Source organism: Camellia sinensis, chromosome 13 (assembly GCF_055761805.1).
Source record: "Camellia sinensis isolate YWXY chromosome 13, ASM5576180v1, whole genome shotgun sequence".
Lineage (NCBI taxonomy): Eukaryota > Viridiplantae > Streptophyta > Magnoliopsida > Ericales > Theaceae > Camellia > Camellia sinensis.
In genome coordinates, this window is record NC_138973.1 from 16,643,970 (window position 1) to 16,716,058 (window position 72,089).

A 72,089-nucleotide genomic window follows, 5' to 3' on the forward strand; every position below is an offset into this window, starting at 1 on the left:
AAATTTTCCAACAATCCCCCACATGAATGAAATTTACGGAAAGGACATGCAACAACATGCAGACAAAGAGAGAGTACATTATGGAAATATCCTGCATTGGGATAGGTAGCTTTCGGCTTTGAACCTTCCCTAGTAAAAGCCTATCGGACTTACTAGCTAATCAGTGGACGTGATGCCTTGAACTGTTCAGCCGTTTGTGTAAGCCAAGACAATAGAATTCACACAGAATATCTCCAAACACAGTTTAGTTCTCACGATTGTGCCCATTTTGGCCTTGGGCAAGTCCTGATGTTTCATGAGTGCTTTAGAAAATTTAGCCTTATCAATTCTCATAGAAGCGGCCCCTTCATACTCATATAGGTGATCCTTATTTCGAGTCTCTTAAATACTCCTCTTGAAAGAGACCCCTCTAGGGATTTCAAGATATAAGTGATCATTAAAAGCATAGCTTACCCTAAGTCCCCTACATACAACACATGTTGCAAATATCACTCTCATCATAGGAAAGGATAGAAGTTAGACTCCTTTAGTGATTTCTGGCGAGCCACACATAACTTAGTTGTCCCTTTGAACTTAGTTCTTGGGATCTCCAGTCATCTAAGTAGGGTTACCATTATGATGACTCTGATGTAATAGGCTTTAATCACATTCCCCTCGATAAACTTTCCCTCATTTGCTTTTTAGTCAAACTTTTGTTTAGCGGCCGCTATTTTTCCGTTTGACCTTCTCAGTTATATATCATTGAGTGGTTCGTGAATCCATTATATTATCATTAGACAATATTCACAACTAAAAGCAAATGTCATACGTTGTCAAGTCTTTGATTACATTGAGACTTATCGTTACTCTATGTTACTCCCATTTAAATAATAAACATAGAGTTGTTCCTTCGGAGTTAATGAAACCATTGTTTGTTTTTACTCCAACTTTGTCCTATATAAAGAATTGAGATTCTTTGTGGACCTATTATCGGAACCGTTACTTTGGTAAAATCCTCCAAGCACCCCCACATTTTAAGCATTCTAAGGAAACTTAATTCCTCTTGTTGATGTATAATTATACAAAATATTAATACACCCCCACAATTTTGAGATAAATCAGAATATATCATTAATTGACGTGCTTGAACTAAATAACATGATGTAAACTATTTTGTGAATATAATCACAATACTAATTTGTCTAAAAACAATTAGACTTCATAACTTGCTTTTGCAGTACAAAGAAGAAACCACTAAACCCGGTTGTGGCCACAACACTTTGTCAAATAACATTTCTTTAGCTATGATTAATTTCTTTTTGTTTACTGCAACCCTTAATTCCAATCTCAACATGGAATATAAATATCACTGAATAAATACATTTACATCTTATTTGTCTTATCCAGTATTGGTGACTACGTCAACAATTACCAAAGCGTCTTTCACCCATGAAATATTTTAACTTATAATATTTCATTATGGAGTTATCAGTCATCACACCAATTTTAGTCTTTATTCCAAAGAATAATTAGAATTCCTCTTATGTAAAAACACATAAGTTCACATTTTTATCAATACTTTAATAAATAATTAACATCCATTTATAATATACCACATACCAAATTGATATTAATGACATCATAAATTGTCAACTCTACAACATATGTAGACATGGACAAGATTAACAAATCAAACATAATCATAATTGTCTAATTAATCTCTCTTCCCCCCATTGGTGATAATACATAAATTAGCACAAACAACATGATTTATTTCTAGACAAGTGTTACTGACACAAATAATAACTCATTCAAAAATATTTGGGACAAAAATGGAATTATGTCTTCTAATTCAAAAGATAAACTTCCACATTAAGAACATGATTCATGGTTAAACCAAGTCTTCCACACAAGTGAAATAAAGACAGAAGACATCCTATCTCACAAAAATTCAAAGTTACTTTTAAAATAACTTTCAATTGATTATTAACAAATAATAATCAACACAAAAGATTCCTCAATCTATTTTCAATTTAAATGGAACAACACCATTATTTAAAATAGCATGTTTAAATTTTTCAGTGTTAACACTACAACAAAAGTAACCTATGGTGACGAAAACTAGTGAAGAAAATAAAATTCGTCACTAAATGAAAATAATTCGTGAGGAATTTATAAATTTTGTCACATATAATAAAAAAATAAAAATGATAAGTGACAAAATATATTTTCGTCAATAAATACTTCATTTTAAGTGAGGAAAACTTAAGTTTCGTCACTTAAAATTTTCCCGTTATTTTTTTTGGGTGGCGCCAAAATTTTGGGACTTTTGGTGACAAAAAAATTTGTCACTAATTATAAAATTATTTGTGATGAATATATTTTCGTCACCAAAACGTTTTAATATTTTTGATATCTTTTGATGAGGAAATAATATTGTCACCAATTTTGGTGAAAATTTTTGATATTTTGAGCGACAATAAAAAAAAAAGGTATTAATTTTTTTTATCCTTTTTTCTGTTTATCATCTCTCTCTCTCAAAATAGGGTATTAATTTGTCTTACCTCTTGCTCCTCCACCATGCCGATCGCCATCGTCGCCTCTATTAGTCTTGTCGATCGTCACCGCCAATAGCAGCCTTGCCGGTAACCGCCACATCTTCTTTGCTTGATGATTTGGTATATGATTTCTCTTTGCTCTTTTTCTGGTGTCTTTTTCTCTTATTCTCTGTTTTGGTGTGGTGACAAAAATTAGTGAAGAAAACAAATTTCGTCACTAAATAAGAATAATCCATGAGGAATTATAAATTTTGTCACGTATAATAAAAAAAGAAAAATAATAGGTGACGAAATTTATTTTCGTCAATAAATATTTACTTTTAGGTGAGAAACAAATAAGTTTCGTCACCTAAATTTTTCCCACTAATTTTTTTTTATGGTGCCAAAATTTTGAAAGTTTTGGTGAGAATTTTTTTTTTCAATAATTAAAATATTATTAATGAGGAATATATTTGTGTCACCAGTAATCTAATTTTTTTTTTTGTTTTTGAAAAACTTGATTTTGAATATTTTAAGAACATTTGGTGAGAAATATATTTTCGTCACTAATAATTTTTAATATTTTTAGGCCTTTTAGTGAGAATTATTTTGCCACCAATTTTGAAAGAAGAATTTTTACATATTAAGCGGTAATAAAAAAAAAAATATTATTTTTTCTTTTTTTTTTGCCTAGATTTTTTTTTCCCTCTTTTTTTTTTTTTTGATAAGTTTTATTTTTCCCTCCTTTTTTTTTATTATTTTTTTATCAGTCTTCGCATGGGCCTCTATCTCTGTCTCTCCCTCTCAAAACAAACTGACGAATAGTTTTCCTATCAATCTCTGTCTCTCCCCCTCTCCCTCTCCCTCTCCCTCTCAAAACACAAGTGCTGTGTGTTCTTCTCCAGCGCCCCTTCAGTGTATTCTTCTCCAGCGCCGTCCCTGTTTTCCTCCTTCAGTGTCGCCACAGACGTCGTATCTCCTTTACTGCTGTGTGTTCTCTTCCATCAGGTATGGGTCCTCTTTCTCTCTCCCCCTCTCTCTCTCACTCAATTTCTCTATTTCTCTATCTCTGTTTTCCCTAATTTTCGAAATTAATTTTCAGAATTAATGCTGTATTTTATTCTTTCCAGCAAGTTTTCTGCTATAAACTTGAGAATGAATGTCCTATTGATTATAATTAAGAGTTTGAATTTAGTAAAAGCCCTTGACTAAATTTGAATATTTCATATAATTTGGATTGTTTCTCTGTATTTTTAATAAAATTAGGGTTCAACTCCTCTCTATATTTGAATGTTTGTTTAATATCTGTTTATTTTATAGGTTTTTCTACTTAGGTTATTCATAAAAAAATAAAATTGATTACTTACTGATATCGATTGATTCCTTTGCTTCTGTGATCATCCTCCTGATTCGCTATTTGAGGATCCTTGTACATGGCTATTTGAGGATCTTTGTACATGGCTATTTGAGGATTCTTGTACATGCCTGATGCTTTGCTACTGCAATTATTTCTTGCCTTTGTTTTAGTTGGCTGTGGGCATCTTCTCTTTATTTTTTATTTTTTTTCAGATTGTGTATTTTTTTTTTCCTTCAAATTGCTGATATAGTTCTATACCCATTACATATTACGTTTTCTGGAATGGAGCTTAATTGGAAAGCTGTATGTGAGGATGAACAGAGAAAAGATTAAAACAGATCTATTTTCTAGAATGGGAGGTCTAGGGACTGAAATTTGTGCAATAATTATTTTTCCTTAATTTTGAAAGATGGACTGTTGAATTTGAAATTTAATTAGATATATTCGGTCTTTGTAAGAACCATTTGAATCAAGTAGTGTCCCAAATACTAGTTGCAACTGAAAAAATCGAAAGCTTTTCTTTATGGTGATGATGCCAAAATATCAAGTTGGTTTAGTTATTTTGTCTTTATCTTGATCATAGTCCTTAGAGGCCTGTCCGCATGTACGTGATCTTTAAATTGTAACACGTTTTGATTCTCTTAAAGCTTAACAATGATTCTATTACTTAAAATTAGTATTTTTATGGTTGATTGTGTTAATTTTTTCCCCTGAGAAAATTACTTTTGTTGAACTTTTGTTTTTAAAATTCACATGTTTGATTTTCACAAGCTTGCTATGTTTGGTTGTTCAGTTACTATTTAATTTTGTGTCTTTTCAGATATCTTTTCTATACTATTTCACCCTCTTAATATTGCTTTTATCTTATCCTGGATATGAGTAAGTTCGAATGTTGTTAGCTTTTGTACTAATTTTATTGCAATATTAATCATACTTAATTTGCACTATGGTTTATTTTATTGGTTACGAAGAGTCTTGTTTGAGGTGGTTGTATGATAGAACCAGGGGAAGGCAGTCGGTTGCTGTGTTGACAGTCTTATTTTTTCAATTGTTGTAAATGAGATCAGAAGCCTCAAGTTATTGTTGGCATTTCCAAATACTCCAAATACTTCATGATCAATAAAACATTGTTGCCATGTACTTGATAGGCTTATTTTGTTTACTTCTTACATTAAAATTGCCGTTTTTTTTCCCCAGCTGTCTACATAAAGATGTGACAGTGTTTATCTTGAAGCTTTATATACCATAGCCTTTGATCATTAACATCCTCAATCTCTCTATCGCTTCCTCTCCAACTTATTTCCACTGTTTAGAACTTGAAATGTAATGATGTTCAAGAAATTTATAATCTATACGGGATTCAATACCCATTTCAGAAGCAGCTTTGTCACGTTTATATTGATATAACTTATAAGCATGGTTATAATTAGCATAAATGTAGGAAATTTTCGTATTGTAATTTGTTTCTGTAGCATGTGGTTTTTGTATAGACAGAATATGTTTCCAATGGGAAGGCTGAATTTTTCTAGTTTAAAATGTTGATGCATCCTCCCTACCCACAAATTTTACGAGGGCAGTACCTACATTGAAATTTTGAAACAACAAAAAATGAGGCAGTAATACTTGAGGTGAATTGCTCTGAAAATATGCAATTCAGCTGGTCAAAAGCATTAAAAGTGTTCTACCACATGTCATCAGGCCCTAAAGGTTCCTCATTTAAAAATGCATCCAAGCATGAAAATAAAGAGATAGCTTCTTGTCGAGTTTTCTTCACAGTAAGCTTGGTCTTGTGAACCTCAGGAACATCCTTTAAGTAGCTGGAATCATATAATTTGTGTTCTTTATCAGTCCAATCCAACATAACTTTAACCAGTTGACCAGTTTTTATGAGTGAATCCTTTGAAATAGGCCTGCAGTTCAAACCTCTGTTATCTGTTATGCAGAGCTGAAAGCTCAACTCCCTGTAGGACATTTCTTCCAGTTCTAAGCTGTCCATTGACTGGTTTCCAGGTCCAGAATGGGTAGCGTAGATGTTTGCTGATTCATCAATAGCTTCCACAGCAGAGCCATTTTCCTTGCCACTATGAACAATAGTTGAACTAAAAAAAGTTTTCTTTCTCAATGGGGACAACACTCTACTAATAGCAAGATCAATGTCAGCTCCAGTTTGTGTGTCCTCCAGATAAGTAACCAGTGGTGTCAACAAAAGTTTCCTCTCACTGCCCTTGAAATTATCTGACAAACATCTGGAAAGCAATGATGCTTTAGTTACAAGGAAAAAGTCTTAAACCTAATAAATGTTTACTTAAAACAAAGGTGTCATCTATCCTAGTACACAGCAACCAGACTTCAGACCTGGGTTACATCCCACCTTCATTCACTTTTTTTATTACTTTTCCTTCCTTTTTGGCTTTTTGTTCAAGGGTTATTCCTATAATGTAGTTCATTGCCTTCAGACCAAAAAACTAAAAAGATCAATCAGAGCATCTATGCAACTAGGCAATTTGGCATCCCTAACAAGGAAATAAAAACCATAGACTCATTCAGACATGTCAACTCTACCCAATAAAGACCAAACACACAAGGCATGATAGGATTCAAGATTTTTGAATCTTAGCCAAGTGGAAACGTAACAACTAAGGATTCAAGAATGAGAACTCACTTTTCCAAGTATCGATGACATATCTCTAGTCTTGTTAATTCTGCCCGCTTTGGAAGCCCGTAGGCTACAATATGTTCATCATCTTTTATAGAAGGTAATGGTTCCGAAGGGTTCTCTAAATATCGATATGTTCGATGTTCGTAAACCTGCATATTAAAAATCCAGGGCTTCAGAAGACTAATACATAAAGAATTAGCAACAGATTAGTAAATATATAATAGAAGTCAAGAAGATATAAATTACCTCTGCAAGCAACAGGCTTTCATCGCTCCTTAAGCAGCATGTAGTACTCAGAGCCTGACTGAGATCTTTACAGCAGCCATGTTTTAGGAGAGTAACAGTGTATTGCGTTGGAAGACCACTCCCATCACCATAAAATACGGTTACTGTCATTGTCCGAGTGGTAGTAGAAGGTAGCGGCAAAGTTAAGTACATGAAGGGGTCAAATGTTATTGAAATTTTGTTGCAAATTGGGCAAACCAATGTTGATTTTTATTGGCCCTGGGTATTTTGTAAACTTCAGATGCTTTTGGTGGAATTCCTCCAAGGGTATACCAATTCACCTTAAGTATTACCCCCTAGATAATCTTATGTTGTACTTCTGGTGGAATTCCTCCTAGTGGCTAGGATCTCCACTGAGTTGGTCTGATAAAATGAAATGTGGAAGTCTGTCATATTCTAATTCATACATATGCCTTTCTCCATATGTCAGAGCAGAGTACCCATAGTTTTGACCTGGTTGGAGCCTTAAGCATTGACTCAAGGCAGCAACTCTTCAATCTTTAAGAACATTGAAGAGTAGAATCACCTATCCAGAAAGAACACAATCCCAATTTTTTTTCTAAATGTTTTTTGGACAAAAGGTCTAGCTTGGGGCCTTGGCTTGAAGGTGATCCCATATCAGCTCCGTAAACATCATCATAAACATTATCTAGTGTCAATGCTTGTTTGGGAGTTAGATCTTCCTAATCATGAATCTTTGTATATTGGAATATGCATCAAATAAGTTGCTGATCTGTTCCTGTGTGTTACTGATCTGTTGTTAGTTTTTGGGTGCTCTGTCGCTGGTTTTTGTCTGCTATGTTGCTGGTTTTTGTCTGCTATGTTGCTGGTTTTTGTCTGCTCTGGTCGTGATTTTTTGTTTGCTCTGTTGCAGATTCTTGGCTGATCTGTTTCTGATCTGTGTGTGTCTGTTGTCCCTGTATGTTACTGATGCTGTGTGTTGGTTGTTGTTCTTAGTTTTTGTTGGTGTGTTCCTGTTTGGAGTCTGGTTGGTGAAGTGTTTGATTGAAATGGATCAAACATTTCAATCAAGCATACCAGTTTCCTTCCCATTTCAATTAATTTAGTTATTAGAACAAAACAAACCCATTATTTTGTACGTGAGGATAAGAGATAGGAGATAGGAATTGAAGACATGGTTGAGCTTTGTCAAATTGTGACAAGGTTGGTGTCTATGTGCCTCCTTGTTCACTTCAAACTCCAAACAGGAACAAGCCAACAAAATTAGTTTATGAACAACCTGATATCCCAGCTAACCTCTGCAATCTTGTCTGTGAAAGGTTAATCCCCACCAAAATACTTATATTCATGTTCATTTGAAACTTCAAAACTAGTTTTAATTTCACTAGAATTCTTAGTTCTATAATATATAGGCTTGATGGAATGTTAACAGAATTAGAGCTCTTTTATATATCATTACAGAGTTGGTTGTAGACTTGGGATTCTAGCTTTAATCGTAGCAGAATTCTTCATTGGAAGCAGAATGTTAGCTCTTGTTATATATCATTAGAGAGTTTGTTGCAACTATCATTGAATCATTTTTTATTGAATTTACATGATCTCCATTTATTTATCTAAAATTATCATTGAATCATTTTCAACAAAACAAGGAGTGTTTAAATTGAAATGATCTCCATTTATTAATTAATTTGCTTCCAACTGGGAATCTTAGTCATTTCCTCATTATTTTTTATAGTATTTTTAAAACTAATATGATATCTTTGAGCTTTGTCTACTTGAAGTGAATATCTTTTTAATGTTCTAAGATTAATATCTTGCTTTTGGTGTTCTGATATCATATTCTAATTTGTCTTTCATTTGTGTTTCAGTTTGATGCATTTATCTATGGATTTTCTTATTGATGTATCTGTATATTGTACACTCTCTTTGTATATCTGCAATTTTCATCAAGAAACTTTTCTTTTGTTGATTTTTTTTTATTAAAAAAAAGTCAATATATTTATAAAATTTATAAATTTATATAATTTTTATACTATATTATATCGTGTACTGATATAGGGTAGAGTGTGAATCTTTTTTCTTTATTTATTTGGCTAAAATAATTTATTTGCGCCGCTTATGACCCTTAGCTTTGCATCCAAAATCTGTATACTTTGAATTATCTAAAACAGTGAGTAACAGTTCACAGCCCCTTGGCTCCATGAAGGAATTATTCTCTCTTTCAAGGGTTTTCAACTTTTTCTTACAAACCATTCACTGTTATCATCTCCAATCCAACACTTCCCAAACAAAACAGTGGCCCCAGTCCTCTCTCTCATGTGCATTTCTAAGTTTTTAGGGGAGTTTGAGTCTATATGTTTGGGATGATAGATTTTGGCTAAAATAGTCAATAAAAATAAAAAATATTAAAATAATCAATAAGATAAAATATTATATATTACATATTAATTAATTATTTTTTCTCTCACAACTATCAATTTAATGAAAATTGGAATATTACACCCTTAAATTAGCATATGTTGATTTAACTTCTCTGGACTTCGTATATAGTTGAGTAAAGAGAAAATCAAACAGAGTACTAACTGCAATTACAGGCTAAGTACTAAATTATAGTCTCGGGGCATTCATTGGAATTGTCGCATGTGGCTATCAATTATATTGGCATTGTTCATTTCTTATATGCATAGCTCCTCAAGTACATTATTAAGTTCCTTTGCAAAATTTAATCACATTTTGTTTACCGAGTGAAATGTGAGCCAGAATAGTTATTGTTTCCCAATGTCTTATTTTTTCAATATCCCAATTTAGTTGATAGATTTGTCAATTCTGGTATTCGGGGCATATATATATTTTTCCAAATACGTGTAGTTCAATCATATCATTTTGCATTTGGATATTTGAGTACTTAAATTGACTGCTTTAGAAACTCAATGTGGCATATTGTGGGTTTTCTTTCTGTGCCATGTTATCTGCTTTTTACTCTCAGCTCACTGTTTTATTGGTTAAATTTTCTCGGACTTATGATATTTGTCTTCTTATTGATGGTTATTTTGCTGTGGTTTATGTTTTGGTTGTGAATACTTCTTCTGTTTACGCTAAATTGCTTTGGCTATTTTCTCACTTGATTTATGTGTGGTTGTAATTTATATAACTCAGTATAATCATTGGACTTGAAATTTTTTTTAATTGAAATATATATATATATTTTTCTATATAAAATTTGTCCTATTCACCTAACTTTAATTAACTCGGCATAGTCAGACATGGACAAGAGTTGGATTGCATTAGGTAGCACAGTTGATGGAAGGATAAGTCGGGCATATAATGATGGGGTAATATCATTTCTCCGTTTTGCAATGGCGGTTATCGATCGAGATGGTAAAATTTTGTGCCCTTGTCGAAAGTGTGTGAATGTTGTTCGTCAAAAATTTCAAATTGTCCAAATTCATTTGCTGCAACATGGGATTATTGCAACTTACACTATCTGGCACGTGCATGGGGAACCCCGTGAATCAAACGAGGCTTATCATCATGATATACCCGTTGAGGGCAATGAGGTTTTGGGAGGTATTGATGCCTTAGTGGAAGATCGAATAAGAGGGGAATCAACTAATACAACTCAAGAGGAGGAGGTTCGCACTTTTGATAAATTATTGAATGATGCCAAACGTGAGGTGTACCCAGGTTGCACAAATTATACTTTGTTAAAATTTGTCATCGAGATACTTAATATGAAGGTAACAAACCATTGGAGTAATAAGTCAGTTGACATGATGCTAGAGTTTTTAACAAAACTTTTACCGAAGGATAATTTGGTTCCAAAGTCAACTTATGAAGCTAAAAAAATACTACGTGAATTGGGTTTGTCATACGAGCTCATTGATGCTTGTGTAAACGATTGTGTGCTCTTTTGGAAGGGGAATGCAACATTGGATAAATGTCCAAATTGTAAGGCTTCTAGATACAAGACAAATCATGGTAGAGGTAAGAAGATCTCTCGTAAGGTTCTTCGATACTTCCCGTTAACACCGAGATTGAAAAGGTTGTACATGTCGAGGAAGAGAGCCGAGGATATGAAATGGTTCAAGGAAAAACGTCTAGATGACGGTGTATTGAGGCATCCTGCAGATAGTGATGAGTGGAAGGAATTCGATACACAACATCCTGAATTTGCCTTGGAGCCTCGGAATGTGAGGCTAGGGTTGGCTACTGATGGTTTCAACCCTTTCGGAAATATGAATAACTCATATAGTTTGTGGCCTGTCGTACTCATTCCGTACAACTTGCCACCGTGGTTGGCTATGAAGGACCCATTTTTCATGTTGTCATTACTTATTCCTGGTGAATCACAACCAGGAATTGATATTGATGTCTACATGAGACCTTTAGTGGAAGAATTGAATGAATTATGGAAAAATGGTACATTAACCTATGATGCCTCGACTGGTGAGACTTTCTGCATGCGTGCAGCTTTGCTGTGGACGATACATGATTGGCCCGCATTTGGTGACATTTCTGGATGGAGAACAAAGGGTCATTACTCTTGTTACACTTGCAATGATGAGCCATATTTTGAATCTTTAAGAAGTAAGACTGCGTACAGTAACCATCGATGCTACTTGCCTGATGACCACCTAGAAAGGCGAAAGAGTAGAGCATATAATGGCAAGCATGAAAAACGGAAGAGATCTTTGGTGATACCGATAGAAAAGATTGAAGAACAATTGGGCAGCGTGACGGGCGTCACATATGGAAAACATCCAAGCAACAGGAAAAGACCTCGTCAGAACCCAAATTGGACAAAGGTAAGCATCTTGTATGAGCTACCGTATTGGAAGAAAAGGAGGCTTCGACACAACATTGATGTCATGCATGTGGAGAAGAACTTTAGTGAAAATGTTTTTGGAACGATGTTGGGAATTGATGGAAAGAACAAGGATACAGATAAGGCACGAATGGATTTAGAAGACATGAATATAAGGAAAGAATTGTGGCTGACAACAAATCCCGATGGATCATATGTGAAGCCGCGAGCCAGCTTCTCATTGACCCCTAAAGAGAGAGAGGGTTTCTTTGAATTCTTGAAATCAGTCAAGTATCCAGATGGGTACGCGGCAAACATTTCGAGATCAGTAAATGCAAAAAATGGTAGATTAACAGGATTGAAAAGCCACGACTGCCATGTACTTATACAACGGATTCTTCCTATTGGGATGCGTGGTTACGTAGATAAAGAGATCAGTACAGCACTTTTTGAGTTAGGTAGCTTCTTCCAAGATCTATGCTCAAGGACACTGAAACGAAGTGAAATGGAGAAATTAGAGGAACGTATAGTACTCATACTATGTAAGTTTGAAAAGATCTTTCCTCCAGCCTTCTTCGATGTGATGGTTCATTTGGCCATTCACTTGCCACGTGAGACTATTCTCGGAGGACCTGTGCAATATCGGTGGATGTACCCGATTGAAAGGTAATTCTAAAATTGTACTTTCAAATGAAAGGTATAGATTATGTTGTGTGCCTAACCATACTCCTAATTGGTTATCTCTTCAAGGTTTCTCGGATCTTTGAAAAAGTTTGTCACCAATCGAGCTCGACCAGAAGGTTCTATTGCAGAGGCTTACATTGTCAAGGAGTGCATTACTTTTTGCTCAATGTACCTTGAAGGGATTGAAACCGTGCATAATCGAGATGCACGAAATGAAGATTATGGAGTCCGTCGTGAAGGTTTGATAATATTCACCGAAACTGCTCGTCCTATTGGCCAAATCAGAAAGCATGTTGAGATGTCACAGGAACTTCGTGATATTGCTCATTGGTTCTTATTATACAATAGCCCTGAGATAGAGAAGTATCTTCAGTACGTGTTTCTTATAATTATATATATTTTAACAATTATCATGTTATTAGTCATTAATAATAGTAGTATTTCACACATTAACCAAATCTATTTGAGTAGGGAACACAAGAATTTGTTACAAATTCCCAGTGGACAAGATATAACTCAGATACAACAGAAGGAATTTCCAAAGTGGTTCAAAGAATATGTAAGTCATTTTTAATATTCACAATTGGCCAAACACTATTAGGCTTGTATAAAATACAAACATTACTAACATAATTCAAGTGTTGCACATTGCATGTGGATGTAGATAAATAGATTGAGAGTTGATGAGGCACCAGAAGCAACCGAAGAATTGTGGTCCTTAGCGAATGGTCCTAATTTGCTAGTGAAAGAGTACTCGGGTTGTATAATCAATGGTGTCAGATTCCACACGAAGGAATTAGACAATCGTCGTAAGAGTCAAAACAGTGGTGTGCTTACCGAAGGGGACTACAAGGGAGAGATGCACGAATTCTACGGTCACTTGTGCAATATTTGGGAATTTGAGTACATGTGTCAAAATAAAGTTGTTTTGTTTCAATGTGAATGGTACAACACCGGTAACACTGGTAGAAGTAGAACAGTACGAGCTGACACATATTGCACAAGCATCGATGTCACAAGCCGATGGTATCAATCTGACCCTTTTATCTTGCCTAGTCAAGCTAAGCTAGTGTTCTACCTGAATGACACCAAATGGGGGCAACCTTGGCAAGTCGTGCAACGGGTCCAACATAGAGGTGTGTTTGATGTGCCAGAGGTTGGTGATGGAGAACCACCAGATCAACCAGAATTTAATGATGCATTCCAACAAGAAAACATTAACTCAGTTGTCCCGATCAACATTGAAGATATTATTCGATTTCATAGGGATGATATTGAAGCTGAGGTTATTTCAAATAAAACAAAGAGAGATGGTAGAGATGATGAAGAAGATGAAGAACTTGGCGTACTTGATGATGATATGGATCTTGATATGGAACCTGATATGGATTATGATATGTAGTTTTTGTTTTTTTTAGGTTTCTGTATGGACATATGTTTTTAATGCATTACATGGTTATGCTATATTTTGTTGCGTCTCTTCAAGTAAAATTATGCTTTATATTTCATGTTTGATATCAATTTATGCTTTTTAGTTAACCAAATGGCCAAAGGGGAGAAACAATGGATCAAACCAGGTTTTCTAGCGAAACAGAAGCGAACAGAGTACGAAATGGAAAGATATAAGACAATCAAGAAGAATAATAAGAAAATGGATGCTCTACAATTGAAGCGTATAGCAACTTCTTTGATGGGTTCTACTCAGCCCAATCGTGTTCATCAAAAGGGAAAGAAAATTAGGGTAGATGATGATGACTACATACCGTCAGATCATGAGGATGACACTGATGCTGAGTCCTTTGAAAGTGTTGACGATGAGGTACTATATGTATGGCCATTCATTTTTTTTTATTATGTCACCGATAGCTATATATTTGTTAACGATGCTTTGTTAATACTATCTTTATATTTCCGTATACTTTATTGGATGAATAAGTCATAAAATAAAACTAGAAAATATACATCCTACATACAACAATATGCATACCAAAACAAACTGTAGGAGTAAGTTAGCTGGAACACAAATGTATAACGAATTAAGACATAATTTGACCATGTTGGAAACACCAGATTGACAACTTGCAAAGCACACAATTAGGAAAACCAATTAAAGATATTAGAACTACTGGTAGCTCACAACCACTCAACCACTCAACTTGCCTACAGGTTTTTGAGTGACAACACCCTTTACCTGACCATTTTAAAAATATTCAAAGCAACCACTTGTCAGGACCAGTCTTGGGAAGAAAAGGAGTGGACTGGATCAGATTACAAATATCAACAGTGGCCTTGATGGGTTTCCATATACATATCTTTACTTATCCATTTTTATGTATTTATTGTTTACGCTTTTGTATTATGTTTTTTAGGGCTTACCAATGCCACCAAAACGATTGGCGCAGTCATCTCTTCAACCTTCGCACGAGGCAATTGTTGTTCCAAATGGGGATTTACATGACAATGTGGATACTCAACACTCACAGCCACTTGATGTCGATATGGAGGCACCGAGGGAGGCAGCCCCCCAATCTAGTGTCGGTAAGATACTGAATTTTACTAAGCTAAACAAATTCTTTGTTTTAATATAATTCTATGGTGCAAAAAATTTCAAGCAATTTGTTTCATAGGGATTGATTTTTTATTTTTTATTTTAGTTTTGGTCTCACTTGTAATTTTTTGTCATATAACACACAAAGTTAACATCTCTATTGGAGATGCTCTTAGTTTTCAAGCATTCCTAGTTCTTTGAACAAAAACATTGAAGAAGGAGAAATTATTTGGGAACTTGGTAATCATTTGCCTACATAGGAAATTTAGAAGTACAACCATTGAGCTAATTTCAAGAAAAACTGTCTTTTTTAGGTGATCAGGTGTAAATTAAGACAATGAAATATATAACATATACAAGGGGTATACCTCAGGCCCTAATAACAACAGGACAAAGACTAAAACGCTGCTAAAAAAAATAAAAAGCCTAAACCCTAGAACATGACCAAATCAAACCCCATACAGACAAAGAGGGGCCATAAAATAAGGAAATATAGACAGCAAACAAAAATAAAAACAAACAATTTAGGAGGAGCAACCGAAAACTCCAACAAATAACCAACTGTACAAGGCAAAAATAAACAACATTCTAGCTGTAGCAAAATGTACAGCAGTAACAAATAGCTCACTATAATAGTCCCAGATTTTAGACCATAGCACAGTTGCATCATGCCCTACAGTATAGCTCAGCTAAAGGTGCATAGAACCCCAATAATAGCATTAGGTATACTAGAACCAACCACTGCCCAGTTTCAGCAAACCCAAGCAGCAGATACACCAACATCTATATCAGCTGCACCTACTACATCTGATGCCTCTGCTATATCTTCAGCTACTGCAGGTGCATATAGGAGATCTGCTCACTCTGGTGTGTATGATAGTTGCAAGCACTGCTGGAAATAGGGCTTTTAGCGGCGTTTTAAAAACGCCGCTATATCTGTCAAAAACGCCGTTAATTCATTTTGTGGCGTTTAGTACCAAACGTCGAAGCTGCAGCCGTCGCTGTAGCTTTGCGACGTTTTAAAAACGTCGTGATATTAGTATAGGAGGCGTTTTAAAAAACGCCGCAAAATGTCTCACTATACACACGCTGACGTCACCAACGATATTTAGCGACGTTTTTAAAACGCCGTTGTATCTGTGTAAAAAATATGACCGTTACTATTGAGGGTTTAGGAGGCGTTTGTAGAAACGCCGTCATATCTTTTTTTTTTTTTTTTTTTTTTTTTTTTTTTTTTGGGTGAGATTGTGCTAATTTTATTTGATTAAATTAAAAAGAATACCTGTAAGAAAATATTGAATTTGGTTTCTCATTCAATTAATAAAAAAATACTTGTAATAAAACTAACGTACAAAATATTAACTCCCATTCAAATACCTGTGATAAAACTAACAGATAAAATAGTAACTCCCATTCAAATAACAAATAAAGCATTAATTCAGTTTCTCATTCAATTAATATCCAATCACCATTACCCACAAAATAACATATACAAATCCAAAAACCATGTTTTTACATTGTCCATGTAGCTTTTGCCAGAAGGAAACAAACTGGGAGTGATTCCAGCTCTATGAAACATACTGGGTTGTCTCCTGTCCTTGAGAAAGAAAGGGGAGGCTCTTTCCCTATTGCCTGTTTGATAAAAGTGTCAAGTGAATCATTCCCCTCTGATTTCATAGCATCTGGGGTGCCACTGTCCTATTCATTTTGTATTAAACAAAAAGCTCCATCATATAACAACCTACCATAATAAACATAGTGATGACTTCACCTCTCATCCAACCACATCCATAAGATCACCTTCATAGAATTCAATTTTCATCCAAACTAGTACCTATAGCAATCTTGGATTAAATTGACAAAAGCAGGTGGCCATCAAAGTACAAAAACTTAATCTACCTATCAAGCACTCTGTGCCCATCATCTACGCAATATAACATTGGGTAAACTAATATCCCTAACAATTTGTGCTCATAGCAACATTGGATATCAAGTTATACATCATTCACCTTGAAGTTTGAAATTTTATGGAAGGAAAATTGGTTCATGGAAATCGAAGGTAATCTAATTTTATAACTGCTTATCTGGATGAAATTAATTACAACTACAGAATTCTGCAATAGTAATACAAACACAAGTTATAGATACATTCTCCAACAAAATTGGTTCATGGAAATTTTCTTCTCCAACAAAATTGCAGCAAGTTATAGATACATTCTCCAACAAAATTGGTCCAACAAAATTGGTCCAACTACAGAATTACAACTACAGAATTCTGGAAAATTGGTTCATGGAAATCGAAGGTAATCTAATTTTAGAACATTCTCCAACAAAATTAATTACAACTACAGAATTCTGCAATAGTAATACAAACACAAGTTATAGATACAAGTATTTGTTTTCAAGTCAAGCACGGAGAAACTAAAAGCATTCACTAATCTACTTCAATAGGTTAGAAAGAAACTGCATATAACAAGATCCAACCTCCTTGGAGTCTGGTCTTAACAACCCACAGTGGATTTGCTGCAATTTCTGTGACAGCACCAGCACCTGAAGCAGCAATCATATTCGCACCAAATGTAAGTTGAGAACTGTTATTCACTGTATTATCACAGTATGAAATGTTAAAAGAAATTAAAACAATCAACTGAACAAAAATCAGCAATTATATTAACACGGAAGAAGGATAAAAACATGTAGCAAAACCTTATAAAACAATGAAAAAAATATTGTTGGGAGAGATTGGCTTGCGCCAGCTTTTAAATTAAGGGGGGAAAGTGAGAGGATTCTACTACATTTTGCACAAACAATTACCAAAGAGGTAGCTTCTAATATGGTTGTTTTCCCAAAATGACTGGATGAAACTAGAAATACAGATATTGCTTTGCCCCTGAAAGAATTCCCAGGGAGAACAGATTACTAGATAAATAAAGAAGAAGCAAAGGATAAGATTGGAACATTCATAAGACCCACATGCAGTAGTAACAACAAAAATTGCCTTAGAACACTGGTAAATGAGCCCGCTCCATGGGCAAAATCACACATCTTTTCATGATATTTGCATCAAACAAAATCACACATCTTCTTCACACAAAATCACACATCTTCTTCACACATCTTCATCAAACAACCATGTAACTTCTTTTCATGATATTTGCATCAAACAAAATCACACATCTTCTTCACACACACACACACCTAAACAAACCCACACAACACAAGCTCTTCTAAAAACATAAAAACCATAAACAGAGAGAGTGTGGACAAAAACAGTCAAGCATAGCAGTCTAACCATGGCAGTCATGAACAGTCTAGCACCTAAGCATAGCATTCTTGCATCAAGCAAACAAAGTTCGACAAAAACAGCAGCGAACTGTCAAATTTATCTAGTGATAGCATGCACATTGGACTACTTGCAGCTGCAGCTCATGCTGCTGCTACTAATAGCTGTTTCACTAATGCTGCTGCCTTACAAATCAAATGAACATAAACCACGAACCAGTGATATTAGTACGTTTACCTTGTTAGTTCTTCTTCTTCTTCTTATTCTTCTTCTCTTTCTTTGAAAGGTGAACCTATATTTAATAAGAGCAAGTATTGTAATTAATAAGATATGTTATTTGTCAAATCAAGTCCATGAAAATTCCTCTACATTGCTATTATGCTCTCCAAGAACTAAACTATATACCTCTACATTTGAAAATGACAAAAAACAGAGGAGGCACAAATCAAGTCCATGAAAATTCCTTCTGCTCCTGGATTAATTCAAGTCGAAGCAGGCAAAATGGACACACACAAAAAAAGGCTTGTTTTCTCTCCAAACAGGCATTGGTTCTACTATGAACCAAAAAAGGTCTATGTGGTGGAACCTACTGCGCCCCAGATAACCCCTAAGATGACTACCAGAGTATCAACTGGAGCTAAAATCACTGAATAAAACACCTTAAATTACAGTTAAATAAACTACCAGATAGCTTTGTTCACTTTTATCCACCTAAAAACCAAATACACAAGGACAAACAAAACAGAGTGGTAAACATGACACTCTAAATATGGGCAGAAAAACCAAAATAAACATCAATGAAAATAAGTCGATACAGGGATTTCAAATGCAATTATCCACTATCATTTTTATTGTTATGCATGATGTACATAATTTATTGTTATGCATGATGTATGATAGATAGGACTACAAATCTAACTCAAAAACACCATAAGAAAATATCAAGCAAAGTTGATACATACCAGCTGAAACAGAGCCATGTGATGTACTACCGCTACGTGATGTGGTAGGAAGACTGCCTGGTGGATGCCATGATGCCGGTGGATCGGGTATGACTTTCATCTTGAGTGTGTTCTGAGTCTCATCTGAACTAGAACTACTAGAGCTTGATTGCTCACTTTCACTAGAAGAATGGTCGAAGCTAGAACTCATAGATAATATCTATAAAAAAACTACAAACATAAGAGTAAGGACATGATAATCTATAAATATCTACTGCATTCAAAACAAAATAAGAGTACATGAAAGGTAAAAATGGCCATTTAAAGAAAGGTACAAAGGTACAAAAGCAAAGATTTTATTAATATGAATATCCATACAGAAAATACAAATGTAAAAGTGAATATGCTGCCAATTACAATATCATATCAGTTCTTCGTCATCTTCAAATTGTGCCTCTGTCGATGCTTCAAGAGGTCCAATAGTTTCATCAACAGTTGTTCCATCAATACCCTGCCTAACCCAATCCATATCCTCCTCACAAGTGAAGGAAGCTACATCTAACTCTTGATCACCAAATCCTTCCACTTCGTTGTGATGTAGTCCTTCATCAATAGTTGGTTGTTCTCCACACACCTCATACAAGTCTCTAGGTTTCATCTTGAGTACAACATTCCAATCTTCATCAACAGAATCATTAACATAAAAGACTTGTTGTGCTTGAGATGCTAGGATGAATGGCTCATCACTGTCTTGTTTCTTCGCATATAACAAGTGATTAAAATTAACAAGTGTAAAACCAAAATCATCCTGCTTGAGTCCCTTATTGTTATCAATCCAGTTACACATGAATAACATGTATCTATGGTCGTGTGAGTAATACAATTCAATAATATCTGTCACATATCCATAGTACGCTACATCACCTTCCACTGGATTAATGTCTTTGGCACTTGCATAGCTAGAAGTCTTTGCCTTCACCATAACCCCACTATTCTGAGTTTTTCTTCTCAACTCACAACTCTTAGTATGATACCTAGTACCATTAATTATATACCCATTAAATCTGGTGGCCTTTCGGCTGGGTCCCAAAGCCAAAATTTTAATCTCTTCTGACAACGCTACATTTTCAGTAGCTAATAGCTCAGCAACCTATTTTTCAAAGAAAGTTATCAATATTAAACATCAATTAACAACTTCAAAAATATAGAAGCACATGGATTGAAAAAATATAGAAGACTTGTGCTTAACATGCACTTACATGAGAATTGAACCATTTGGGAAACTCATCATTGTGACGACGATCCACATCATAATCTCTGAGACGACGATGTGACCGCTTAATAAATTCACGATGTTCCCTACACAATTAAACTACTTGTAAAATGCACGATAATTATAGTTGGTATAAATACATTCACAATGAGACGAAGGTTGCATCTATCTTACTCTCGATATGGGACAACCGCAGCAATGTTAAATAACATATACCGATGAGCCTGTACCCATGTTGTGTTATCAAGAACAAACCCTTTTCCTTTTCCTAAAGCCCGCCCCATTAATATCTCAGGACTGTCACTAACATCGCAATTCCTTAACGGTCGATGCAATTTCGACTCAACATCATGCAAGTACCTTGAGCAAAATGTCATACATTCTTCGACCAAGTATCCCTGTGCAATTGAACCTTCAGGATGACTTCGATTACGCATGTATGATTTAAGTGTCATAAGGTACCTATCAACAAAAAGATGCATACATGACTTCCAAGTATAAACAATCAAATATATACAAAATGGACATTGGAGTAGATTACACACCTTTCTATAAAGTACATCCATCGATATTGCACTGGACCGGCAATCTTCGCTTCCTCTGCTAGGTGAATGGGTAAGTGCTCCATTATATCGAAAAATGATGGAGGAAAAATTCTCTCAAGATGGCAAAGTGTAAGAGCGATTTGGGACTGAAGACGATTTAGATCATCCACCTCTAGGGTTTTGAAACACAAATGCCTGAAGAAATTGCTTAACTCAATTAATGGTTCAACCACTTTCTTCGGTAACAAATTTCTCACTGCTATTGGAAGTATTTGTTGCATGAGTATATGGTTATCATGACTTTTCAGTCCAGATATGCTCCGTTGTTTGAGGTTAACCCGACGAGAAATATTGGATGCGTAACCATCTGGAACTTTGATATTCTTTAGAAGTGTGCAGAATAGACTTTTCTCTCTATTGTTCATGGCAAAACATGCAGGAGGCAAATAATACTTGTTCCCAACCCTTTTCTGAGGATGTAGTGCCTTCCGAATTCCCATATCTTGCAAATCTCGACGAGTATTTAAATTGTCCTTCCCTTTCCCATCAACATTTAATATCGTCCACAATACATTATCACACACGTTCTTTTCAATGTGCATCACATCAAGATTGTGGCGAATCAAATTATGCTCCCAATATGATAGCTCAAAGAAAATACTCTTCTTCTTCCAATTATGACCCGAGCCCTCATTTTCCTCCTTTTCTTTCCCCTTTCTATTCCGTTTGCTAGATTGTTGACGCTTAGAATTCAATTTGAACTTAGGGCCTAGCTGTTGTAGCACATTAGCCCCTGATAACCGAGTTGGACATGATTCGAATTCACAAGTGCCATCAAAAGACGCACTAGCTTTCCGAAATTTGTGACCCCCATTCAACCAGCGACGATGCCCCATGTAACATAATTTCCTTCCGTTCTTCAAATATCGAGAACGAGTATGTGTGTTACAACAAGGACAAGCTAAAGCGCCTTTCGTGCTCCACCCAGACAAAATTGCATAGGCAGGAAAATCATTTATAGTCCACAATAACACAGCATGCATTCGGAACATCTGATTAGTTTCCGCATCATACGTGTCAACACCGTTTTCCCACAGTTCTTTCAATTCATCTACTACAAGGCGTAAGTAGACGTCAATATTATTTCCAGGTGAAGAAGGACCATCAATGAGCAATGTCATCATCATATGAGGCTGCTTCATGCACAACCATGGTGGCAAATTGTATGGCATTATAATAACTGGCCAACTGCTATGAGAGACATTCATTGCCTTGAATGGATTGAATCCATCCGCCGCTAAACCCAGTCGGACATTGCGAGGCTCACTCGCAAACTTGGGATACAAATTATCAACATTTTTCCAAACTGGAGAGTCAGCAGGATGTCTCATTTTGCCGTCATCAATTCGGCCCTCAGCATGCCATCTCATTAAAGAAGATGTTTTGGATGACATAAACAATCTTTGAAGCCTTGGAATCAATGGAAAGTATCTAACAATCTTATGCGGAATTCTTTGTTGCTTCTTCTTAACATCATTCTCCTCCCCCTCAAACTGTTTGTATCTAGGCATATGACACACTATGCAATCATCCATACCAGCTGTTTCCTTCCAATATAGTGAACAATCCCTTGGGCATGCATGTACCTTATGATAATCGAGGCCCAAGTCCCTAAGAAGTTTCCTTGTTGCATAAAATGACTTTGGCAAAGTTTCACCCTTTGGGAACGAATCCTTCAAAAGCTCAAGCAACATCATGAAAGACTTGTCACTCCATCCACTAAGGCACTTGATGTGCAATAACCGAACAATAAATGAGAGCGTTGAAAACTTCTGACACTCAGGATACAACTCTCTTTCGGCCTCTTTCAATAAACTGAAGAATTTTTCGGTTTTCTCATCTGGACCTTGTTTAATACCAGAACTTGCTGCCTCGTGAATAAAGCTTGGTGGAGGAAGTCCAAATCCTTCGTATAGCATTTCATAAGTTTCATCACCATCGTTCGAATCAGTTTGCCCGACATTCACATTGTGTGGCACAGGCGATGACAAATTCTCCCCATGAAAAATCCAACTGGTGTAACTTGGAAGAAACCCGTTGATCATTAAATGTTCCCCTAACAGGCCTTTCTCCACCAATTTGACATTACGACACCGTTTACATGGGCATGTGACTTCATTCAACAATGGCTTATTTTCGCATGCAAATTTAATAAATTCCTTAACCCCTTGTATGTATTCCGGGTGCAACCTATGTTGATTTATCCAACTTTTATCCATCTGACTCCGTCTTACACTACAAATGTCACTGCCAAATCAACAAAGTTTAAAATTACGATTCAATTTTAATTAATCTCAACCTCAATTAAGTACCTTATAATGCATGCGACATGACATCATTCACCTCTAACTGGTCTCTAATATGTTGGTTCATCCTACTTTCCCATTCAGGAATGCACGGTCTATATTGTAAAAAGCAGTTCATACCGCTTTGTTCATCTCTAACAAAATTTCGGCAGCATCTCCCCATGGTTCTCCAAATACACGACATAGACTAGGTGTACTGCTACACCTTGTCTAGTATGCACTCGGAGAACACAAGGAGTTGCTACACGAAATCTCTACGAGATGGACTATCAGCAGTAGAACTACTAATTACAATACAGACTTGTGCTCCTGAACTGTCCAAACTGGACAATCCAAGAAGAGCTTCATCAAAGATGACTAGGTATCTCTAATGAAGATTCTTGGACGGGTCTAAGGCTATTTATGCATGCATGCACCATTAATGATTGCATCCCGGTAGTGCAATCTAAATTAGCACTATCAAGCATACTAGAAGCATATCTAGTATGAAGCATATTAATGAAGAAACCAAAAGTTTCTACAATGCTCTTGATAGATTATTATAGATTCAAGAAATACATTGCTCTCTCAAATCCATCAATAATAGAATAATTTTGGCAGGAACTCATGGATGTGGGAAGTTCAAACCCACTACCCAAACCAATAACTGTACCAAAGCTCGAATACTTCTGATGATGATTCAAAAAACACCAAAGAGCAGCCACCAAATGAGGAATCACATTCACAATCACAATCACAACCACAACCACAATCATATGATAGAACAAAATTATTTTTATCAACTAAAAGCACAACATAAGATGTGATAAGAAATTGCTTTGCTTCTAAATTAATGCTCATACAAGGACACATAAACTACCAAAGTCAGACTCTTGGAACTCAAGAGAAAGTGAAAAATCTATAAACTTAGTCATAGTTTTGATGAACATCCAATGAGAAAGACAATCATAGTTTCTTGAAAAATTCAAAACCCAACATAAACATAAACGCGCTACTAAAAAATAAAGCACAAAAAATAAATGAATTTTTTTCTGAGGGTAATTGAGACCAACTAAATTAACAATTCACAGACAAAATCACCCTATTATCATATTCAAGGGGGCAATCCATGGTTAATATCACAATAATTGATCATTACGGAAAAAAGATTCATCAAGCACTATATATATACACATATATTTCACAAAAACAAAGATTATAGGAGAGTAAGATAAAGGAATTGAGATCAAATAAATTAGTAACAATTAACAAAATCAAATACCCTATGAAGAGACTGGCACACCTTTGCTGGCAAAACATTGACAAAGAGAGGATTAAAAAGAAAAGAGGACCAGAATGAAAGTTTTTTTTTATTGAACAAAATAAACCTATAATTTCTAACATCATAATGAAAAGTCTAATTTTAGTTCAAAAATCATAATGAAGAGTGAGGAAGGGCATTGTTACCTCACTTACTTATGACTTCAAACAAACAGGGCATCAATGAAAATGATAATGGGTACTCATTAAAGAATGAGCAACTGTTGTATTCAATGACCAAGTAATCAATTGTTAACATTAAAATTTGTATTAATATGATCAAACTTGGAATATTCACTCACCTCTGGGCACAATTTTATGGTGCGTTAGTGTTTCAAATAAACATAATAACAAATTACATAGATCTACCCCACAAAGAGCTTTTAAAAGCCAAGTTTCTCCTTTCTTTCTAGTTAATAATTTTTCACAAAAGCTTTTGGCAACTAGTAGGAAGAGTCAACAATGCAATAACATTATATCTTCCCATGACCAAAAGTGGTGCTAATCACCAAATTTTAGAGACAAACAAGATTACTGTCTTCACAGAGACCATTTCACTACTATAAGAGCGATCAAAACATAAAACAGCTCTTATCACCAACCTAATTTCCATCCTACAATTTCCAGTTATCATAATATTCATCTGTATATGTGTTTATCATATCTAACCATCTATCTCTCTCTATATATATATACAAAGAGGAAAAAAATGCTCCTTTAAATTGCCCGCTTAAGAACAAGAGGGTCCTTTCCAATTGGCATCAATGCAAATGATGTCCAGGATTGACTTAGAAGATGGTGCATAACACTCCTATTTTGGAGTCGCCTCTTGGGCTTGGAGCCCAAATAGGCAACCCGTAAGATAGGCCGTTAGGTTCAAGGTTTCAAATAACTAACAGTATCGAAATATATATCAGTATCAATGATATAGTCATATATCAGTCAATATCAACTGTTATATTCCAAGTTTGATCATAAAATGGCCTTGCTAATAAATGTATTGACTACTCTCTTAGTAGGTTTTGAATTTTGTACCTACACTTGTGAACCTCAAAGTCTTGGATTAAGGATGGATTAGCAAGGCACATTCTGAAGCTTGGCTCTCCAATGAATTTTTGGTATCTCATAGATTGAAAAAAAAAGTAAAAAAAAAAATTATTCATATCATTATTTATATTAAATTAACCCTAGTTTATAAAACAAAAACATATAAAATAGGAAAACTAAATCAATATGAAATAGGGAATGTAACTTAAATTTCAAAAAATCTTCAAAAATTAAATCAAATTGAATACTTATGCTCTGTTTGAGTAAGTGAAAAATATTAATCAGAGAGCTAGACAATCTTAAATGTTAATCCCGAATACAAAGGAAAGCAAGCATTGTCTCTTACAGTTCAGCAACAGAGAGCTAGACAGTCTTCATTTTTCCCAAAAACCAGAAATAGAGCGAGACAGAGAGAGAGAGCGAGTACCGATTACAGTTCAGAAACAAAGTAGACTATTCAATGGAGGTTGAAATGCGAGTAATCGACGGGTCAGAGTTCAGATCTGAATCTTCGAAATCGCTTCAATGGAGCTTCGAAATCGCAGGCGATGGAGCTTCAATCTGAATCTTCGATGAAGCATAGATTTGAAAGTTCGATGGAGCTTCGATTTGAATCGATCTGAATCTTCGATAGAGCTTAGAGAGGGTTGAGAGAGAGAGACAGAGATCTGTCCGTATGTATTAAGGGTTGAGAGAGAGAGAGAGAGAGGGGGGGAGAGATCTGTCCGTATGTATTCAGATTCAAATATGGTTCAAAAAAAAAAAAAAAGGAAAACAAAAAAAGAGGCGCGTGTGGCTACCGCATTCGGAGGCGTTTCTAAACGCCTCCCATTATAAAACGGTGTCGTTTTGTGAAATAGAATAGGCGGCGCTTTATAAAACGCCGTTAAATACTCATAACAGTGACGTTTAAATAAACGTCGCTATAAAAACGCCACCACATCCTCTTTTTCCTGTAGTGAAGTCAACTATTGGTGTTCATGATGAGAGACCAATACAAGCATCTAGTCTGTGTACATGAGATCATTTGTATATAACAAATCTACAACTGATTCTCAGCAGATTCCAACTGATTCTCAATAGATTCTGTAACTGATCTGTAACAAACTTAGTTAGTTAATCTTAGTTAGTTAGTTAGAGCAAATCATATATGTAAAAACTGCCTACCTAAATCAAGACTGCAGAAGAAAGCATTTTTAAGACCCTCTTTGTTAAGTTAGTTTGAGAAACAATGATTAAGTAGTCATGGCTGTCATTGAATTCCTTATTGAGAAAAACAAAGCTCTAGAATTTAAGAAAATAAAATAGTTCAATTAAACAAATCATGTTCCCTTTAAAATCTTTACTATAATCATGTTTTATGAGTTCACTAAGCAGATATTTTGTGACTTACAATGGCATGAAAAAGTCTATCACTACAATTAAACAAAAACTTATTGTATCACATTAAAGCCATGTGGGCAAGCACTTCACCTTAGTAGCTCCGTTTTTCATCAAAAAAATTTACTGCAGAAAAAAGCTCAATTTTTTTTTATTCCTCAAATCAACAACTTATTTTTTCTAGCAAATATCTCTATTACTTGTTCCATCAAAATCCTATTTTCCTACCTTCATTTGGGCTCATTCAATTTTGGGCAAATCTCTATTATTTTGGTTATGGTCTATGGTCATGTCTGTAGCAGTGTTTGGAAATTCATGAGAAATGAGTAAAATAATTTTAGTATAAAGAAGAACAAATATAGACCACAATTGAGTATTACGACTAAGCTAGGTAGTTGCTTCTTTCTCTATTTGGTTCCTACAAATTTGAAAAAACAACAAAAACAAAAATAAAAACAAAAACAGAAAAAATAACAGTGGTAGAGGATTGAAAGCAACAGATTATGGCTAGGAGTGGTAGAAGTCCTTCCGGACGTTCTGGAAACTCAAAACAGGTTGTGATAAAGATGTGGCATCCAATCCATTGCCATTGTTGTTGCCATTGCAGGTTATGTTTAATGAAACAGATTGGTACTGGAAGGGTTATTCATGTTTTTGGCACAACTTGATGGTTAGGATAAATATTTTAGTTAGAGTTTGTGCAGTTAAGCATGGTAGTATTGGCTGACTTTGTTTTGATGGAATATGGATGCCCATTTCAAATTAAGGATCAAGTAAAAATCAAGCCAATGATACTTTCTTTGAAAACAGTTATTCATGTCAATTTCAAGAATTCGACTCCATATTTCAGAGTAAAGATTTTCAGAATTTGGAGTCCGTTGTGTCGTATTGCATACATATTTCTAATAATCTTTGATTATCTGAAACTGCAGAAGAATATGGTCCTACCTCTCTCTCTCCAATTTCTTCTTCAACCAGAAAGACATCTTTTCCCGCTTTAAATATGGAGACAACTGTTGATCTCTTGAATTGAGAGAGCAATTATTTCATTTAATATTTTGTTTCTTTTTCTCTAAGCAATGGCCCCTGCCTTAGGCTTCTAAGGATAGATTTCATGTTTGTAAGGGCTAGGGTGTTCTTGCATTAGGGATAGGGGCATTCTCTGTAAGCAATGAGCTGCACCTGCTCAGACACTTCAAAAAAATGGGCAAGGGGCATTGCGTCAGTGATCAGGTGTAATGAAAAATTGGGAAGGGTCCCTGCACTTTCCTAGACGACCGTGGGTAAAGAAGTTAGACCAGAGTTGTTGGTTTAAATTGGCAACTTGGTATGTTTGTACACTAACAAGTAAGACTGGTATTAGTAGATACTATGATTAGAAGGAAAATTAATATAGCATGTTTACGAGAAACTAAACAGATAACAAAAATAGGAGACATAATAATGCTAATTAAACTTGTAATGGAGAAAGTATAATTAATGTAATTAGTGCCTATGCACCCCAACTAGATAGGAAGAATATATTAAAGAACATCAAGGCTTAAACATTCATTTAAAACATTCAACAATGATCTTCATGATCTTCACAAACGATCATAGTTTCATTTAATTATTGATAATTTTATATATCTCAAAGCATCTTTATAGAACATATTTTTGTAATCTGTTAATAAATAAAAATTTATTAGTGACAACATTTAAATAGAGGTGTTCAAGTCTCCTTTGCTGCTGATATGGATTGTTGCTGAGATGGGTGGAGTCTATGGTAGCATGGGGCTGTTCTGTTTTGCTTTTGATAAGACCTACTATTGCTGCTCTGTCTTGGTGTTGTTTATTATTGCTGTTTGTTGATCTATACTACTGTGTGGCTTGATGATTCTCAGTAATGGAGGATGAATGCTCTATCAGTATTGTTTAGTTGGTGTCCATTAACAGAAGCTATGTTTAGTTGTTTGCTTAGCACCATCAGTTGGCTATTTATGTGAGTGGCTGCTTATTTGTCTAATTGGATGATTTTGTGATATGGAATTTGAAACCGTGTATCGTGCAATGAGTAATATTTTTTGCGTTGCTGAAAATTTATTAAGTTTCTGATTCAATTTTGGAAATGGTGCTCAAATGTCTCTTTCATAGGTTACACTTCTTTTCCCTGTTCAGTCACAGTGAATTAATTGCTTCTAGCGATTCTAGCTAAGAAAACCAGTGGTGCCATTACAACTGATATTCCAGCTACAAAATATATATATAATTCTTTGCTGTTAAAGAACTTGGAAATGGCATTGTGCTTCACATGGCTCGAAGTCTAATAACTTGATTCCGGCCTGGTTTATGTCCACCCCTACCAACATGCTTCTTAGATTAAGGTCTCAGTATTGAACATTTTTCTCATACCTCTGCCCTGCTTGGCAATTCCAAAGCTATAAATAAATACAAAATTTAGAAAAACCAGAAACAAGTTAACCCAAAACCTAAACAGGGAGTCAAAAAATGCAATGAAAGGAAGAAGCAAAATCCAGAAACAAATTGACTACATTCGATGGCAAACATTGATGATTGTCTCATTCGGTACACAGAATCCGTACAAATTGCAACCAGCACCACAAGGGAGAATCAAATGAAGAATGAAGTTTTACATGCATACGCCGCTTGAATTCACCACTCTAAGAGCACATGACAGAAACTAGAACCTCTTAAGAGATCACAACCGAAGCTAGAACAAAGAACTGCAATTCTAAAACAGGCACAGATCGATAGGCCACTTCTTCTAGCGTTGCCTTTGAAGTTGAAATTTTCTCAAATTGGCATATCCCATATCATCTTCCCCCACTACTGGTGTTCAATCTGACCCTTTCATGTGGAGAGGTTTGATGAGAAGTACTAATTGTGTTTTTAAGGTGTATTTTCTTTTTGTTGTACCAAATCATTATTGTCATACTTAGTTTATTTACAGCTACTGTGTCTTGAACATAATATTTCTCCATTTTATGTATTTTCCATCTGCATAAATGGAAATTTTAGGAGATGAGCAAAAGGTAAACTACGTACCTAAGAAGCACATTATCTTTAATGCAAACTTAGCAATCTTTTTCTTGTATTTGTGTAGAACCGTTCAATGTGTAAAAAAAGTTACTTATATTGCTTTTATGATTTCGCTTTAATTAATTGCTAACCAGTCAATGTTATGTCTTTAAAACAGTGCCTACTAGACACCCTCGTGGCTTGACACGCGGGTTGAAGGTTCAAGCAATAGTTCAAAAAGATGGAAAGCTCAAAGTTCCTATACCACAGGAGTATCGTGCACCAGTGGGGGATCATGCCTCTCAATTAGTCTCCAAAATTGGTGTTGAGGTCCGAACACACTTGCCAGACTTTAGCATTCGCAGGTGGAAACATGTCAACGAAGAAGTTACGGCACCTATGTTTCAGCGTCTAACGGTAAAAGTTTTACATAATTGATTGAATTAATGTAATATAATTAATTATGACTTACAAGATTTGTGCCTGTTGCTAGGATCAATTTGACATGGAAGGTGACTCCACAAATGTTAGCAAAGCGGTGGCAACAAAGTGTGGACGGAGCTTGAGCAGCTACACCTACAGACTACGAAAAAAATACCTGAACCTTAAAAGTGCTAAGGGAGAGGAGTATGCTAGAAGCCACCCACCGCCTGAATGTGACCTCGAGAAATGGAAAAACTTGATTGACAAGAAGTGGAATGATACCAATTGGCTGGTAAACTTTTCTTATGTTTATTTATTGTTGACAATTACCTTGTCTTCCTAATATATATATTTTTCTATTGGAACTTCCTCCTTGTAGAAGCAATCAAATGCTAACATTGACAATAGAAATCAATTGAAGACGAAGCATAGGTGTGGGTCAAAATCTCTCCCAGTTAGGGTGCACGAGGCGGTGGGTCTTCTTTAATTTTTTTTTCGGTTTTTTTTTTTAAAGATGATTCTACTACCATCATTCTTATTTAACTTACTAGTTGAACAAAAAAAATCAGACAATTGCAAATGGGGGCCAACTGCCAGAGTTGCCATGTGTTTACAAATCTACACACTTTAATGATGTCACAAAGCAGTGGATTTCTCCGGAGTGCGAAGAGAATTATGTATGTATATTTACCTTTTGTATTAGGATGATTGCAATTTTAAATGTATCTTTATTCATTTTTCTAATTTTTTTTTTTTTAAATGACAGGATAATATGATAAAGATCCAAGCTGAACATTGCTCCCGACCTGGTGTGGTTCCAATTACTCCGGAGGAGCTATCTGTGAAGGTGCTAAAGCCAAGGTCGGGATATGTTAAAGGACTCGGGTTGAGGCGTTCCTTCTCTGTCAGGACTACCAGTGCTTCGACTGACAGTGACTATGTGAGGCGTCTACAGATGGAAATACAAGAGCAAAAGGAGCAAATTCAGTCACAAAAAGAGAAAATTCAGTCACAAAAAGAGGAAATTCAGTCACATAAAGAGGAAATTACAGCACAGAAACATGAAATTCAAGTACAAAGAGAGGAAATTCAAGCACAAAATAAAGAGATAGGGAAGATGAATGGGTCGATTGACGAGCATTTTGAGATCACATCAAGCATCATGGAGTTTCTTAAGAAGCAAGGTTTCAAAGGACAATTTAGAGGATGAGGTATCCCATGAACTCGTACGTCGCCTTTTTGGTAAGTCTCGCTCGCTTTATCATTTTATTTTTCTCATGTTGGTTAGTATATACTAGTTAAAGTACAATAGTTTGACTACTTATTAACTAAGATTTAACAAGTTTGAAGATGTATTTAATGAAAATAGATTCATTATCAAAATTCTTACTTAGCATGACCCTAGTTAAAATACACACGAACCAAAGTAGAGACAAAACTAAGTCAGATAATAGCCTGCTGTTAGGTGTGTTTCTATCTATGGATGTTGGTATCTGTATAGCCTAAGTCACAAGTATCTGTATGCTCTGCTGTTGGTATCTGTATGCTCTGCTGTTGCTATCATTCTGCTTTGCTGGTTGTATCTCTATGCTGTGTGAGTGGACAGATCTGCTAGGCAGCTGGTCTGGGTAATTTTGCTTCAGTTTTGGATGTGAATCTAATTGTAGGCGTGGTGATGTATATTTTCTATATACCTTTGCTGGGATGGGTAGCTTGCTGTGTGCGTTTTATCCTGCTGTCTGTTGTGTTTTTTGTGTTCTTGTTGGTCTGTCACCAACAGTTTGGTTTTGGTGCTGTGCATCATCCCCCTCTCCCCTGTCCTTTCTTGTCCCCTTTATTGATGTATTTTCTCCTTCTTGTAAGGTTCTTTCATCAATAAAGTTTTTGTTGATCAAAAAAAAAAAAAAAAAAAAAGGAAGCAATCAATGTTAAAACAAAATAATACGTATAGCAGTGTGTATTATCTATTCGATTATTAAAAGCCAACACCAATTTTGGTGTCATGAAGCCTCTACCATGTCCACGTGTAAATTAGATGATTTGACCGAAAAAAAAAAAAATCACATCCCACGTTTTCCAGTTTCTCCCTCAATCAACTACCCAATACTTGGTTGCTCAAAAAAAACTACCCAATACTCAGTTTCCTCTCTCTCTCTCCCCTTCGTTCTCACATTATAGCAATTGGTGCTTTTATTGATATGTACATAGAACTTTTGAATTCTACGCACCTCAAGTTCTTTGTCAACGGTGTCTTGAACCCATCTCACATGAACGATTTTGAGCACTCTGGAATGCTTCTCATGTTCTTCATCTTTGGTGTGGTCACTCTGCTCTCAGAAAAAAAAGGGTCAGTCTTTCTCTTCCCGAACATTCTTAATGTTTCTCTATTTTGTTTTACATAATCTGTTAGTTCTGTGAATAGAATACGAAATGAAAACAATAGCTTGGGTCCTTGATTTTTTTCATCATACTAAAGTTACTAAATATGCACTATGCTTAGACTAATACAACTTTGGGTTGCTTGAGTTGAGATGTTCACATTTGGGAAGCTAAAACAGTGGAAACTACATAGGTTAAATTTTTTTTATGTTGTGTCATTTTCTCACCCTTTATTAGCAACGGAACTAGATGGAAAATTGTTTAGGCATAAATTATATGGATGGAGATGTAAGATTTTAAAGTCATGTTGGAAATATAGGATGTTGAGATGCCAATGATTGCCCTCAAAATTGCCAGCAATATCATTACAAAAAATTTGATATTTCTATTCAAATAACTTCAAGCTTGTGATCTTCAGAACAGTTCTGTATATTTGTTAAGTTTCTGATATTTGGCTTTAAGTTTATAATAAAACTTTGCTATTATAATAAACTTTATATATATACATTCTATGCTAATGTTTGCCTTGTTTATTTTTTTTGTAGATTGATTTTGATGACGTTCAGAAGCATACTTGCAAATGAGGATCAACTGTTGAATTTTTTTCCTAAACTGAAGCTTAGTTGTAGTTGCAAATTAAGATTGAGTGTTGATTTTTTTTGGACTCCACGTTAGTTTATTTTGGGATTTACTTTGATAGTTTTTTTGTGATACTTAATGGATTATTATTAAGGTTGTTTGATGGATATATTTTGATTTATAAAATAAATTGTTTAGTGAATTTTTTTGTGGAGTGCTGTATAATAGCTAGTGGATTTCTTAGTACAATTAAAAGGCTATTGGGATATGAGCAGGGATATTTGTGAAATAATAATTTAAATTGAATATAAAATATGGAACAAGTTTAGTGATGAATTTGTTTCGTCATTTGTACTTGTTATTATGACAAAGTGATTATTCGTCACTAATAAACTTTTTTGGTGACAAAATTTACTGAAGTTTATATATGAAAGTTTTTATTTATTTTGTTATTTGGTGACTAAAAATTTCGTCACGTATATATATATTTGTGACGAAATATATTTCGTCACCCATATATGACTTTTGAAGACGAAAAATTTCGTCACCTTTACATCTTATTGTGACGAAATTATTTCTTCATCAATGATCAACATGCGTGACAAATTTATTCGTCAACTAAAATTATAAATATGGTACTGAATAATTATTTGGTGACGAAAATGAGAATTTTTGGCAACAAAATGTTGTTTTATTGGTGACAAAATTATGACTTTTGAAGACGAAAAATTTCGTCACCTTTACATCTTATTGTGACGAAATTATTTCCTCATCAATGATCAACATGCGTGACAAATTTATTCGTCAACTAAAGTTATAAATATGGTACTGAATAACTATTTGGTGACGAAAATAAAAATTTTTGGCGACAAAATATTGTTTTATTGGTGACAAAATTATGACTTTTGAAGACGAAAAATTTCGTCATCTTTACATCTTATTGTGACGAAATTATTTCCTCATTAATGATCAACATGCGTGACAAATTTATTCGTCAACTAAAGTTATAAATATGGTATTGAAAAACTATTTGGTGACGAAAATGAGAATTTTTTGTGACAAAATGTTGTTTTATTGGTGACAACAAATTTCGTCGCTGAAGTAATTTCATTGGTGACGAAATTATTTTTCGTCACGTTGGTTTTTAGTGACAAACGTTCAATGACGAAACCGGTGACGAAAATATTTCCTCACAAATATCTATAGTGACGAAATTAGCTCTTTGAAGACAAAAAAATTTCGTCACTCAAGGCCCAACTTGTTGTAGTGTAATGATTGCTTATATAATATTTCAAAAGAAATCCATTGGTAGTAGCACCACCACAATTTAATTAAAAGTTCACAAACTTTTAAATAAACTCTAATTAAATCCCATATATAGCACTGAAATTAAATCAATCAAAAATAACACATATCACACAATATTTAAAAATAAAATAAAATATGGCAACATGATGGCATAAAATTCATTCCAAATTAACACACCCTTAGGTAAATGACATCAATAAACCATGCACTTGGTTTTAAATTACATTCATAAATTTTTCCCAAGTATATAACATATACTTTATATTTTCTCAAGTTTCAAGAATTCACAAACCAAAAATCATACCAGATTTTAGTAATTAAAATCATATTTTGATTTTAAAACACATTCTTAAAAACTTTCACAAAATATTTGTCAAATATTTGTACCTTTCTGTAAGAGGAACTTGAGATATTAATTTATAAACAAATTTACAAAATTGAAATTCTAACAATTAAAAAATTTAAATCCATAGTATTTCTCAAATAAAAATTAATCATGTCATATCCAATGAGAACATTTATTTAAATAAGCAGACACAAGTATATATCTGAATCAAAGTGGTGTATATATATTCTTCTTCATGATTAACACAAAGGGTAGAAAAGTAGCATGCATGCTACGTGTAACATAATTTTTTTTTTCCTTTTTTTTTTTCTTAAAAAAAATAAGCATCCCATCTAGATGGCCATTTGATATCACTCTTCACAAATGTAACTTCGTAGGTGAAGGCCACAAGTTCATTTTTCCTTAACAGCCATAGCCACTGAACCCGATTCACACTTAAACGCAGAGGGTATTTATCATACAGTTTCAAGTTCTTCAAAGATTCAATATTGTGCTGGAAACTACAAGGGATCATTTGTTACTATGACAACATTTATAAAAACTGTATTTCCAAACCGAATCGAACCGTGCTTTTGTTCGATTTGGTTCCAAGATTTTGGTGGTTTGATTGGGTTTCAAATTTCATAGAATTTCAAAATCGAACCAAACTGAAGCCTGCTCACTCCTACCATATATAAGGAACAATAACATGACTGAATAACACCCAAAAGAGTTTGCTATATGAAAGAACACACCCATTAGTCTGAATTTTCAGAATTTGAAAATTCTGAAAACATGTCTTTCAACTTGAAAAGGTGCCTATATAATTAGAATTTCTATTAGTAACTGCCTGCAACTATTAGTAATAACCACTTAAAGAGTGATAATCCAGTGTAACCCGTCTCCAATGAAATCACCATATGATCTTGATCATATATAAAACCTAATATCCTTATTCATACAGGAAGGAAATGAAATCCTCTCTTCATTTTTGGAAAATTAAACAAACAAACAGTAACAATGAATATACTGCTGGAATTCCCAGGAAATTCTCCTTTGTTTGGGTTGTGTTTCTATTTACACTAATCAAAATTTTATATTTTCCCAAAAGACGAATCTGTCTTAAGATTGTTAGAAAAAATAGTACCAAACTATAAGGAAACTATAAATTAAAAATATATAAATGCTTTTTAGGCAAAACCAAAAACTGAAATATATCAACATAATAACGTGATAAAACTTACAGTACATAAAAAGGATAAAACCTGATCGAGTCGAGTGTGTGACACTCTTTCCTTAAGACAGATTCGTCCTCCCACCGGTGCTTAGGATTCAATGGACGTCTATCTCCCAGGATACAACGATCAATGTCTTGCACTAGCAGCACTACTATTGCAAGCCTAGCGAACTTTGCTATGCATGAACTCTCTTTATAGGAAAATTAGACTCAGGCAATATGAAGAATAAATGCAAAGTGAAGAAGAATGGCAATTCCCCATACTAAATGAAGTGGGGGAGATGGAATATAAAGACATCTATGTGACTCTTTAGAAAGGTTGTGATCCTTTAAAAGGACACACCATTTCATCTCAAGAGATACAACCATTGGAGTAAATTTAAATTCAAATTTTCCAACACAAGCTTCACTGTAGCCAATGAACTGAAGTTTGAGATTAAGAGAGTAAGATTTGGTAGTAAAGACAGTGATGAAGATGATGAAGATAAATCTGCCATTGTTTTCTTGTGTTTGCTTGTGAGAGCTTAAATGGCTCTAATACCATAACAAGAATATGAACTCATCTTTCTTATTTCATTCAATCAACTATTACAGATATTTATACACTCAGAGTGACAACAGATATAACAAACTAACTAACTATGTAACTGCAGCTAACTCACTGGAACAACTGGAGATGGATTTATAGCTGCAGGAGTAGTTGTAACTGTAGGAGTAGTATGCTTATCAAAATGGAGTGCAAAAAAACATAATCATTTTAAAAAATAAAAATACAATTATTTGTTTTTATCAAAAAGCATAAGCATAGTGAATTAAAAATCCAATCACAAATTAAGCATAACTATATTTTTTTTTAATATAGTGAGTTAAAAAACCCCATTTATAAAAAATAATCTAATCATTACCATCAATATCAAATCATCATCAATAATTAATATTTTATGTGAACTTAATGAATACAATCATTTTTAATCAAGTTAAAAATATAATCACTATGTTAAAAAATAAATGATTTACTCACAAAGCTAATATCCAAAACCTAATGAATACAATTATTCTTAATCAATTTAGAAATATAATCACTATATTAAAAAATAAATAATTTACTCACAAAATTAATATCCAATCAATCATTCTTAGCCTCCGTTTGGCAAGGGCTTTTTCAGGCTTTTTTGGCTATTTTAGCCACAAAAAACAAAATAGGCTATTTTAGCCATAACAAACAAAACATCACATCCAACCTATAATCATTACATTCTTCTCTCACAAAAAAAGTCAAAAAAGTCAAAAAGCCAAAAAGCCCTTCCCAAACCAAGCTTTTTAGCCCAGGCTAAAATAGCCAAAAAAGCCAAAAAGCCAAAAAGCCAACCCACTTCCCAAACGGAGGCTTAATGAATTTAAAAATATAATCACTATTTTAAAAAATAATTATTTTACTCACAAAACTGCTGCCGCTGAACCACCCCTCCCAAAAAAAATAAAAGCTGCTGCCGCTGATGGAATGTAATAATCACTATGCTAGGGCTGCTGTGGCTTTACGATTCTTTAGATCTGCTGGGTAATAAGGGTTAGGGTAATACGAAAACAACAATGATTCATCCCACTAAAAATATCACCACTAATAGCACTAATGCATTAAAAAAGTAAAAAAAAAAAAAAAAAAACACAACTCCAAGACCAAAACATCACATCATTAATGGCGGGACCCACTGCCACCTAATTAGTGGGAGCACTAATTAGTGCTCCCAAGCATTTTTCATACGAAAATGGTTTATTTAGGGCAACACGAAAGTTTTTATTCTTTTTTTTAATCAGAATTGGAATAATGGAGCTTCCACAACATTTGTATGTTAGAAAGACCCTTTTCTTTATATTATATGATATAATTTGTCTCTAGGATTTTAAAATTTAAAATATCTCATTGTCAAAATTTTTTATTTAACAATATTAATAGAAAAAATAAAATTTCTAACTACTCTTTTATATAATAATAAAATTATCTGAATTGTTAATTAAAATATATTTATGATATCATTAAAAATAGTTAATTTACTTGATAATTTGTTAAAAAAATAAGTTATTTATCATACAATTAAAAATTTGAAGGGATAGAATATAATTTCTTTTAAGCAAAATTCACAAGATGTATTTTTAATTTATCCTTATAAATAATATTTTATTTTATTTTTTGCATAGGTCATATGCTAATTTTTAAATATATATTTTATATTCCGTTGGACTTACGGTTAGATTGCTAGTTGACCTTCTTGTCTACAAAACTAAACGCTGGTGCTTATTGTTTTAGAGAAAATATTTTAAAATTTTAATTCATATAATAAGTGGACTTTTTTTATTAATAATTTGTTAATTGTGTGAATGAAAAAAAATAATATTATTAATTTTTTTTAAACTAAAATATATTTATTTTTGTTTATTTCAATATCTATTCACCATCTACATTAGTTTCGATTCTTTAATTTTACTAAAAAAATATCAGTATAATTACATCAAAAATGTAAAACTATTATCTTCAAAATCTCAACAAATGTAAATGTAATTTACCCTTAATTTTTATAATTACGTCATACTCGTAATATTTCCTTGTTAATAGTTATAAGTTACAACTAGAACTACTATTTTATGAGATGAAAAAAAAAATTTAAGTTTGAAATTTGATTTGTGAATTCTTTTTTTATAATTGAATAAATAATTATGAGAGAAAAAGTAATCAATTGATGTATAAGATGTGACATTTTATTTTATTAATTATTTCAACATTGTTTATTTATCTTTATTGATTATTTTTGCTAAAGAGTAATACTAGAGATTTTAAAATTTTTATCAAAATTTTTATCAAATATCTCATATGAATGTAGAATCCATACAATGTGTCATATCTAATAGAATTTTCAGTAAAATTTTTAAAATCTCTAATATTTTTATTTGTCAAAAGAGTGGTAATTCATCCCACTAATTTTTGGATCACTAATAGCTCTAATGAGCTTAAAAAAAAAAAAAAAACAAACAAACAAACAAACAAACTCAAGCTAAAACATTACATCACTTTGGTGGGGACCACTATGCCACATCATTAATGATGTTCTAGAGCTCTCAATTCAGTGCTCTAAAACATTATTCTTGTCAAAATATAAGTTGGCAAACAGTGTGAAGTCACTGGTGATGTCTGTCAATTGATTTTTCATACTTTCAACCCTTGTCCTTTTGTCCACTCATTCGCAACATTAATGGGCGTGGGATTACTTAAGTTCCTTGCTAGGCAAGCAAAAAAAGAATTTGCGGTCAATTTTTAATGGTTTTTTTTTTTTTTTTTGTGATTTTTTTTAGGACCTATTCAGTAGACCAACTAGAAAATAAAAAATAAAAAATAAAAAATTGAAAAGAAAGGTTTTAAAAAAGGTTAAAAATAGCACTTTTTTTAGATTTTTTTTAAAAATATTTTATTTTTTAATTCTATACTAGATGGACTGAGAAAATAAAAATTATGACGTTAGTAAGTGGATCCAAACTCATCCTCAATCTTTTTTTAAGGTAATATTCACATCGTTCCATGTAGTTCAAATGAGATTATATGTTGGATCAGAATTTGAGACAAATGAAAAAACTTACATCTCCTTTTGGCAAGAGCTCAAATGATTAAATAAGTATAAAACAAAAAATAAAATAGACTAAGGCCTCGTTTGGAGGTTCATATTTTAGTTAAAAAGTTAAAAAAATCATTATAAATTGTTACATCACTCTTTCTACTTTGGTGCACATCTTTTCATAAAAAATTAAAATGTTATTAAAATAACATATTCCCAAACAAAGCCTAAATAAGTTAATAAGACAAAATATCAAATCTAAACTATAAATATTTTATTTTTTCTCTCACAACCATCACATCCAAATTAGAAAAAAAAAAATCAAAAGCTCTTTCCAAACGAAACTAATTTAACCTTCGTTTGGCATATAAGCTAATTTGGCTAAATTAGTCACAAAAAATCATTTTACTTTTTATCTTAGAAAACTCAAAAAAGTCAAAAAAGATCTAATCCAAACAAACTTTTTATCTCCAAACTAAAATAGCAAAAAAGTCAAAAAATTAAAAAGTCAACTCACTTTCTAAACGAAGCCTAAGCCAGGCTAAATTAACCAAAAAGCTAAAAAGCGAAGTTAAATTAATTCTTCTCAAACAAAGGCTTAAACCACCAATATTATTATCAATACCTATGAAAAGAACTAAAAATGGGTAATAATATACATAAAGAAAATTTATACAAAATGATATGAATCAATGTGAATTTTTTACTTTAAAACCAAATATCTATGTAGATAACTTTCATTTAAAAAAAATAATATTTTTATATAAATTTTCTGTATGAATAAAAAAATTTATTAAAAATATAAGTATAACATTTCTCCCCCTAATTGCATCTTCAGCGAACATACAAAACGATATTGAATTGTGAATGGTAGAATATGGCATCCACTGTGAATACAATATCTCACCACTCTAAACTTAAATGCTAAACTTAAATAAATACATATTTTTCTATTTCGGAATACATATTTTTTATTTCGAAATATAACGAAGTTTTAATCAATAAACACACTAACTTTGACCATTCCAATAAACAAATACTTGGCGTGAGTTTCATGTTTTGATGAATATTTTTTTCTCTCAGTGGAAAGTTCTTGGGGAGAGATAAAAATTTAAAAAAAAATTTTAAAAAAAAATTGTTGTTAAAGTTAACACTTATCTGGTATATTAAAAATAATTTTTTTTTTTCAAAACCAACACTTGTATGGTTGTTTGTTAGTTATTTCTTTTATCCGTTTTCTTAAGGATAGTATTTGCTTACAGTAGTATTTATTTTATGATAACAAATATTATTGTTTAATGAGCTCACTAACAAAATTTTTTGAACTAACATTTAAAGTAATAAAGTATGTCATAAAATAAGTCAACAATATTGCAAATGACAAAAATAACCTAACTTGATATTTCATTAATCTATATATATTTTTTAAACTCTGTTATATTTGCTAAATTTTTTTATACATCAAACATAACTCTTCATTTATCTTTGAAAGAGTTTTTTATTCCCAAAAAAAAAAGTTTTTTTTTTAAAATTATTAGCAATTATGTTAACTTATTTTTCATACCAAAATTAATTTTTATCTTGAATATTTATTTTTATAATACTTTGTTTTAAAAAAATTAAACATTGAGTTCATCATTGAAGTCAAATAAAAAAAATGAATTCAGAAATTGAAATTAAAAATTAAAAGGTGAGCTCATATTCTCAACAAAAGTAATTAATTTGTTTTTACAAAAAGTCAAGGTTAAAACAGTCATTAAAAAATGCATTGTAAACATTTATGATTAACATTAAAATTGTAAGAATAAATAAGAATAATGTTAAATATACCAATTAGTATACTAACTAGTGTACTAATTGATAATGTGATATAATTTAAGAGATTTTTGGTATTTATAATTTGCATAATGAGTGAGATCAACAATAATGTCATAACTAGTTTTGGTACATCAATTAGTACACTAGCTAATACACTAATTAATGTATGTAGCACTACCGAATAAATAATGAGTTGTTCATTTTTTTCTATACATTTAAGTGCATTTATTATGAAATCTTTCAATGTATCTAATTATATTTAGGGTAAATTACAAATACACCCTGGATTAAAATACGAATCGCCTTCTATGGTTTTAGAAATTACATTCCATCCCCTGAGATTTATTATTTCATAACAAATCGTCCCTTTTATTAATAAAATATCAAGTCAATTAACAGTTTTTAATGATGTTAGAAATATGTTTCAATTAATAATTTAGGTAATTTTATTATTGTATAAGAAATCAATTATGAATTTCATTTTTTTGATTAATTCTGTTACATAAGAAACACTAACAAAGAGGTTTTTGTAATTTTTCAAACCACATCAGGTAATTTATATTTTAATTAAATCTTAAGAGCTATATTTGTAATTTACCCTTATATTTATTACGCTTTAACTAATGCCTCTGATCCACTTGTTAATATAACCCTTTTTAAATTAAGGATTTTGTTAATATGTGCCTAAAGAAACTTAAAAGTATTAGATATTTTTTATTATACTCACTTTTATGCATAATGTAAAAGTAGAAGAAGAAAAAAAATCTTAATATGTGTCTTAAGACAATATTAACAAAACCTTTAAATTAATTAATTCCTCCACAACTCTCTCTCTCTCTCTCTCTCTCTCTCTCTCTCTCTCTCTCTCTCTCTTTTACCTCTTTATCTATTCCCTTCTATTCTCATCACTTTTTTCTATTTTTCTCCTGGTGTACTACATACATTAATTAATATACTAACTAGTATACAAATACTAATTATGACATTATTATTGACTTCACTCATTATAGAAATTAAAATAATTCAAAAACATCTTCAATTATGCCACATTCACTACAACAAAAACACATTTTAATGACACTGTACTAGTGACATCTTTTTAGAAAATGTCATAAAAATCATATTTAGTGGCACATTTTTGAAAAATGTCACAAAACGACAAACATAAAAGGTTCTAGTGACATTTTAATAAATAAATGTCACAACACTACAACGAAAACACACTTTAGTGGCACTACACTAGTGACATGTTTTTAGAAAATGCCACAAAAATAATATTTAGTGGCATGTTTTAGAAAAATGTCACAGAGTCACAAACATAAAAGGCTATAGTGACATTTTAATAAAGAAGTGCCACATCATTACCAAAAAAAAAAAAGGTGATCTAATACCATCAATTTTATGGCATTTTATAAAAGAATGACACAATAAATTATTTTCATGACATTTATCAACAAATGCCACCAAACTGTAGCAGTGATGGCATTTTTTAAAATATGTCACTAAACTAAGTACGTGTAAGTTACTTTTATGGCATTAAGTAAAAAGTATACGATATGACATTTTGAGAAATGCCACTAAATTAAAAACTTCCCATGCTATCTAATGTCAAAAAATAAATTGAACTCAATATAACATGCTATCAATTGGATCAATTTGAGACAAAATAAAAAAAATCCAAAGTTAAAATTGATTTAATTGAAATTACAAAAATCAAAATGAACACAATAGCAAAAATAGAGGGACTAAAAGTGTGATTTGCCCTAATTTTAGCATTTTCTAATGACAAATATGCATGTAAGTGACATATGCCATTCTTTTAGAGAAAATAATAAATTTGCTCAACTCGGTGAGTTAATCTTCAGTGATCATTTTTCGTAAAACACAAACGGTAACATTAATTGTACCAAATTGGCATAAAATTTATTAAAAGTTAAAATTGATCTAAATAAAAATATAAGGACCAAAATTGATATCTATTTTCTTATTTAAAATGTGAAAAAAATTATTTATAAATAAATAAATAAATTTTTTTGTACACAACTATCCATGCTTCACTTCATTACTCCACCTTTTTTTATACACTACAACAATTTACACTTTTGGCGACCAAAATTGACGACAAAAAGGAATTTTGTTGCCAAAAGTTAACTTTTTGGTGACTAAAAAGAGCGTTAGTCAGTGTTTGTTCAGGCTACAACTGCTAAATTTTTTTAGTCGAGAAATATTACTTATTGGCGACTAAAAAAAATTTAGTAGCTGAATATGCCACCTTTTGGCGACTAAAAATTTATCAGTCGGCGTAAGGCTAGATTTTAGGCCACTAAATTCTGTTTTAGTTGTTGTATATTTATTATTGCCGACAAAAGAAAGTTTAGTCGCCAAATAACCGACCTATTTTTACCGTTATTCTTTAGCTACCAGAAAAATAGTCGGCGAATATCCACTTTTGGCGACTACTACTTTGGTCACCGTTATTAATATACAGATCAACAAGTTTTTTAGTTATTGCATATTACTAATTGCTTACAAATTACTAGTTTAGTTGCTAAAGTCAATTAATATTGACGCCCTGTTTGAGTTTACACCTCCTTTCTCTCTCTCTCTCTCTCTCTCTCTCTCTCTCTCTCTCTCATACACAGAGTCTGTGACCACCAAACCTCACCCCATCTCACCTCATTGTAGACCAGTGTCGCATGCCACCGCCACTGCCGCATCCTCACAAGTTCTCTCTCTCTCTCTCTCTCTCTCTCTCTCACTTTCGGTGTGTCTGTCTGTCTGTCTGTCTCTCTCCCCTTCTCTAGCCTTTGCCCTCGGTCTCTCTCTCTCTCTGTCCCCCTTTCTCTATTTCCCCCTTTTTGAATCTTGCTCTAGGGTTTTTATAATTTCTTCAATTTAATTTTGTGTTGATTTCGAAAAATGGGCTTGGTTGAAGTGGTTTGATTTCTAAAGTTTCATGGGTTTGGTGTCCTAAATGGGTTTGACTTTAGTGGTTTCACAAAATTTTTCCTCATTTTTCTTTCTCTCTCATTTGTTTTAAAGCCCTAATCCATTGATTGTGTATGTATTTGTATGTATATTTGGTCCCTGATTGTGTATGTATTCAAAGCCCTAATCTATTGTATTGAAAAACCTATTTGAATGTGATGCAATCAAGATTGAAGAGGCAATATGAAAGTCTACTAACAAATTTGGTGCAGGGATTTCAAAGTGAGAGAATCCATTGAAGCCATGATGTGCTGGAGTAGACAGGATATTCATGTGGGAGTGTAGACCAGAGTGGAGCCAAGAAGTATACTATTTGTGACAAACCCCAACTGTCTTCTTTGTGGGATATGATACACCCTTCATACCAAGGCTAGCTTGCAGTTTATTCACCTCTTCAGTCTTCTCTCCACCTCCAACTTTACTAAAGTAAACCTTTCTTTAATCCTCTCCTCCTCACCAGTATTGCGGCTGTTGTTTCTTGATTGGAGTGGGATATTAGATTGAATGATCCATAGTTGATTAAGTGGATGCTTGAAAAGCAAATAGAAACCAAGGGAAAACAAAGAAACTTAATGCTGTTGATCAACTCTGTTACTTGTTTCTTAATTTCTCTACGGTTATTTTGAGTAGTGTCACTGCTGGAAATGAGGGTTTTAGCGGCGTTTAAAAAACGCCGCTATAGGTCCAAAAAACGCCATAAAATCCTTTCGTGACGTTTAACACCAAACGCCGAAGATGCGGCCGTCGCTATAACTTTGTGGCGCTTCAAAAACGTCGCTATATGACTATAGGCGGCGTTTTATAAAAACGCCGCTAAAAGTTCTATCCGTGACGTCACCATGCTATTTAGCGACGTTTTTAAAACGCCGTCGTATCTCTTTTTAAAAAATCCTTTAGCTACGTTTTTAGAAACGCCGTGACAGTCTTTTTTTTTTTTAATTTTTAAATTGTGCTAATTTTATGTGATTGAACCAAAAAATACTTATAAATAAAACTACAAAATAGCACTAGTATGAAATAATAATTCCCATTCAAAATGCAACATTAATTCACTTTTCCATTCAATTTAATATCTAATCACCATTAAGCACAAAATAACATATCCAAAAATCATGTTTTAGCAAAGACATTAGTAGAGAAAAGTGTTGAGCTATAATGATGGATCCAACTATACAAGAGATGGCAAATTACTACCAAGAAAATTATCCCCAACTCAAAAATATATTCCTGCTTATAACATAAATTTCAAGCTTGGATGAGTTAAATTCAAATTGATGAGAGAGTTCATTGTTAATCTTCACTGGTCTACACGCCTGCATCAGAACATATACTGAAATCAGATTTACCAAAACAAAACAATAACAAGGTTATCTTATTTAAATGCTTCAATCCTTTATTAAATAGCCAATGCTGTAAAATAACTAGCATGTCCCTGCCATTGAGTATATTCAAGTGGCTAGATCCCCATCAGCCACAATTTAATTTATTTGTCCCTCAATAAAAGTGGCATGTGCATGATTGAGTGTCTAGTCCACTATTTGTACTGAGACTTCAGAAGAAAGGGCATGAAATAAGAAGTTGAGTTTGAAACTCATCTACTTTATGCCATTTGATTGGTGAGCAGCAAGAATTCTTCCATGGACCAGTATAATAGTTAGTCCTAATGGGGAGGCTCTGGACCACTTTGCAATCTGCATATTGAAGCATCAAAGTGATCACAGAGCTTGTGCAATCTGCACTCAGAAATAGAGTGATCACAGGCTCTAGACCAGTACTTCACATCTCTCTTTTCTACATGTTATCTATTCTTTTATTTGTTGAATTGACTCACTATTAAACATTAAGCAAACATCATGTCTTAATAGATCTAAAACCTAAACTCTAAACCAAACAGAGTCAGCAGTACTATAAGCCTAACCGCATAGGATAACAACTCACGTCCAATACCATGATCCTTCTCCGCCTACGTTTCTCTCTATATCGCTCTCTCTCCCAACTGTGAACTTCCCCTGCTCTCTCTCTCTCTCTCTCTCTCACAAATGTAGTATATACATGTGCTATCAAATACCACCTATAATGACATATACCACCTTTATTGGGCCTAGCTTCTCTCTGATTCTTAATTGCCTTAGAAAGGTACTGTTGGGTATATTGGATCAATTTTTGGACTATGTTTGATAATTATTACCAATTGTAGGGCTCATAGAACTGAAACCAAGGGAATGGCTAAGAGTTTGCAGAGGATTATGCTCTATAGGGCTGCCAAACTGAGGCCAGCTACCTGCCAGGAATGTGGGTAGCAACTCAGTTTTTAAGTCAAAAAGCAGATAAATAAACTAGAAAAAGGATCAAGAAATTATAACTCAAACGAGAAGACACTAACACTCTCACAAACTGAAAAATAAGGGAAATTAATCCCAGAAGGCATTACCTGGAGGGGAGTTGGTTATTGATGAACTCAATTGATGCCTGAAACTTCGAGATTCATCTTGTTCAAGGTCTTGGTTCAGATGCAACATAAGGCTAAAGGTAAAATATGTAACAAGGCAACATTTGTATCAGTTAAACTATTTGACAGACAGACAGAGATCCACTTAACAGATTCTACAAATCAAACACAAAAATGGCTCAAGTTTGACAATAAATAACAAAAAGTAAAACAAAACATGATGTTTGGCAGGGAACAACAACACAGATACACATAATTAATACTTCTATGACTATAGGGGATTTCTAAAAGGCATACGTATATAGAGAGCCAATGGTAGAGTAATTAAAAACCGGGAAAGCATGGAAGATGGGGCATTAAATTTTGTTATTCTGTCATTAAATGGATCTCATCAGCTGAGCACGATGCAAACATATAACAGTAGCAAATAACTTCGCCACTAATATCATGTTATCTGGAGCTTTGGGAGAAATATTAAATCATAAAAGAAGATGAAACATCTCCTAATACAAGCATTAGAATTTGTTAGTCAAAGTAAGAAAGTTATTATCATAGACAACTCAACAACAATTTCCAGCCCTGTACTGAATGAGCTGAAATACTTTTTACTTTAACCAAACATTATCCTTTGAGTCAGCCCCTCATTATCTAGAACCCTGCAACCCTCCCACTTTATCGTTGGTCTTTTCTAATATAATCAACCCATCTAATTAGGCACATAAGAATGGAGAAGGGAAGGGGAAGGAGAAGGGAAAAAGAGAGACATAGAGCTCAATCACTGTTTTATAGTGCAAGTACACATCCGAAGTATACAAGAAGTTGACCCACTGCAACTTTTTCCTCCTCTCAACTGACCCACCATCTTCATGACCTCTACCTCTCTCTCTCTCTCTCTCTCTCCCTCTAGAAACACCATCACATTTACAGACAAACATCTCTACAAGTTGCCTGAGACAATCTACAACTTTTTAGAGTTTTCCACAAAGAGAAGCCAACTAAGTTGTCTACATTACTTGTTTCAAGCTTTCTTTGAGTCCACAATTCTCTTCCACTATTCTAAAGAATGACTTTTGACTTGGAAGTTGTAAATCAAGATCATATCCTACTTTGTTACTTGTAAGTGCAAAAACAACTTGATCAGAGTCTTCAATCTACTACAGAAATCTTTAAAAAAACCAAGCTAAAGTTCTTTCTTCCGTGATGCATCTAACTGCATCCAAGATCTCTAATTTACTTGTCTCTCTAATAACCATAAGATATCATATTCTCGCCATCTTCTTCCTTACAGAGATTTCTAATGCATGCTTCCTGCCCATTATCTTCATTCACTTCTTTCTGATCAGAGTGCAATGCATATTTAAATAAACGGCAGCAATCCCCGCCACATAGAAAGAAAAGCAATGTTACAGTGAAAGAGCTCTCATAGCCAAAAGTGTTCCTCATTAGAACCACAGAAGTACTTCCCAAATAAATAAATAATAATTAAATACCTGTCCCATTTTTATTCCTTGACTAAAATGAACAAATTCATTCACTGTCCCATTTTTTTCTAAAATCAAGTGCAAGAGATTAATTCATAAAATACTTGAAATTATTGTGTTGTAATAGTTCAAAATTTATCATCAAATTACAACATCAACATATTGAGCACACATCAGCATCATGAAAAGTTCAAAAAACTATTGCATTCAGCAGCACTGTCACGTATGTTTGACTGCTCAAGCAGGTGTTGGTAACCAACTCATGTTGTTCAATACTAAAACAATTTAACGGGAAAGAAACTAACTTTCATTTAGTGTTGTTGTTTCACTGAATGTTCAGAATCGTATGTAATAAAAACAAAAGCATACAGCAGGGAGAGAATCACCTATTGTTTGAACTTTCCACTGTGAAGTTATTGGCCACTAAATTACTACATATTACACCCCAGCAAATCACAATGTCAGTTTCAGTTTCAAGGGTACAAGTCAATGTAGAAACTGTCAGTTTCAGTTTGTTGATAATTGTTATAGACCAAAGAAGGAATGAACTTCAAAACTTACAAAAGAAGTTTGTTGATAACACCCATTTACATGTGTTTAAATTAAGCTATGAATGGTTATATAAGAAATACTTACATATTCAGGAGAGATGTACTCATTTGGGCAGGAAGGGTACCGGCTAATTTGTTATTCCCAAGAAACCTGAGCATAAAGAAATTAATTCAAGGAATAAAGAGTACACCATAATCACCAAATTTCATCTCAACCCAATTTCTACAAAAGGCATAATCAATTGCATTAAATTGTAACATGAATACAGAGAACTAGTAGAAAAGGATTGGGCAAGACTTGCGTTAATAGACCTATATACAACAATTATCTTAATTTACTTCACTTGCTAATATGTGAAATTTCATAACAATTGCTCTCTAGAACAAAGTGGAAAGCATTTGTTATCTTGGGATGCTTAATTTAACAATCTATTAATGGGCAAATTAATTATAGAACGAGCACTCTACATTTTTTTTTAGAACAGCACATTTAGAACATCCACAGCACGGCAATTGCGATACCACGAAGGCCAATCCTTAAGGATTTCTGCAACCTGGAAGTAGCGAAGCATAACCGATAAATGCTTCACATAAACTCCACAACTACTACAAAAAAGAAGAAAGAATAAAGATTTCAAAAAAAATTACATAATATGTAAGTAACAATCTTACAATCTCACATAATGCCAAGAGGCTCAGTAGATGACAATTCAGCAAACACAATATGTAAGTAACAATCTCACATAATAAAGATTTCAAAAAAAATTACATAAAGCTTTCATATTATACTTCGCACAACGAATCAGATCATATATATAATATGTTCAACAAAGATTTTAAAATTAGAAACCAATATAGAGATGCTATGGCAGAATCCTAAAGAAACAAAAAATGGGAGCAAGAGTATTTGACCATCTAGATCACTGATAAATGGAAAGAATTATAATTATTATTTTTAATTATGTACTCAAATATCTAAGAATTAATTTTAGAACAAGTGATCACAGAGAGAAAGGTATAAAAAAATAAAACAAAAAATGTGCTATGTTCCATATTACAAGTTTTATACACAAATTCATTCACTCTTGAATAGGCAAGCAGGTTAAGGGATTACTCAGGGTTGGCAGAAAAATCATGCACACATTAATAATATAAATTCTAACATATCTTACCAGCCGAGCTAATAAATGAATAGAGAGAGAAAAAAAAAAAACATATCTTCAATGAGTATACCATTTTTTCACAACTGTCCTGGGGGGGAATGAAATTAAAGAGAAAATGACCGAAATTGAGGGGGGAGAACACCTCAAAGAATGTTTGGAAGATGGATTTCTTTTTCAGTGTAAACATGGGGGAAATTCACAAAAACTGCTATTTACAGCAAAAGACTTGGAATATAAAATTATTATTCGAGAACGAAGTGAAATTCCACAATCATAGAAGAAATGCCCACAACCAAAGAAACACAATACAATCTCCAGACATTTTACAAGGTATGATTATTTATAACAAAAATAACTTCCAGTATTACTTGGACAACTCTACAACTCTTATTCAGAGTCTTTAATGGTAGTCTTAAAGTACATCCCACCTAGGCAGTTGAAGATGAAACCTACTCAATTAGATGAGGGCTTCATTCAACAGAATAACCCCTACATAAGTTCATTCAACATCACTACATCTCCTTAGAAATATAATAAAAAATAAAGAAACATAGGTGCACATACATGTTGCCAGTTTAAGAGAAATTTGCAGAGTTACCAAAATATATAAAATAGACATTACGTAGAGGGCATAGTTTCTGGTTACCATTGAAGCATTGTAGCATTAGTATCTTTAGAATTTTTTGTCATCAAGACAAAGTCGAAATTCTGTTAAAAGACATCATATGAGTCAGGATATATCGTAAGAAATAATTCCAAAAACCAAAAACCATGTCAGCAAAAAATGCCTTGCCAACTTGCCGCAATGCAGTGCAGAAGCTTTCCTCCTCTTGACGTGTCCAAGCAGCCCATTGCAGTGTTTGTTTTTTCGCTGCACTACAAACTGCATTCCAGAGGTACAATCAATATTCTCAATTCAGTAACAAAAATGACAAAACACCTCAATTGAGACAAATGATTAGAAACTTCGAAATGACAAGCACAAAATATTACCTGGCTGCTATAATCTCTTCATGATTTTGAAGAACCAAACTGTGTTTGTTGATTTTGAAGTTTTAGATCAGTGTCATATCAATTTACAACATTGGCTTTACTACTTAATATAGGGAAGACAATTTTTTTTTTTTTTGGGAGGGTTCTTGCTTGGCTTTATGTTTATGGATCTATACACAAAAGAACATGAAAAATCTCATAGAACTCATTTATTCAAATCTTTAAGCATAAATACTAGTATGGTTTTAAGTAGTTTTAATGGGCATTGAAAGACCTCATAGGAAGATGTAGCAAGATTTAGATTTCACGGTAGCCACCTCAAACCCACAGATCTGCTTCATAAATCCACCACCGTTGTAGCCTCAAATCCACCAAATCTGCTCAGTAAACCCACGACTGCTGCCTCGAATCCATTTGGGTTTGATTTCAAAAATCAATTATAGTTAGATAAAGAAATGGGGTTTTATTGGAGAGAGAGAGAATTAGCAACCATAGGTACTGCTTGCTGTTGCTGCAAAGGTGAAAAAAATAGAGGGAGAGAGCTTCTTGTAGCCATGAGAAATGGAGGAGGAAGATGAAAAAAATAAGAAAAGAAAAGGAAAGAAAAAAAGAAAAAGAAAAAAAAAACCTAGAGAATCCCAGCAGGTGGAGAGGAAGGCACATCACCGAGGATGTGAATTGCAAAGGTAGACATAGCCATACTTGGTTTAACACAATGGAGACATACGTAATTCACCGAACCCTGCAACAGTGAATGTATAGAATTTTATTACTAAGTTTAACCAAACTTTTCAGTCGTTAACATAATGGGGAAAAAAATCAATAATACAAATCTTATTTCCATTAGATGTAGGGTGCACTATATCTAATAATACAAATCTTATTTCCAATATCAAAGAACAACCCTGCACTTCAAAAAAAAAAAGGTGATTAGTAAATGAAACAGAATTACCTTATGGAAAAAAACAGAGATCTTCAGCCATTAAAAAAAGGGAGGAAAAGAGCTTTTTATGCAGAGCTCAAATTCTTACCTACTCCAATCCCAAAAATAAGATAAAATAAATTAACAAAAACTAGATGCAGAACTTTCATTTGTGAAGAAAAAGATGTCAAAAATGTGCAGCCACCAATTTTTCTATAGGATTAAACAATTACTATTTACAAACCCATGAGGCCTATGCTATCTCCTCCATAGACCTCATCAATGTTCCTTGAAACCTTCAAGAGACCAAAGTCAAATTAGGCAAAAAACATTTTGTAACAAAGTCTATGCAAGAAAATAGATAAATCCATTTGAAATAAATAGACCATAAAAATCGAAGAAAAACAAGGCCATTAAAGTTTCATGAAAACAATACCAATTCCTTGCTAAGTTCGACATCAGCTGGGTAGCTGCTCTGCTTGCCGTGGCTGCTCCCACAAAAGACACAAATACTCTTGAACACACAAAGATATATACACACATAGCTAATACACACAAACTTAACTTAACAAGATATCATAACATTAAAAACAAAACTTAACTTACATCATTTCTTATTGCACTTTGTATATTGTTCATGTTGGATATGATGTACAAAAAATTCACACCAATTTATATTTATGTTATGTGATTTGTCTAAATAAGCATAAACTGTTATTAACTCATTGCCTGTAGTGTATATTAACCATAACCTGATAGGTGTTATTACAATGAAGACTCAAAATTTTAAAAAAAACTAGTCCCTATAAATTAAACTATGTACAAAAAGCATACACCATAAAATAAAAGCAAATATAGATGAGGGAAAAGGGGTATATGAAGATGGATACCATACATAAAGATGAACAGCTGGAACAAAGAAAAATCATAAAGGTAAAGGCCCCTGTTTCACAAAGAAAAAATTCTGCATCCACTAATAGCAAAAACACAGAATGAGCAATATAAAGTGCTATGAAAATCTGTCTACATTGTTTTGGTCAAGAATAGGAAGCCTTGCAATATAAACTTAGAGCAAACATCAAAGGTAGTTAAAGTTGAACAATGCTAAAATGCTAATATTGTATCAACAAATTCATGAGGAAGCAATCACTCAAGTTCAACATCATAGCATTACAGATTGAATTCACGATGTGATAACTATAAATTCATATTCGAATGAACACATGGATTCAAATTCAAATCTCTCACAACAAATTTATAATTAAATATGAACTTCATGAGCAGAGAGAGAATTTACTGCATTAAATCGCAAGGGGCAAGTCAGGCAAGAGGAGAGTTGATCCAAACCCTAGGAGGAGATTCAAGATTGTAAACCCTAGGAGAAGAATCGACCGAAGGAAGAGAGAGAGAGAGAGAGAGAGAGAGAGAGAGAGAAGAATCGATGAAACTGAGATTGGATTGAAATCGAAATTGTGCAGATGGTTAGTAGACGATGCAGATGGTGGTGGCGGTGGCGGTGGAGCTTCGAAATCAAAATCATTCTGAGATTGGATCGACCGAATGATGAATCATCGAGCTGAAGAAGGTTGAATCGAGTTGAAGGAGCTGAAGGACCTAGAGAGAGAGAGAGAGAGAGAGCGAGTGAGTCAGATTTGGGGGATCGGTTTCTATGAGACTGCAGAGTTTCTCAGGTTGAAATAAGTTGGTGAGAGATTTGAGCAGCAGTGTTAAAACATTCCAAGGCGCTTTTTAAACGACTTCTATTACTTAAAACGGTGCCGTTTTAATTAAAACAAAATGCGACGTTGACAAAACGTCGTTAAATATTATAAATAGTGGCGTTTTAAAAAACGCCGTTAAATAAACGCCGTTAAATCATATATTTCCTGTAGTGTGTTATACAAATTTTATAAAGGACAATTAATTTAACAGTGCTGGTGTACTCTATACGTGACTAATTGGTTTTAAATCAAAAGTAAAATATAGGATATATACATGGGGTGATGATTGATCTATGCCATAGGTTTGATCCAAATAAAAAATGAAAATAGTGTGATAAGAGTGTAAATGGAGTGATTTGCCGACTGATGTTTGTTGAGAATTAACCTTACGTAAGAATTTATTTTCTGAGTAAGAACTGCATACATGTTAAGAAGATAAAGGCTATCCCAATATTAATGGGATAAACTAGGAAATAGATATGCATTGTATTTATTGTAAATCTTTAAGATACCTATTATAGATGGGATTCCTAGGATGCTTAGCACAATCATAGGATGTCACTTATATAAAGCTGTATACTCAGATTCAATATTCATTCAAGGCAGAATATTTTCTCCTCTATTTCACATGGTATCAAAGCAGGTTTAACAAAACTAGCTTTTTTCTTCTGCCTCATTTCACCATTTTCCACCATCATGGTAAACGAAAGGGGTTCGGATGAAGGTCAATCAACTGCCGTCACCGACACCACAAATCTTTTTTCTCTCCATCATTCTGATCATCCTAGTATTAACAAAATGAGACTCGGGCAGTTGCTAAAATTGGTGAATTTTTCCCCTTCGATTATATAAAATCTGAATGTTATAATCACATAATTATTTTCATATATATGAGTTGAGATAAAAACATAAATAAATAAATAAAAACGAAATAAGAAAAAATGAATTATCTACAAATATGTTAGCTTTATATATATATATATATATATATATTATTCTAGAATTGGTTCAAGAATAGGAATCTAAAATATGTTATTCCATTGAAGCATACTGTTGGTATAGACTTCTTATTTGTACGTCATTATCATCATTTAACAGAAATCTGGTATATTATATATGAGTTGTAAACAAAATAAGGTTGATTTTGTATCTTGTATAACAAATACACTTGTGTTCATATGGAAATGATAGACTAATTAAAGTTAATTTTGTATTTTGTATAACAAATACACTTGTGTGTATACAGATAGGAATGATACACAAGTTTACTCATTACACAAGATACTATTTCTTATTAGTCTTCCCTCCTTGATCCTAATAAGAGAAATTTGAGAAGGTCTTAACTAATTTTATTGTTATTTAGATTATTCACTTTTCTAGTTAAAATAAGACATATTGGCTTGGTTTCTTAATTGCAGTTTTTTTTTTTTTTTTTCTTTTCCTTTGGCACATCCTATATGGGTTGCATTCCCTGGAGCTGCCTTCTTTTTTTTTTTTTTAAATATACCATCTACTTGTCAAAAAAATCATATGACTAATGAATTACTAATGAAAAATGATCTAAGTGTTATGTACATAAAATATTAAGAAAGTTCATTGTAATTTTGTAAAAAATGTGCGTCATGAGAGGTGAGTGTAATTTACCTTCTTTTATTTTTATTTTTATTTTTATTGCCCTACGGTTGAACACTGGCCCTTGTCTATGTGTCAGTGCCTTATTGAAGTGCATGCTTAGTTTCATGGAACTGAAGATGTTTCTCTTCGGTTATTATAATGTGATGCATGACTGTTGAAAGTATGACCACCAATATGGATGTGAATGTATGCTTTTTGGAAAATGCCATACAAACAACTTTTTTTTCTTTCTTTCAAGACATGTCTTTGAATTTTGGCTCCTTATGCAGAAGTTGGAGAGAAGAAGATCGTTGCTCTGTTCTTATACAACTCATCCAAATATGCAAATTGGGGTTTGTTTCAATTCAGTAATATCTCAATTTAACCTTTTAAAACTTATCCTCCTTAACATAGGTAGAAATTACATCCCAAATTAAATGATTTTGGTGATTTTGATAAATGTGTGAATTGGGTTTCCTTTTTTTAACATGCAAAATAGTGTTCTGTGATCTTTTGTTTTTATTTGACTATTGAAAATTAGGATTATAGTGAAAAAGGAATATCCCATTGCACTTAAATTATGGGATAAGTAATCAAATAGCCATTGACAACCCATTGGTATTTTAAACTCAATCTATTGTATAACACTATTAAATGAGTGATTTCTTTGCTACAGATCTGTGGTGTTTTAACCTCTTCAACAATCTTGGAGTTCATATTAATTCAAAGGTTGTTTGAAGCTAGATTAAGCTGATTTTTGAGTATTATCCTCTATAATCAGAGTTTATTAGGTATTCTCTCTTTCTCACTCATAAAACACACACAATACCTCTATTTTGTCACTTGTTTATGATCTGGTTTTACGCATAAAACTTGATACAATCTGATGCTGTAATCTTCTAACCCATGAATTTATTAATTTTCAACAATTTTAATATATAAAGGGATAGTTGTGATTTTCTTTTCCTGTATTTATGTTGTGATTTTATATAATGTTTTGCAAGTGTTTGTTTAAATGCTTCATTGAGATTAATGATATTGATGCATGGGTTGAGTTGGTTTATATACTCGTTGAGCCTTGTGATGGGGCCCTAAAAATATTCCTTTCGCAGGTTGGGTGAGGTTTTTTCTTGGGTCCCTCTATTTGAGGCAGAGTTTGGCTTCCCTTCTGGTAAAATTTCAAAGTTAGTGTCTTCTAGTTTTTTTATTTTATTCTTTCTTTAAATGGATTCTATCACATCTTTTATTTATTTATATATTCATCTTTTGTTGTTGACTAAAAGCTCATATGGTGTTTTGAGGATCATCAAAGCACTAAGGTCACCTTTCTCTTCTCCTGACTAATGAACTCACAATTTTTTATCAGAATTGTTCAGTAATGGATTCTCTTTTTGTATAATTTGGCCAAATTTGGAAACCTTACATGATTGATTTACAATAACCTTGTATACATTAATGACTATAGTATTCACAATTCCCTCCACAAATCCAAGATCTATACACATGTATTGGTCATTCAAATCATCGAAAATATGTTTATGCTTGCTTGAGTTGCTTTCAAACATGACTCTCTCTCTCTCTCTCTCACATTTGTAAGAAGAGGCACAGACTTTCCCTCTCCTAGAGAGGTCACTTAAAAAATCAAATAAAATTTAAAAAAAAAAATTAGAGTCACCGTCATAGTCATGGATCTCTCAAGTCTCCCTAAATCCAATTATAATCCTGATTTGATGATATTCTTGTTTGTTTTTTAATTTTTGTGATTGAAATATTTTATTGACTTTAATTCCCAAGTCTTGACTAATGTGGCACATAATATATAAATTGTAAATTTTGATTATTTGTGGTTGGTTGCTACATGTGATTATTATTTTTTATCTGAAAAAATGGAGCAAAGATGGAATGTGTTGCATGTGCCTAATATCCTTTTCTCACTATGAATTAGATTTTATGTGACTATTAAACTTGTTGAACATTGCTAATTATTTATATTACCGCATGGGTTATTTCTGATTCCCACAAAATCTTGCTTGAAAGTAATTAGTTGATTATCATTTTTCATAATTACATCTATGTAGACACCCCATTTTTGACCGTCCTCAAGACTTGGACGTCATCGTTTGAACACTCGATGATCATCCATGCTCGTGTTCGTTTTCAGTTCTCGGGGGTCTCGGTCACGCACCTTGTCTCAAGATCTCTCAACTTGTCTATTTTGTGCTTGGTTGTGGACCAAGCACTTGTGTTTTTGCTTCTGAGGGAAGAGGGTCGTTTGTTGGCCATCCCCTCAACCCATCGGCCAAGGCATGAAACCATCGACCTTGTTTTCTTGCCATCGGTCAAGAGTTTTGGCCGATCGATACTTTTTTTGGTCGGTCGGCACTTATGTTGGTTGATCGGCCATATTTTCTGGCCGAGCCCTGTTCATCTGCTTTATGCAGATATTTTATACCAACTGTCATAGCTGGCATGCACAATTCCCATCCTTCATACACGTGTATGGATTTGCACCTTGTTCTAGCTTCTCCAAAAAGCTTTGGAATTGAATTCCTATAAGAAGGGAGCTCCTCCTCCCTTCTCAGGGGTTCAAAAAACTGATATAGAATATATATATATATATATATATCTCTCTCTCTATTTGTGTGTGTGTGTTTGTGCCTAAAATGGGTGTTTTGTCTTCACTTTTGCACTACAACACCTAGTAACATACCATCCTTTGGTTGCTGAGATCCTTAGGAGTTGGTTTTGGTGTTCTTGGGCTGGTTTGAGCTCAAAAAACCTGCTGGAGGTGTGTTCTTGAAGAAGTTCTACAAGGGTGAGCTCTTAACCTTTTGATCCCCCATTCTTGCTTAAGCTTTTAGATCTACTTGCATATTGTTTTAAGCTTAACTCTAAACTACAAAAAGTTCTATTTTTGTGTGCTTGAGATGTTTGTTTAAGGTCACTTTTTGGTTGGGGGTAGTCTACCCCCTCTCAGGCCTTATTTGGCCTCATTTTGTGCCTTTCCTTTTGAGCTTTGGAACCATCTTGCTTTGACCTTTCTACCATTGAAATCCAGAGGATTTTTAGTGGTGGAAAGGTGGTTTTGAAGTCTTGTATAGGAGAGGGACACCTCTATCTCCTTGTGTCTCATTTGCTTGCTTTGATGGCTCATAATAGTAACATGTTTGCTTAGCTTATTTTGGTTTCATTTCAGCAAGTATCTGGTGTTATTTTGTCATGCTATACCTCTGTCTAAGGTTGGTTTAGTGGTCTCTTGCATGCACCATACACTTGTAGTGTAATCTTCTCTATTGCCTTAACATGCTTTGTGCTTTAAGCTATGGTTTTAGCAAGATTTTGGCTCGACCCAAAGGAGCTTTTATTCATATTTTAGCATGCTAAAGCTCTGTTTCATGTTGTTTTGATCATACATGCATTGCTTTGTATAGCTACCAAACATTCTAGCTTGTTGGCTTTGAGTGTCCGAGTCATTAGCATGCACTACTTGGACCCCTTTTCATGATTTGGCATCATCTCATATGTGATTTCAGTCCATGTAGTGTAGCCATACACTTGCATTTGTCATCCTTTCAAAGCTTTGAAGAGTTGGTGTTTTATGCCTCATGATTGGATCATTGTGCATGCCATCTCAATGGATTTTTGGGCTTATTTTGACATGCCACAACTCTGTTTTTAATTGATTAAGTCATGCCATGCTTGGTTGTAATAGGTGTAGTGCAATCCCCTTTGTTGGCCTTACTTGCATTATGCTTTACGCCCTTCGTGTTGGCTTATTTTAGCTTTGGCCCTTACATGTTTTAGACTCCTTTTAGCAAGATCTAGAACTGTTTGGGTTGTCCTTGGCTCTTTGGGGCTTGACTCATGTGACCTTAGTACAAGCTCCTTATCTAGCCTTAAGCCTTGAGCTTTCTTGCATGTTATGCTTGATTTATTTGTGTGATTTGGCATCATTCCTAGCATCATTTCAGAGCATGTAGTGTTGTCACACTTGTATGCTTTTTACTCTTTAAGTGCTCTTAAGAGTTTGTATCTTCATGCCTTATTTGGCGACCAAAGTGTATGCAAGCTTGCATGTGCTTTTGTTTTCATTTCTTCGCATTTTGGTTACTGTTTTTGGTATGGCTGAGGCCTATGCATTTTTTGTATAAGCCCATGGATCATGCGGTTTGTGTGTTGTTGTATACTTATCGCATTGCATGTTGTCGCATGCTTGTTGCTGAACGCCTATTATGTTGCATGTTCACATGTTTAGGTTGCATGCTTATTGCATATTAGTTGTATTGTATGGCATTGATGTATACTTGTTGTATGCTTGAGTTGTTTGCATGGTTACTTGCATGCTCATATTGCATTAGAGTTGTTTACATACCACTAACGTCGTTCCATTGTATAGTTCCTCCTTGTCGTGTACATTGCGTTATGTTTGGTTTGGGTTGTCAAACCAAACATGAGGATTGAGGGACTTTTCGTACTTGAAGTGACGAAATGCGCCTCAAATCCTCGGTCGCCGACACTATTGATCCAACATGATAGAGTGTGAGGCATTCATGTGTTTTGTGCATTTATTCCATATTGATTGTTGCACACTTGGCTCTTTTGGCCATCATGCATCGAAATGCGTGATTAGTGGCCCGAGGGTCGAGCACTACACACCTTTGAGTCTTAAATATGATAAGGGGTGTAGTTGCAAACATTGTCTTGCAAATGTATTGCCATACCTCTGTTTGTCCTCTGCTGTAGGAAAATGAGCATTTTACAGGAAGAGATGGCCGATCGGCTATCTGATGTGCCGATCGGCTAAAAGTGTTTGGCCGATAGCCTTATAAGTAGTCGATGACACCTTTCCTTTGGCTGATGGCTTCACCATTTGGTCAATGGCCTCTCAGCATGGCCATGGAGTGGTTCAGAAGCATCACAGGTATTTTCACAGTTCTCAGAGCTGCAGAATAGTGCAAATAGAGGCAACATGAGGCATGGCAACGGGTTTCCGAGTGAGGCGATCGAGCATGCATCATTCAATCATTCCGAGGCGAAGTTGTGGAAGCCTCTTTAGTTTTCATACTTAGTCTGTTTTGTAACTTAATTAATTTGCTTAATTAGTTAGGGTTTTGTTATAATTAATTAGCTAAGGTAGTTAACTAATTAGTTGGTTTGTATTATTTATTCGGACCCTCCGTCAAGAGGGCACAATTTTGTAATAAGTATGCGTGAGTGTGTGAATGTCTTCCAATCCCACGTCTTTCTCCCTTTTACTTACTTGATTTCAATGGTTAGTTCTAGGTCATATTTCAATTAGCATTCCTATGCTCGCATGTTTGCATCCATTCATCTGTATTACATGCACCGGGCTCGGCACCTCATGCTAACTGCATTGTATTTAATTCCTACTTGAATACATGATTTATAAGTTGCATTTCATATGCCATTTTAGAATAGCCGTGCCTATTTCTAGTTGCATTTTGCATGTGTTGCATTAGCCATTTTAACATAGCTAGGATCATGCATTGATTACTAACTAGCTATTGTTTTGGCTCGGAGTACACTGCAAGTGTTTTCGCTTCAGCATCTTGCATGTGTGTTAGTGTTGCTATGATAGCATGCTTGCCATGAGACTAACTGCTTATGTGATATAACTGCCTGAATGTCTGTGGGTGAAGGTTGGATTACTTGAATTGGAACAAATCATCGAAATGCGATATTACTTTCAGCTTCGTTGTAGGCCCTTTTCGACCTTTCTCTATGAGTTGTGTCGAAGCACAGCTCCTGCCTTTGAACGTGCCGATGTTCTCTTGGGTCTGCTTCTTTACTTCGATGTGTCCTTCGTGACTCTTCTTTCCTCGACTCTCCCTGCCCGACCTCCCTTGAAGGCCGATGAGAGTGTTTTTCGCTTCTGGTGTGCTGAGGGGCTATTGGGATTGGCTTCTATCCTTCCTTCTAGCCATTGGCCGCTGGAACCGACGTATCCTACAACGGGTATGGTGGCTGCATGACATTACTTTGCATCATAAAATTGACGACCGATTGCAAGTCTACCAACTTGTTTGCCATTTCTTTCACCTCTTCGTCCCTCCGCAGGCATCTATCCTTCCATACCTAGAGGTCGTCCTCGTTGTAGTATCCGCTTCGATCTAGTTTCTTTGGTACATCATCATCCTGGCCGATGTCTTTCTTGTCGTGATTCTGGTTCTGAGTCTCCTCATTGCGACCATCTTCTTCTACGTTTGGGTCAACGTGTTTTCCACTCATAGCAGGGATTTTGTCCCCAATCTTATCCTTCTGTTCGTCACTGGCCATCTATTCTCCTTTCTTTTCCACAGACGATGCCAAATTATGTGAGTGAATTTCCGATCACACTGCCAACTCAGTATTCAGCTGGAGAGCACTGGCAGAATAGATGACACCTGGCTGACCTGTAACAGAAAGAGAAGATTCCGGCAGTGGTTCGTCCACCCGGGGGCACTCCAACGATCAAGTCAGTATATCTCTCAAAGATAATCAATAGTGTTAAACTCACTGTTCAGAATATAATTGCGTACCTTAGACCCATCGGGGGTGCCTTTCTTTTATAGTTACCGCAATCCTAGTCCCCACAGAAGTCTAACTTCAATGGACTTCTGCTCAGTGCTTATCCTGGACTCTTGTACCTTATCCGCTTATCTCGTATTCCGATATCTTCGGAGATAACCTCGGCCTAACTGAGATCACCTCGGCGTCATAACCTGGACACGTGGCACCTCGATTGACACGTCGGCATCACCTTGGCCACGTGTTGGGACTTAGAAAATATATCCCCACAAAGAGAATCAACCGAAAAATCACCAGAAGGAGATGGTTTCCAACATAGTCTGTCCTCCTCCCCAGAGAAATCAAAATTCTTTGCATCTAACCTAGCACAAAGTTAATGTAACAACCCTCGTCACTATTTACTGATTAACTACCGATTACTGCTAAAATGAGACTGATTGTAATTGATAACTGAAGTAATTGAACTGATTGAAATACTGAATTGACTGACTGAAAGCTAAAACTGATTGATTGACTGTATCTGTTTAAATGCATTTCCTATCTGTTGATTGTTAATTGATTTGTTCGTGTTTTTATGGTTAAATGGCGAATTGAAGGCCTTATCGGCGGCTGAATCTGAAATTGATTAATGTTCTGTGTTAGTTAGAATTTATAGGATTTTATGGCATATTTATCTGAAAATTGATTTGCTATGATTAAATTAGATTAATGAAGTTAAATTGCACAACTTAGACTTAATTACAACCTTGCCCTACTAGTGGCCACTATCTTACACATTGTGAGACTTGTAAACAAAACATTTCTTCTTCTATTTCTTGCACACAACCGACCAAGAGAGTGAGAGTGAGGGAATTGAGTTGAAGTGAGAGTCTAGCTTGGAGACTTGGAGAATTTGCAGGAGATTTGCTTAATTGAACTTTTACTCTTGTAATTGAAGACCTAGGTAAGGAAATTCAACCCCTCATTATTGTGTTTAAGTTGACTCTTGCATGGTTCATGTCTAATTGAAGGGTTAAGTCACGAATTGGTTCATTAATGTTGAATTGGAGCTCATTCCATGCATGCATGTTTGAATTGTTGAATGTTGAATGTTGAGTTGATTCCATGGAGAATTGTCTCATGCATGCACATGGTTATGTTAAGTCCATGTTTTCATCTTGTTTTTGGAACAATTGGCTCCTTAGAGCATCAAATTGAAGTTTTGAAATGATTTAAATTCATGCATGTTTGCATGTTCTTCATATTCATGAAAATTGGTTTGAATTGGATTTATTTGAAACACTCTTGGGCTTTGATTTTACAAATTGAGCTTTGAATCATGTTAAAGTATGAGTTTTGATGTGTTTTCTGGAAAATTGGCCCAAGAGGATCGAAATTTATGGTTTAAAACTTGGTTTTGAGCTTGAGGTTCAAATCTGGAATTTCCAGAATTTGGACTCACGCTCGAGCGGGGTGACTGGTGCTCGAGCGTGGAAATCGTGCTCCCAGTATTTTGTTCTGTTTTGAAGTCCGCTCGAGCGGAATAATTGACGCTCGAACGGGACATTGTGTCTCATGCTCGAGCGGGTGTCGAGCGCCCAATCGAGCGTGATTTTCGCCTGTCCAGCACTTTTGACTGTTTTGCAGAACGCTCGAGCGGGTAAGTCTACGCTCGAGCGAAAACCTTTGTCTGCATGTCCGCTCGAGCGGAGTAACCTACGCTCGAGCGTGACCCCTGTTTTCTGAAAAGTCTGAAAATGCTTTTAAAATGCATCTTTGCATCCTCATCTCATCCTAGGCATTCTTAGGCCTAGTTTAAGGCATCTTAATGAGGACATAGATGTAGAACACACCGAGGCAAATTAGGGATTAAGTTATTATTTTCCCAACTGTGTAACTTAGTGTGTGTTCAATCTGTAACTGTGTAGGGTTGGCGACTGGGGATGCGCTCTAGCTTTACTGTAGCCCAGAACTCTGTGAGTAACAACTGTGTAAAGATATGTTCAAAATGATTATCTTCTGAAAAATTGAACTGTACTGCTTTCTGAACTATTACTGTTAATTGAATGAATGTATGTCCTATATTCTGAACTGTATTGTGGCATCCTTAGCAACTACTGTTTACTGTTACTGTTACAGAGATCTCTGTCGGTTCCCTCATTGGAACCACTACTGTTACTGACTGATGGCCATCATTTACTGTTCGGTCTTTCAAGACCTACTGTTCATTGTACTGTTATGCTAACGGATGTACCACATATGACTGTATCGACTGAATGACTGAAATACTGATTTAATGAACTGTTTTCATTACTGTAAGGACATGCGTTCTTAACCCCTTTACGCATTGTGTTATTCACTGGGCCTTAGCTCACTGCTCATATATATATGTAGGTGTCCAGGCACTAGACCGCAGCTAGGAGCGTCGGGGTAAACTCCAGTTTTGTCGAGCCAACCTATGTGCCTCAATGCGAGGTTCCGAGCCTGTCAAGCTACGGCTTAGGGGTGTTTTTAATTTCCCCGTTTGTCTCTGTATCTATTTTGCATAGCTGTATAGACTGTTACCGTACTGTTTAATAGGGATTAGGTCCCTGAACTGAATGAATGTATATATGTACATACTGTTTTGTCTGACTGTATATATTTGAATGAAGTCTTTTTGCATACAGACTGTCACAGCTCATTGGACACTGTTTATTTACTGTATTAGCTTCCGCCAGCCCCTGTACTCTGTCTTACTGTACTACTGTTAAGCAGGCCTTCGGTAATCTTGGATTACTGGCCGGTTACGGTGCTAAACCCATAGGGACGGGTTTGAGTCGTGACAGTTAACCCAGCTCATCCATCTCCCAAGCTCTGAGCTCTCTGCGAAAATTAAATACATATTCATTTGACTGGCTTTTCCTTTCCACAATGGTAGACGAAGAAACCTCCTTCTCAACAGACAAAGAATAAAGTCTTGGGAATTCTAAACACAAACTGTGACTGCCAAACCAAGTATTAACCCAGAATCGAATTTTAGACCCATTCCTTGGAATTATCTTGCAGTTTGCTAAGTAAAAATTTCCTAGACTTGAATTACGCCTAGCCACTGCTAAGATTCCTCCCCACACAATGGACAGTCTACATGACTCCTTCACAAAAGGAAACCAGGTCCTACCTGATGATGCGTACTTAGCATATAAAACTATCTTCCACATTGCCTTGTCCTCCATACCAAATCTCCACAACGATTTTGCTAGCAAACAATCATTGAATTCTCTAATATCCTTAATATCCAAGCCTTCAATAAGCCTTCTTTTCGTTATTTCTCCCCACTTTACCATGTGCAATTTTCGTTTCAAATCCCCACCTCTCCATAAGAAGGCTTCTTGCACCCTATCAAGTACCTTTGCCACACCTTCTGGCATTTTAAATAAAGAGAGATAGCATACCGGTAAACTATTTAGCACTGCTTTAATTAAGGTGACTCTACCTCCATAGGAGAGAAGCTTTCTTTTCCATGATTGCAACTTAAGTTTAAACTTATCAATAACTGGCTTCCAAGTAGATAGTCTTCTAGGACTTGCCCCCAAAGGTAATCCTAAGTATGTGAACGGAAGTTTTTGACTCTTGCATCTTAGAATATCAACAAAGCTCTCTGTTACACTGTCCTCCACACCCACCCCACAAACATGACTTTTATGGAAATTAGTTTTGAGCCTAGACATTAACTCAAAGCACCGAAGAATTCTTTTGACTGTCAAGATCTCATCCCTGTCAGCTTCACAGAATATAACTATGTCATCAGCAAACCGTAAGTGCGATAAAACCTTCTCTCCAATTCCTATCTTGACACCTCTGATTATGGCCAAGTTCCTGGCTTTGAGCATTAAAATGTTCAATGCCTCAGCCACAACAACAAAGAGAAAAAGGGTTAGTGGATCTCCCTAACGAAGCCCCTTTTCAGGACAAAATTCATTCGTAGGCGACCCATTCACTAACACTAATATTCTTGCCAAAGAAATGCACTCCTTAATCCACCCAACAAACCGAGAACCGAAACCGAAATTTTGCAACATATGCAGCAGAAATCCCCAATTTACAGAGTCATACGCCTTTTGGAAATCAAGTTTTAGAATGACCCCTTTCTTATGGCTCCTTTTCCACCAGTCAACAACTTCATTAGCGATCAGAACCCATCCAAGATGTTCCTACCCTTCAGAAATGCTGATTGGACATTGCTAACCACCCTAGGTAAGACTTTATTTACTCTATTTGCAAGCACCTTGGTGAGCATTTTGTACATCGACCTAATCAGACGAATTGGGCGATAATCCAGCGAGGTAACAGGGCAATCCTTCTTTGGAATTACTTAGGGTATAGATATATATAATATCATATGGATAGGATTTTTTTCAAAATATTTATAGATAAAAAATGAGTTTGACTCTAATTCAAATTCCTTTATTAAATTTATATCCTACTCAAAGATATTTCAAAAAAAAAAAAATTAATTAAACTATAAATTTCCAAACCTTACTTCCATGACAATATGAAATTGGGCAAAAATACCAAATGTAGTGATCTCTTAAAAAATTCTAAATTCTCAATCCTAACATCTCATTAAACTCTTTCCTACGTGACATATCTATTCTTCTCTTATTCTATTTTCCTATTTTTTTTCTCCTTTTTAATATATTTTATTTCACTTTTTAATTACTTAGGACATGGATATATATAATATCATATGTATAGGATCTTTTCAAAATATTTTATAGATAAAATATGAGTTTGATTCTAATTCAAATTCCTTCATCAAATTTATATCCTACTCAAAGATATTTCAAAAATAAATAAATAAATAAATAAAATTAATTAAACTATAAATTTCAAAACCTTACTTCCGTAACAATATGAAATTGGGCAAAAATATTGGAGAACAGAAGAACGTCGTAGAGAAATTAAACAGGTGATTTAACCAATTATGCAAGATTTTTCTTATGTGAAAAGAAATATATATTTGAAATCTTATATTATGTTTTTTGTTATATTTTTTCTTTTGTAGATTTTTTTGTTTGTTTTAGTTTTAATTTATTTGGGGTATTTAATTTTTTTTTCTTCATAATCTAAGTTAGTTGTTGAAATTAAAATAATGTAGTAAATGCACTTATGCCTCCAAAATTTATTAATCATTTTTTAAAAAATTTACAACTATAATGTACATGAAAAAAGTAGTAATGGCAACAAAGGGCTAAAAGACCAATATAAAAAGTGATGTTTTCCAGTTTTTTTAAGAAGAATTATACCAATCGAGAAGAGTATTTGAAACACATTCACGAATTTGAAAGAAGTTTTTATTCAATCTCATTTATTTTTTTATTATATTTTGTTTTTCAATTATATTAATTTATGTGTTTGATTTTGTTATAATTTATAAAGAGGACACTCAATTTAAATTCAAACGTAAATAAATTTAATTATATAGTAGCTCTAAAATATTTTTGCTTATATTTTTATTTTTTTTATTTGAGATCTTCATGAGTGTGAATTTGTTTCTTTGCATATATGTAGTGAGTGGGATTAAGTTTTTAAATAATAAGGTTTTCTTTTGCAGTAAAAAGTCATCTGCTCAAAGGAATATTTGAAGCACAAGATTGGATTTCAAAATCCTTAATGAATATACAAATAAATTACTTTGTTTTCAACTCATAATATATATATGTTAGGTTTTTATTCTTGGCAACCCCGTTTGACAAAACTCCTTTAAGTTGTATTTGTTTTTGCACTTTTTATTTCAGTGAGACTATGAGTGTTTAGATGCGAATCCAACCCGAATTGTGCCTTGCAGAAAAGTTTGTGATGTTAATACTTTTAAGATTGCCATTTTGCTGATTATGACGGGGATCGAGCTAGTCCGGGATAGCGCTCCTTGGCGGGTCCGGGGCAGCGCCCCCGAAGCAAAATGAAAAATTGCATTCGAAGTTGCATGTCCGCCCTTGCTCGCTCGAGAGAAGGAGTGCTCGCTCGAGCGAAGGCTGCGTCTCCCAAAAAACCTGAAAGAGATGAATGTACGCTCGAGCGAAGGATGCGTGGCTCAAGCGAAGCCACTTATGGAAAAACACGCGTTTTTGGTTCCTCGCTCGAGCGAGCATCGCGATTCAAATTTCTATAAGTACATGTTTCTGTCAGATTTTAAGATTACTTCTCCAGATCTTCTTCTTGGATTCTAGGGTTTATATCTGGGGATATTTTACTAGTTTTCTTTGATGCTTTGATTGAGTATTCAACTCATGGTTTAAAGAGTACACATAAAAAGATTATTTGTTTGTTCTACATAAAAGAGAGAGTTGTTCTTCGGTGGATTCTGAAGAATTTGAGCCTGAAGTTTTGGTGGATTTTGAAATGGCTCATCGTCAAGACAATTCCGAGGTGAAGACGGGGTTGGAAAAGGCACATAGAGGTTGGTTCAATTCAGGCGTGGATTCGCTAGGTAATTGAAAGTATACCTGTGTAATTCTTTTATATTTTCTTAGTGGATTGTTTTGTGGCTGTTGCCTGTGATTTTTTCACAATTGGAGATGTCCAATTGTGATTTTTCTACGTAAAATCGTTGTGTCGATTTGTCTTGATTGTTTGATTGGGATTGTTATATACTGCTTAAAATTGATACATAATCACAAATCAACATCTAGGGGATTTTTAGATTTTTCAATATATATATAATGAAAACCAATTGTAGACAAGGTCATTTGCATCCATTCGAAGAGCAAAAACTCAATATACATGTTTTTACTTAATTAATATTTAATAGTTAATTTCAATTACATTATTGAATGTCATGTAATTTTTAAACAGTTTGGATTCAATATGTGAATACTTCAATAAAAGTTTGGTTAATTTCTTAGAAAAAAAACAATTATTATTCAATTATGTTTGTGTTGAAATTATAAACACATTACATATTAATGATCAAAATTTTAAAATTTAATAAATATGTTTTATGTTTTTAGACAAAAATCATAGGTAAGAAATTTTTTTCTATGACTGTTGAATTTTATATTCACGTGTCACTGCCGTAAAAATATTCATGTCATGGGCATTCTATGGTTAAGATTTTATTGTATTTAAAATGAATGATTATATTATCATATAATATAAACTAAAAATAAAACTAACTAAAATGTTAAAAAAAAAATTTGATGCAAATTTATTTATTTATTTTTTATTTAGTAGCTTGAAAATACAAAAGTTGTTGAAATTTAAAGGTTATAGACACACACAAAAAAATAAAAAAAAATTAAAAGTGATACTTGAATTTTGTTTGTAATTAAATAGCTTTACAATACAAAAACTGTTAAAAAAAGAGTTAAAATTAATATAATAAGATAACATAAATGTTTAATTTTTAACTACTCAAAATTTAAATAATAAAAAATTATAGATGGCATTTAACTCTTATATAATTTTTAACTTATTACGGTTCTTATTTTCGAGTTCTTTTTTTACAAATTTTAAAAAATTATAGGTAGGATTTTACTCTTATCTAATTTTTAAACTACTATTCTCTCCAGTTCTTCTATTATTAGAGTTATATTAAATGTTGTTTTTCTTATCAAGTTTATCTTATATTATTTTTGAATTTTTAAATTTCAACTTCAATTTTTTTTTTTCAATCTTCATTTGATATTTACTAATTTCTCTCTACCTCATTTTTCTAGGATTTATCTAAATTTCTCGTTCTACATTCTTATATTTTTTCTTCACATTTACACTGGATTTTTTTTTTTTAAATCTTTGTCTCATATGTATAGGATCTACTCTTACTCTTAATTTTCAATTAAGTTTATTCTTTTTCTAGAATTTATCTGATTTTGACTTTCTATATTCTTATAATTTATCTTCAAATTCAAACTTAATTTATTTTTATTTTTATCATATATTTATAGAATTTCACTTTGATCTCTCCCTTTTAGTTGAGATCAATCAAATCTATTATTTAAGTACCTATCTAAATTAATATCGTAAAATTTTATTATTAATTTTTAACATATTTAGTATTGTTTATCACCTTTTGTTACTTGTCCGTACATATCACGGGTTACCACTAGTTCTTAATTATAATCAATTGTAGTATTTGTTATAAATAAATATGTCGAAATGAGCAATTGCAACGGCATTACATGGACGGTAGTGGAAGGGCTCATATGCTATATAAACACAGAGGTCTCCAATTTTTTTGGTATCTAAATTTTTATTTAAATTTAGACCTCTCCAACTCAACAATTCCTCCAACCTCACCATTTTCACTTCTTTCACTAACTTCTTATTTCCACCAACTTCTCCAAATTCACATGTTGTATCTATCAAAATTTTGCCTATATTAGCAAATGTTTGCTAGATGTTTTGATATGGATAAGATTGAAAAGTAATAGACATGTTGTATCTCTCATTTTCTCTTCTCTTGCTTTAATTTTATAACATCTTTAAATTTCAGTTATTAGTTACTGTATTTGCCAAAAAATGCCAACTGCTACTCCATTCACAATAGTCACCGAGCTAATCAACATGTCCGGTGTCGAGATGGAGATTCGAGAGAAACGGAGCCAATCGCCGGAGGGATGCTATGGCGAGATCATCACGCTCGACCCCTACGAACGAAGAGAAATAAGTGCGAGAAAGTTTCAGCAAACATGTACCGATTCATTGAGATCTTCTCTTCTCAAAATATTCGTCGGCAACCACGACACCAACCTTGTATTGAAGCCGTATCACTTCATCGATTACTCGAGGATCGAATTCAGGAGGGGGACTGATCAGAATGCAGAGCAAATCTTTATTAGAGGGGTTAGGGACACATCCTCTTTCTTGTATAGGTTCAAGCTGAGTCTCTTTCCCTACCAATCTCTTTCTCTTTAAAAGAACGTTATTTGTTTTTGCTTTTGTTTTTGTTTTTTGTTTTTGATTATGCTTTGCACTTGTTTCGATCTCTTCTCAGGGGCTTGCGTTTTCTTGTGGGGAGGACCAACTTCGAGGGTGAACCAGAACCCATCACTTGAGTGCCGGAACCTGGTCACCATCAGGTACCCATTTTTTAAAAAAATTCTTTGTGTGGGGATATATTTTCTGAATACCAACACGTGGCATGGTGACGCCAACGTGTCAGCCGAGGTGCCACGTGTCCTGGTCGTGACGCTGAGATGATCTCGGCGAGGCCGAGGTTAACTCCGAAGATATCGGAATCCGAGATAAGCGAATAAGGGACAAGAGTCCTAAGACGAAGGGGGGACTTAACCAAGATAAGGATAAAGCTCTTAGGGAGTTTATCTTTATCTCTTAAAGAGTCCAAAGTAAGCACTAAATTGGAGTTCATAGAAGTCATACTTCTAGTAGGACTTGGATTGAATATATTATAAAAGAGAGGCACCCCCGTGGGTCTAAGCTATGCAATTTATGTTTTGAGTATTAAGTTTTGCACTTGATTATCTTTGAGAGATATACTGACTTGATCGTCGGAGTGCCCCCGGGTGGAAGAACCACCGCCGGAGCCTTTTCTTTCTATTACAGGTTGCTGAAGCCATCTATTCTGCCTGTGCTCTCCAGTTGATCACTAAGCAGGCAGTGTGGTCAGATTTTTACCCACACAATTTGGCGCCGTCTGTGGGAACGAAGGAAGAATAGATGGCCAGTAACGGACAGCAGAAAAATATTGGGGATGACGCTCCCGCTGGGAGTGGCAAACCAATTGACCTTGACATTGAAGGAGACAACCACAATACAGAAGCCCGTGACTAGGGTCACAGAGAGAAAGACGTCATCCAAGAGGGCGACACGTCAAAAAGGACAGACCAAGGAAAGTACTACAATGAAGATAACCTCCAGGTATGGAGGGACAGATGCCTACGGAGGGATGAGGAAGTAAAAGAATTGGCGAACAAGTTGGCAGACCTTCAGTCAGTCGTCAACTTCATGATGCAGAATAATGTTATGTAACCACCATACCCGCTGCAAGATACGCCGATGCCAGCAGCCAACGCCAAGAAGGGCGAAAGAAAAACAATCCCCGACGTCCCTCAGCATACCA

The 72,089-nt window shown here is 34.1% G+C and overlaps 3 protein-coding genes, 2 long non-coding RNA genes and 1 pseudogene across 10 annotated transcripts; 3 read left to right on the forward strand and 3 right to left on the reverse strand.

The window, feature by feature from the left end:
* Nucleotides 1-2,480: 2,480 nt before the first annotated feature.
* On the forward strand, nt 2,481-33,549 carry LOC145806010 (uncharacterized). Of its 5 annotated transcripts, none has more exons than XM_082901620.1 (9): nt 2,481-2,657; nt 3,287-3,524; nt 13,802-14,085; nt 14,636-14,804; nt 30,145-30,383; nt 30,460-30,861; nt 30,959-31,066; nt 31,156-31,631; nt 33,314-33,549. In XM_082901620.1, exons 3-6 carry the CDS (start codon nt 13,810-13,812, stop codon nt 30,730-30,732), a joined length of 957 nt encoding a protein of 318 aa, XP_082757746.1. In that variant the 5' UTR covers nt 2,481-2,657; nt 3,287-3,524; nt 13,802-13,809; the 3' UTR covers nt 30,733-30,861; nt 30,959-31,066; nt 31,156-31,631; nt 33,314-33,549. The 5 variants fall into 5 exon arrangements, with proteins under 5 accessions (XP_082757746.1, XP_082757747.1, XP_082757748.1 ...); XM_082901621.1 differs by having other exon boundaries at nt 3,402-3,524; XM_082901622.1 differs by having other exon boundaries at nt 3,422-3,524.
* LOC145805228 (ubiquitin carboxyl-terminal hydrolase 10 pseudogene) lies at nt 5,555-6,928 on the reverse strand (annotated as a pseudogene).
* LOC114265135 (uncharacterized) lies at nt 10,042-13,710 on the forward strand. Its single transcript, XM_082900304.1, has 5 exons — nt 10,042-12,248; nt 12,333-12,638; nt 12,738-12,825; nt 12,931-13,551; nt 13,669-13,710. The coding sequence occupies exons 1-5, from the start codon at nt 10,042-10,044 to the stop codon at nt 13,708-13,710; spliced, it is 3,264 nt and encodes a 1,087-aa protein (XP_082756430.1).
* LOC145806009 (uncharacterized) lies at nt 19,436-21,710 on the reverse strand. Its single transcript, XM_082901618.1, has 3 exons — nt 20,486-21,710; nt 20,298-20,397; nt 19,436-20,188 (listed from the first exon to the last, which is right to left on the reverse strand). Exons 1-3 carry the CDS (start codon nt 20,875-20,877, stop codon nt 19,460-19,462), a joined length of 1,221 nt encoding a protein of 406 aa, XP_082757744.1. The 5' UTR covers nt 20,878-21,710; the 3' UTR covers nt 19,436-19,459.
* A 10,712-nt stretch (nt 33,550-44,261) lies between the features above and the next one.
* Nucleotides 44,262-56,099, forward strand: LOC145806536 (uncharacterized). The gene is made up of 3 exons (XR_014349856.1): nt 44,262-44,362; nt 44,838-45,051; nt 55,810-56,099. It is a non-coding gene; the product is annotated as an uncharacterized LOC145806536 (long non-coding RNA).
* LOC114276413 (uncharacterized) lies at nt 49,582-54,079 on the reverse strand. 2 transcript variants are annotated; one of them, XR_014348412.1, is made up of 3 exons: nt 52,215-54,079; nt 50,916-52,004; nt 49,582-49,712 (listed from the first exon to the last, which is right to left on the reverse strand). It is a non-coding gene; the product is annotated as an uncharacterized LOC114276413 (long non-coding RNA). The 2 variants fall into 2 exon arrangements; XR_014348411.1 differs by having other exon boundaries at nt 50,916-51,152; nt 51,263-54,073.
* Nucleotides 56,100-72,089: the final 15,990 nt, after the last annotated feature.

Excerpts from the sequence above, each read along its gene's own strand:
- LOC114265135 (XM_082900304.1), top strand. The coding sequence starts at position 10,042 with ATGGACAAGAGTTGGATTGCATTAGGTAGCACAGTTGATGGAAGGATA. Across the intron at positions 12,639-12,737 it reads GAGATAGAGAAGTATCTTCA|GGAACACAAGAATTTGTTAC; the intron begins GTACGTGTTTCT and ends CTATTTGAGTAG. Across the intron at positions 12,826-12,930 it reads CAAAGTGGTTCAAAGAATAT|ATAAATAGATTGAGAGTTGA; the intron begins GTAAGTCATTTT and ends ATGTGGATGTAG.
- LOC145806010 (XM_082901619.1), top strand. The coding sequence starts at position 13,774 with ATGTTTGATATCAATTTATGCTTTTTAGTTAACCAAATGGCCAAAGGG. Across the intron at positions 14,086-14,635 it reads TTGAAAGTGTTGACGATGAG|GGCTTACCAATGCCACCAAA; the intron begins GTACTATATGTA and ends TATGTTTTTTAG. Across the intron at positions 30,384-30,459 it reads CTATGTTTCAGCGTCTAACG|GATCAATTTGACATGGAAGG; the intron begins GTAAAAGTTTTA and ends GCCTGTTGCTAG.
- LOC145806009 (XM_082901618.1), bottom strand. The coding sequence starts at position 20,877 with ATGGATGTACTTTATAGAAAGGTGTGTAATCTACTCCAATGTCCATTT. Across the intron at positions 20,398-20,485 it reads GCGGTTGTCCCATATCGAGA|GGAACATCGTGAATTTATTA; the intron begins GTAAGATAGATG and ends TTAATTGTGTAG. Across the intron at positions 20,189-20,297 it reads CCAAATGGTTCAATTCTCAT|GTTGCTGAGCTATTAGCTAC; the intron begins GTAAGTGCATGT and ends TTTGAAAAATAG.